We start from the raw sequence: 72,089 nt of genomic DNA, 5'->3' as shown, positions 1-72,089 counted from the left end.
ACAACCCAAGCAGGGTAAAAAACACTAACTATGGGAGATTAGAGATCCAAGTTAGAAGGCTATCCTTGTATTTACATTTTATCCTATGAGAAAGTAAAGTTATGTCATGGATAAAATTGTGCCTCCAGGCTCTGAAAGAGGGTCTCTCATTCCTAAAAACCTTGCCATTCCTCAAGATCCAAATATTCCAAGCAGCTGTAAAGACCACTTCAGTGCAGAAAGTATGCCCAAAATCCTTCCTAGCCTTTACAGCCATGTTGTAGGTGGTCATCCCAGGCTGAGGATCCCAGTGAATGTGCAAGTAATTCCAGACTCTAACACTAAAATTACAAGAGAAGAACAAATGTGCAATGTCCTCATGGATGAGATATGGGCATAGAACACAAGAATGATCCTCCACATGCCAATGCCTCCTCTGTAGCATGTCTCTGGTGTTTAAACGACCCCTCGGTAGAAGCCATCCAAACATTTTAATTTTCAAGGTGCATGAAGATTTCCAAATCCATTGGAAAATGGGATCTACAACAATATCTTGATGCTCATGCACATAAAAAGATTTAGGTCTGAAGCAGCCCTTATTAAAAGGCCATATCCATGTGTCATGATCTGCAGAGCAAGTATAAGCATTTGTCAATTGTTGGAGGCATTCAAGTTCAGCAAAAGCATGTGTAGACAGGGGTAGATGCATGTTTGGCAAAAACTCTTGAGAAAGCACATCAGACACTAAAAGCTGTTCATCAATAACAAATGACAAGAGCCTGGGAAATTTTTCACTTAGGGAAGAACCCTTAAGCTCAACCACCCATCTGTCAGTCCAAAAGAGAATAGACCTGCCATCCCTCAACATTGGAGCAGCCAGTTGACAATATGTATGTGTCAATTTAAACACATCACGCCACCAAAAGGACCCACAAAGGCTGGTAGTATGAGGGACAGAGCTATCATAGTAGGCATTCCAGATGATACCAACCCAGGGGATGTCATGATGATTATAAAACTTATGCAAGAACTTCATAAGTAAGGCCTCATTCTGTACCCTTAGATTGAGCACACCAAGACCCCCTTTATTTTTTGGCAGGCATACCAAATCCCAAGCAGCCAGAGATTGTCTTGGAGTATCAGAGTTCCCTCTCCAGAGGCGTTGTCTCTGAATCCTTTCAATTTGTTTCGGAATTCCAGGTGGGATGACAAGTGTGCAGAGGAAGTATATGGGCATTGAAGTTAAAACAGACTGAAGCAGTTGTAACCTACTTCCTTGGTTCAGAAAGCAAGAAGTGGCAGATAATCTCCTTTCAATCCTATGCACAAGAGGCATGAGATCTTGAATTGAGGGCCTGGTAATCCCCATGGGCAGACCCAAATAAGTAAAAGGCATGACTCCCACATTGCATCCTAGAATTGAGGCCAATCTATTAGCTACATCAGCTGACATGTTCATAGGCACCATAAGCGATTTTGCAAAATTCACAGATAACCCTGTTGTATCAGCAAAAACATCAAGCATGTCTTTAAGAGCAAGCATCTGATGGTCAATAGCAGGCAACACAATTATTGTATCATCAGCATACTGCACTATGGGAAAATCCTGGCTGTGAGAAGGGATTGGGAGAGTCAAAATTCCTTTACTGCACATATCATTCACTACAGACTGAAGTAGGTCAGCAGCAAGCACAAAAAGTAGAGGTGGCATTGGGTCTCCTTGTCTAACTCCCCTCTTACATTTAAAGTGGTGGCCGGGTGCACCATTAAGAAGTCACATCTTCAGCATTTCCTGTGATGTGCAGCGTCGCGTAGAACTGAAGAATTAGTTCTTCATTCCAGTCTATGATGTAGGTGCAGAAGTTGAGCAGCCTAGCTTCATGAAGAACACTGAGGACTGGTGTGAAGCAAGGCAGTGATTCCATGTCCACATGAGGAATATGTGCATGATCAAATACTTTGTCTTTATTGAAAAGCAGTGAAGAATAGAAGTTGGCTTGGCTTGTAGTCTAGAAATGCTTCCTTCGCAGACGAGCAGAGTCATATGGATTGTAATTTGTGAAGAATACATGCTCATGAAAAAAGTCATCAGCCTTGAATTTTTGCTTCTTGGAGAAGGGATTCTTCGGCCTGGGCTGAGGAGTGTCAGTCAAAGTCATCACAGCCTCAGGAATCACATTCTCGGGAACCACAGGCTGAGGAATTTCAGTTTCTAGTTCAGTAGCAGCCTGGGTCTTTAATTCTTCATCAAAATTGACATCAGCACTAGTGGCTGGAATTTCTTCATGGATGGAAGGAGTGGAGTGATGATCTTCAGAACCCATTTGAACTTCAGTGTGCACTGGGGACTAAGGGATTTGTTGCAGTGGCGTGAAGAGCGGAGAATTGGGGTGCTGACTATCCCAATAATCATCATTCAGCACTAGAGTGGAGCACCCAATGTCCATGTCTTCATCTTCTTCATTCAATTCTTCAAGGCCTGCCTCTTCAGTTGTGAACTGAGGCATAGGCGATGAGATGACTGGGGTTGAAGGGATATTATCCGCTTTAATTTCTTCATTCAACTGCTCTGAAGAAGCAACAGAAGGAACATCTTCATCAGATCCGCTCGGGATCTCATAATCCTCACCAAAGGGAATGAGTTCCTTTGATGGCATGCTTGAAACTGGAATATCATCAATTGGATTCTCAAAAGAGCTTATCAATTTCTTCATCTTCTTCAGTGCTGAAGAATCTAATGAAGCAGATGATTTCCTTTTCTTCACTGCTGCTCACTCCGCAGCCTTGGTTTTCTTCGCTTCTGATGCAGAACGAAGAACTGGACTTGGCGTTGGTGCAGGAGGGGCAGAGGAAATTGGTTCAGTAACCTCAGGCGCAACTGATGCAGTTGCCCTAGCATTATCAGTTTCTTCAGGCGCAGCGACGGATGCTTCAGCTGGCCTGGCTTGTTCCTCAGGCGCAACACTTGCGGTTTCCCTGGCATTGTCATCAACGACAGGAATGGAGTCATCAGCCCTGGTACTAGCAGTTTCATCAGCAGCCTGATTTTCATCAGCGGTGCTGGCATGTTCTTCAGTCGGCTAGGCAAAAGCTTCATCTTGAGGAGATTCATGTTGTGTTGGGGCTGCAACATTGGTGGTGAATCCTTCAGCCAACTTGACGAATCTGACTTTGCCTCCCAGCCAAGCAGCATGGTACGTGTCAAATTCATCACTGAGGTTTTTGATTTCAGATTGAACAGCCACAAGTTCATCAGTTGTCATCTTGACAACGTTTTTGTTCATATAGCGCTCCTTCTTGTACTGCACTTTCTTCAACTTCCTGGCCTTCTCAAATTTCCACTTTTCTTCGCCAATGAAGGCGGTCAGCATGTGACTTTGGCCAGGAGTGAGGTTGAAGTCAGGCATAGGAGTGTTGGGATCCTTATGCTAGAGGTCAATGAAATCGAGGATCAACTTTGGATCCAGCATCAACGGCACATTAGTGCCTTTGGCTCTAGCGGCCCTTTGTTGTCTGTCTCTGATGATTTCGGCGAGTTCCTCATCATCTGCTTCGTCATCACTGGACGGTACTTGGAAGGCGCCCTGCTTCTTATGAGGACTTGGTCTAGTGCCTCGTCCAGTAGTGGCCTTAATCTTCAGCAGAATGGGGCCTGTTGAGGGTTGCGGAGGAACTGAAGAACTTCCTGAGGCTCCTGGGATAATTGATTTGCATGTGGTCCTTTGACACGAGGCAAGATGCACATGTGAAGAGGACTTAGCCGGAGGAGCTGAGGACTTTGGAACTTGAGGAACTGGGCAGCTTGAGGAATTGGCCGTGAGGGCTTTGCAGAACTGCACTGTGAGGGCATAGCCGAGGAGCTTGGCCATGAGGGCATTGAAGAAGAAGCACTGGGCTTATGTGCGGGCTTCTTTGGCATGGCCTTCTTGGACTTGCTAGCAGAGGCCTCAGTAGTGGCAGCAGCAGAATCTTCATTGAATTTCTTCACTACCTCTTTTGCCATTTTGGCCAGTTTAGCTTGACGCTTGGCCCATTCAGCGGGAAATTCCTCACCTCATCTGATGCTATAGGGATCAGCAACTTGGCCTGGTGCCAATGGAGGTCTTGGGCATGGAGGGTGTACAGCGAATTTCTTCATGTACTTGGGAGTGACATAGCGATATTCCCTCCATTCTCTGGCCCATCTCCTTTCAATCTTCTAAATGCGCACCTTGCGCTCATTCTTCATTTCCTTTCCATGAATTGCCTCATCTGGAGTGCAATACCCTGCATAGATGTCATCAGGGATTTCAAAGACAGTGTTGACTTCCAATTTCTTGCCATCTGCCATTTTCTTCAGCTGAGGATTTTGAACTATTGACTTCTCTGAAGAGGTATGCATTTTTTCTTCGAGGAACGCTTTAAATGAGTTAAGTTGATGAGAACCTAGTGATTCAGCAGTGTACATGAGTACCTGTGAATAGAGTATAGGTGCGAAGAATTTGGAGAGGTCATATGCATTCTCAGAAGTTTTTGCAAATAAGAACAAGTTTGAGGAATTTGACCAGATGTGTCTTGAGGAATTTAACTAAGCGTTCTTTGTCTTAGGTTCCAGAGTTGTATAGATTGAAAATCCACACAATTGAGGAATCTTGAAGAAAAACATGGCTTAGGGAAACAGATCAAGAACAGAAGTTTGTGTGAGGTGTTTGGAGTGTGTAGGTTGAAGAATAAACACCTTTTCAAGATTTTGAAGAAATCACCGGAATCAATAAGGGCAGTAAAAGTAGCTTTTAATTACCCTTGACAAAGAACACGACGAACTACGAATGTAGACTGCAAGCTCATCGGTTCAGATCTTCCATGCCCTAACTTGGCTGAGGAAGACGGGTACGGCGGCGGCGGAGTGAAGAAATCCGCGGCCGGCGCGAGTACGACGGCGACGAGGTCGAGGCAGCAAAGCTCTTCCTCACCGGGGACGATGGAAGTAGCAACGGCGCTAGGTTTTGAGAGCTCGAGTGAGGGAGTAAGGTCGAGCGAAGTGAAAATAGACTAAGGAAGGGAAGGGGTATTTATAGCCACGGTGAAAAACTGTTCGCCCGAGGAAAATGGATGAACGTGCCCCTGACCTTTCTCATCCTCGTGACATGTGTCACCCATGTACAGAGAGGTGGAGATCATGAGAGATCGTGGTTGAATAGATAAGTATTATCATGGGATGTGTAACGGTTTAGGCGGCACCAGCCGAAAATTCAGATTAGATAATTTTAAAGTTTCGTTCGCAAATTCTTCAGCTGACAAGGACACAGTGAAGATTTTGAACGGGTTTCAAATATGTCGGATTTCGGGTTCCGGCAAAACCATTGAGGTTCGAACACTGGGGTGCACACGAAGATCTCTCCCCCTCTAGCTCTCGCCCTCACCACGATCTCAAGTCTTAGCGCGTCGAACTCATAGAACAAAGGGACGCAAGATTTATACTGGTTAGGGCCACCATTGCGGTGTAATACCCTACTCTAGTGTGGTGTGGTGGATTGCCTCTTGGGCCGAGGATGAATAGTTACAAGGGGCAGAACGGCCTCCTGAGGAGAGGTGTTCTTGTGCTTGGCGAGCTTGTGTGGTGTCTGGTGGTCTGAATGATCCTCTCTCTCTCGCTAAGGTGGTGGCTAGTCCTATTTATAGAGACCCTATTCCTCTTCCCAGATATTGAGCGGGAAGGGATCCCACAACGGCCAAGTTTGAAGGGGGACAGCCAGTAAAGTTATCCTGACAAAAGTAGTCTTCGCCTGCCAAAGGCTCTAGTGGTGACGCCGTCTTGGGCTCCACGGTGACCTCCGTCCTGCCGTCCTGCTGGTCTTGGTCTTGTTGCACCGATATGCAAACCTTTGCTTGACGCCTCGGGACTCCACGCCTGCGCTTGCCTCTTTAGCACCAAAGAGGAAACGGGGACACTACGCGCGCTGGCACCCGCCTGGTGCCCGCCTGGCCTTCGTCGTCATGGCTTATGTCACGGGGACCTCGCGAGGTCTCCCTTGCCTTGATCTCTCCGCCCCTCGCGAGCCAGCCTGGTGAGGCTACCCCCGAGGAGGTCTTGCATCGTCCGCCTCGCGAGGCTTGGCCTCTCGCGAGGGTCTTGAGTGCTTGCTGGTGAAGATGGGCTGCACAGGGCCGCTGGTGGAGCGACACCGTGGGCCGCAGGAAGGCAAGTCTGGGGACCCCCATTCCCAGAACGCCGACAATAGCCCCGGGGCCCAAGGCGCACTCGAGCTTGGCTTTGAGGCGAAGCCAAGGGGCAAGTGCGGGGCGCCGCTGGCCCTAACAGCCTGCGGCCTCGGTTGACGCGTGGCGATTGATTTGATGTGGGCGTCTCCGCTTCCCCATGCTACTTCGGCAACTTCCCGCCTGACAAAAGGCTGGCGCGGGCTACATTTGCCTTCATTGTTTTCCTTCATCTTGCTCCAGATCCCCTTTCTTGCCCTTCGCTTTCAGAGACTCCAGACCCACCCAAACCTTCGAGCTTGCCGTCAATGGCGCCCAAGAAAGCCCGGGCTACCCCTTCATCATCTTGGTACGAGCCTGCGCTTGAGGCGCCAAGCGTGTCGGGGAAGAACCTGGCCACCGTGTGCTTGATGATGGCGGAGGGTGATAAGAAGAGGAAGACTATGCTCCGGGTCGGCTCCGCCGAGCCTGCGGACTCTGGCAGCACCTTCTACCCCTTCTTCACGAGTAGCATCGTCGCCGGGTTGGTTCCCCCCTTCTCCGATTTCTTCTACTCCGCCATCAGTCACTACAAGATCCACGCCCTCCATCTTCATCCTAACTTCGTCCTTCTTCTGTCGATTTTCACCTTCTACTACGAGGCGTACGTCGGGGAGATGTCGTCCGTGGCGCTGTTGTGCCACTTCTTTCTCCGGCTTAAGGAGGGCCCCTGCTCGGGGTGCGTTGGCCTCATCGCGGCCAACAAGACCAATGCCATCTCGAAGGCCGGGAAGAAGGCCGAGAGCTTCAGGGGCAAATGGGTCCTGATGGATGCCAAGCACGTCCACCCCCAGCTGGTGCTGCCGTCGGAGATGCCTGTGTCCCACGAGGGGTGGCTTCGTGCGAAGCTTACCGACCCGCGGGCGACGCAGGTGCTGAAGAGGATGACCGCTGACCTGAAGCCCGGCGACTCGAGGACGGCGAAGCTGTCGGGGCCCATGATTGCCCAAGAATTCATGGTGCCATGCGTCGCTCCCCTCCAGTCGCGCCCGCGCCCACTATGGAAACTTGGAGAAGGACGAGACGACCTCCGCCTGCACCCAAAGCTCCTTTCTGATGAGGAATTGCGCTCGGCTCTTTGCTCCTTGGTTGGGGACGACCAAGGGTACCCGCCTGATGGCCTTGTTCCCCTATACCACCGCCCGGATGGGGCAGAGGTCATCGCCGCTTTGCCTGCCTTTGACGAGCGTGGGCTCGTGCCGCCTGCACCCACCAACATCCTGGTGGCCACAACTCCGGTGGTCGTGTCTTCGGGCGAGTCTCGTGAGGAGGGTGAGGAGGAAGAAGAGGGAGAGGGGGAGCGCGACTCGGAGGCGACTCGTGAAGGGGCGGGGGAGACCCCCCTTACGCAAGGCTGACATCCTCTGCACCCTGCCTGATGATGATGACGAGGACGATATCCTCCTGGAAGGGGAGGAGCCGCGTACCGCAGGGGGCTCCTTGAGGTCTAGGGTTAGTCCCCGGAGGAAGTCGTCAGTCGAGATTCCGACAAGAGGAAGGTCGGCGGTGGTCTCCCGAGACGACGCTCCTGTTCCGACACCGCCTGGAGCTGCTTACAGTCCATCTGCTACCCCTCTTCCACTACTGGAGCCCGCACGCCTGCGCCTCAGGCTGGGAGGCTCTCAGGCTTCAAGCTTAAGAAGCAGAGGGACTACACCGCGGTGGACCAGTAAGTGTTCTTGTCCTGTCTTGTTTTTGCTTCTGCTGCTTATCCTTAGTGCTTCTCCGCTGCTTGATTAGGCCGACGCCCGTGGTGAAGAAGAGGAAGAGGCGGTGCTGCTCGGGACTAGATCGCCTACGACGACCGCACCCTTCTCCGTGGACAAGGGCTGCAATGGTACTCGCGCTTCCCTGACCCGATCATCCTCCCGAGGCTTGGAGAGCATCCTCGGGAGGAGTCAGCCCCCTTGGCCCCGCTGGCTTCGAAGGTGCCAACATTCGGCCCGGGCGCTGGGGTCCCTGAAGCTCAGGAGCTTCTGGCCTCCCAGGCCATGGTGACGGTGTCGCCTCCTCCCCCTTCTGCCACACCGCAATCTCTGGGTCCTTCCGCCTCCCCTGACATCCTGGAGCGTGCTCTTTCTGCGATGACCCTGCTATGAGAAGACCTTCGGGGCGCCGACCCCCGCCTGGTAGCTGGGCGCTAGGAGCTGATCTCTGGCTGGCTTCACTCAGACGTGTCCGTTCAGGCGGCACTGAGCCAGGAGGCAACAACCTCCAAGAAGGACAAGCTGGCCGCCGCCTAGGCCGTGACCGCTCACGAGGTGGCGCTGAAAGATGTTGGGGCCGCCCAGGATCGCTGCCAGTTGCTGGAGGCCGAATTGAAGACTCTACGCAACGAGTGTGCGGAAGAATCTCGTGGCTGCAAGGCGGAGGAGGAGAGGATGAAGGCCCGAGAGGACGCCATCAGGGGTCGCGACACCGAGCTGGGGCAGTTGGGGAAGGCGCAGGCCGCGGAGCGCAGCCGGCTGGAGAAGCTGAAGCGGGAGATGGAAGCGGAGAAAGCCGAGCTTGATGCCAAGGCGAAGGTCTTGGCCGAGAACCGCGCGGCCTTCAAGCTCCTCGAGGAGAGGTCTCGCAAGGCGCTGCGGTCACTCTACGAGAAGGGCTTGGAGGAGCCGCTGGCTACCGCGACGAGGGCCCCACCCAGCTGCTTCCTTATCTGGTCGAGGCACTTGAGAAAGTCGTGAGTTGTGTCGGCCCCTTGGCGGAGGAGGAAGCCCGCATTCTTTCTTCAGCCGCGTTGACGCGCGTCTTCAGCCACCTCCATCTTCATGATCCCACTGCCCACCTTGACGAGCTGCTGGAACATGTGGACGCCGAGCACTACACGGCCACTGCCGAAGCCGTGAAGAGCCAGGTGGAGGCCCTGCTGAAGAGGTTCCGCGCCTTCGATCCCGTTCCTTCAAGGTGATGCTGATCCTGCAACTCCGGCGGGTGGTGCAGGCGAAGGCAATGCCACTATAGGAGAAGCATCCCTCGTGGGCGACGGCGGTGTTCGGGAATGACGAGATGACTTGTTGACGACTCCTTTCCTGTTTAGTTTCTACAATATGCACCATGCCTCATGGAGGCGTTAAACTCGCGTTTGGTTTCAGGAGAACAATATGTCTTGTAATATTTGCTTGAGATTTCGCGATTTCCTTTCCATTTGCTTTACGTTCTACGTCAGCAGGGCCCGACCCCGCGCATACCTCAGCCGTCATTGGGCCATCCGGATCACCAGGACGGACCAGGGAGTGAGGGGCTATGTGGTCAGTTAGGCTCCTGAGTCGCGATGCTCAGGAGTCCCCCTTGACGCGCAAACAGCTTATAGAAAGGAGATCTGGGAGTAGGCCTAGTGTTCTACGTCGACAGGGCCCGACCCCGCGCATACCTTAGCCGCCATTGGGCCGTCCGGATCACCAGGACGGACTAAGGAGTGAGGGGCTACGTGGTCAGTTAGGCTCATGAGTCGCGATGCTCAGGAGTCCCCCTTGACGTTCAAATGACTTTCGTACCTTGGCTCCGCTTGGGAGGGCACGCGACGACTAGGTCCGAGGGACCTGACAGGGTCGCGTACGCTTGGGCGTGACCCGAGCGTAGCTCCCGTGCCCAGCCCCCTCGCGCGACTCTCCCGAGGAGAGGTGTCGTGATGAGGCCAGACACTGAGCTCGGAGGCTCCCTGAGGTTGATACGGCCGTGAGGCCGCCCTCAGTTGTTTATCACCAGCGCGGAGCATAATGCTTCTGTACTTGCACGGGCATAGCCGCTCCTCGGTAGTGTCGACTGCCAGCGCGGAGCATGGTGCTTCCACTGGTGCGTGTGTGAGGGCTCCCTCTGAGTGGAGCCCCGGGGCATGTACAGCCCCGCTCTGACACGTGGCTTGCATGATAGGGCTAGACGAGGTGTGTCCGGGCACTCGTGAGCCAGCGCGAGACTCATGAGGCCCTACCTCAAGGCTGGTTGCGCCTGGTCTTGGTTCTTGTTGATTGCGGTGGTCCTGCGAGATGGTTAGACAACATGCGCCGATCGAATCTCCTGAGGTTATCGCACAAGATGGCCAAGCAAAAACGACGCCAGGAGGTGACGTGAATGGGGCCGGCCCGCCAGACAGAGCTCAGCCGTTGGATTTATCGACGCTGCAGGGACGGGCCCGAGCACAAACGTCGTGCCTAGCCTTCTTATGCGAAGGATCCTGAAGAAAGACGATCGGCGCGGCTCCCGCAGTGGGCGGCAATCTAGTAGGTAGTGACAATAGGTAGCTTACGCATGGAAAGCAAACTAGCTTAGGTAAATGCAAGGATGATACATGCCACTGGATCAGACCCGAGCGGCCTCGGGAAGGTGCAGCCCGAGGGGCGCCCCCAGTATGGTAAACTAAAGATGCAAGTGGATACATGCCACTGGGACGGGCCCATGTGACCTGGGAATAATGCAGCCAGAGGGGCGCTCCCAGCTGAATGAACTTGTAAAATGTCACCTGGTTTGGTTGTCGAAGGAGTGTTGGGGTAGCTGAAGGCGCGCGCTGAAGAAGTCGCTCGCCACGAGCCGCCGAGCCGCCGAGACCCTGAGCCTCGGGAGGCTCTGGGGGCTCAGGTGGCCTCCTGAGGACCGTCTCCATCCCCGCCAGGACAGCGTGATGCCTCGCTTCCTAGGTCGCCAAGATGCTTTGTAGATTGCGCTGGAAGGCGGCTTTTGCACTCGGCAGGCCAAACGGCATGCGCACATAGCTGTGAGGTGGACCCTCACACCGACCAGCACGCGAAGGCCATAAGCGCTCCTGAGATGCGGCCCTGTTGAGCCCTGGGATGTCGATGCAGACGCGCAGCTTACCACCCTCGCCCGGGTGGGGAGCTACACCAGGTGGGCGGCGGTCGCCGCGTATTGCTCTTGCTTCCTGAAGCTCCTGAGTGGTCTTGACGATGATCTCCTGAGCGCCGGGTGCTCCTCGCCCGATGCCCTCCTGAGGGAAACGTGTCGCGAAGCACATCTCCACGTGGTGCCCGAGCGCCTCCCTCGTGATGCCGGCCAGGTTTGAGCCCCTCCAGAAGAGAGCCCCCGAGCCCTGCCCGAGGAGGGCGTCGGGCACGCCTTCCTATGCAAGCGAGGGAGGCGCCCCAGGCGCGGGCGCCGATCTTGAGGTGGCGCCGCTAGAGGCGCCGCTCCCCTGACGCCCAGTGCAGAGTAGCTGCTTCTTCCTCTTGGGGTTGGCCTCGGGAGGGTACTGCACACATGCGATGTCAGGGTCTTCGACTGCTGCAGCTTGGAAGGCGCGCTCGAGGGAGCACACCGCGTCTCTTTCTTCGCAGGGGACTGTAATGATTTCGCCGCTTCCCGGCATCTTGAGGACGTTGTAGCCATGGTGGGTGACTGCCATGAATTTGGCTAGCGTTAGGTACCCGAGAATGGCATTGTACGACAGGCGGATGTGGGCGACGTCGAAGTCAACGAGCTCGGTGTGGTAGTTGTCGTGCTAACTAGAGGTGACAGGGAGGCGAACTTGCCCTATCGGGATGGTGGAGCCGTCAGTCACTCCTGAGAAGGGCTTGGTGGGCTGAAGCTGATTGTATGGCACTTGAAGGTTGTCGAACATCTCGACGGACAGGACACTGAGCCCTGCGCCGCCGTCGATGAGGGTCTTGGTGACTTGGGCATTGTTGATGACGGGTGAACAGAGCATCGGGAGGACGCCGGCGGTTGCCGCGCATTTGAGCTGGTCCGCCGAGCTAAAGGTGATGGCGTACTTGGACCACCTGAGCGGGCGCGTGGCCTCGAGCTTGGGGAGGGTTGCATTCACCTCGCGATAGAACTTCTTGAAGATGCACTGGGAAGCCGGGGCCTGAGCACCACCCAAGATGCAAGCGATGGCGCGCGGCTCCTAGAAGCCCCCAGCCCCTTCGTCCTGTTGGTGGTCGTCATTCCTCCTTGGCGGTGGCGGCAACGGAGGGAGGCCAGAATTGCCCTGAGGACGGTCCTCGCAAGGCAGGTCCCTCCTGGCGCCCGCACGAGGCTGGTCCTGCCAGCGGTCCTCGTGAGGCTGGTCGCGCCACTCCTGGCGGGGCCCGCGGTCGTCTCAACGTCCTCTACCTCGTCCACTTCCTCAGTCATAGCCTTGATTGCTGCGCTCGGGGCGTCGACCGAAGTGTCCATCTCGAATGGCCTTAAGCTCTTGACAATCATTGGTGTTGTGGCTGAGCACGTTGTGGAAGGCACAGAACGTACAACTGCCCTTGGACAACTCGGGGAGGTCCTGGCCGCGCTTTGTGTCTGGCTCTGCCGCGAGTACGGCCACTCCTTTGCGCTTCACGTCCTTGACCTTGGCCTTCTTTTCCTCTGGATCTGCAGCAGGGAGCTCGAGGAGGGAGAGACGCCCCTCCTCAGCTCTTGCACACTTGGTTGCTATGTTGAACAGCTCCAAAGTCGTGCACAGCTCCTCATGGATGGTGAGCTCCTTCTTCATCTTGATGTCACGGACGCCATCGGAAAACACTGAGATGATGGCCTCGTCCATCACCATGGGGATCTTGAGGCGCACGCTATTGAAGCACTGGATGTACTTCTGCAGAGTCTCTCCCGACTGTTGCTTGATGCAGCACAGGTCACCCGCGGCCGGAGGTCGGTCGCGTGTGCCCTGGAAGTTGGCGACGAAGCGGTCGTGCATCTCACCCCAGGAGGAGATCGAGCCTGGAGGCAGGTTCAGGAGCCACGAGCGGGCACCGTCCTTGAGAGCCATGGGAAACCAGTTCGCCCTGACCTTTTCGTCGTCGTTGGTTGCCTCGGCGCTCAGCTCGTAAAGCTGCAGGAAGTCTGCTGGGTCGGGGGTGTCGTCATAGCGTGGAGGCAGGTCCGGCTTGAACTTGCCTAGCCAAACAACGCTACGCAGCTCGGGAACAAGAGCCCGGCAGCCTGCAGTGGCCACTGGGGCCCTCTGCAGGGGCGAAGCCTGCCCTTGATGCCCGCGCACCGCCACCACAGGAGGCATGTGGTCTTGTCGTGGCGCCGGGAGCGCTGGAGCATTTTCTTGCGGCCGGGGAACCTCTCGGCAGCTTCCTTCTTCATGCACGGGCACACGGCGCGGTGGGTCACGCCGCGAGACCACACGTCTTAGGGCGAGGACGCCGTCTTGATGCGGAGGAGGTGGAGGCGCTCCATGAGCCGCGCGTCTCGGCGCGAGGGCGCCGTCTTGGTGCAGAGGAGTCGGAGGCGCTCCGTGAGCTACATCACCCGCGACTGGAGGTGGGCGAGGCAGCGAGAGGGATGGTGCAGGAGAGCCTCCAGCAGCGCTGACGAGCTCGGCGATGCGGTCCAACCAGTCCTCATAGAGATTGTCGACTAGGCGGTAACGCAGGAGCTCGCACAACATGAGCAGCGCGGCCTGCACGTCTGTGGGTGCGCGGCGAGCGTGAGACGATGAGCCAGCCGGAGTCAGCGACGAGGTGGCAGTGTGGCCGTCCCGCCACACGGAGGAGTGTAGTGAGGAGACCTGCTGCTCGTTTGCCGCCGGGCCGGTAGTGGCGTTGGCAACAGGTGATGGGGAACGATGGGGAGGCCCGCTGACAGGGGCTGTCTGAGCGACACGGGCGGCGAGGGCAGCCCGGCGCTCGGCACGCGTCCGACATGGATGTGGTGGAGCGACATGACGCTGGTCAGTGGAAGGAAAGCTTCAGTGCACCCCCTACCTGGCGCGCCAAATGTCGGATTTCGGGTTTCGGCAAAACCCTTGAGGTTCAAACACCAGGGTGTGCACGAAGATCTCTCCCCCTCTTGCTCTCGCCCTCACCACAATCTCAAGTCTTAGCGCGTCGAACTCATAGAACAAAGGGACGCAAGATTTATACTGGTTTGGGCCACCGTTGCAGTGTAATACCCTACTCCAGTGTGGTGTGGTGGATTGCCTCTTGGGCTGAGGATGAACAGTTACAAGGGGAAGAACGGCCTCCTGAGCAGAGGTGTTCTTGTGCTTGGCGAGCTTGTGTGGTGTCTAGTGGTCTAAATGATCCTCTCTCTCTCGCTAAGGTGGTGGCTAGTCCTATTTATAGAGGCCCTGGTCCTCTCCCCAAATATTGAGCAGGAAGGTATCCCACAAGGGCCAAGTTTGAAGGGGGATAGCCAGTACAAGTTATCCTGACAAAAGTAGTCTTCGCTTGCCAAAGGCTCTGGTGGTGACACCGTCTTGGGCTCCACGGTGACCTCCGTCCTGCCCTCCTACTGGTCCTTGTCTTGTTGCACCGATATGGAAACCTTTGCTTGACGCCTCGGGACTCTGTGCCTGCGCTTGACTCTTTAGCACCAAAGAGGAAACGGGAACACTGCGCACGCTGGCGCCCGCTTGGTGCCCGCCTGGCCTTGGTCGTCATGGCTTACGTCACGGGGACCTCACAAGATCTCCCTTGCCATGATCTCTCCACCCCTCACGAGCCAGCCTGGTGAGGCTGCCCCTGAGGAGGTCTTGCATCGTCCGCCTCGCGAGGCTTGGCCCCTCGCGAGGGTCTTGAGTTCTTGCTGGTGAAGATGGGCTGCATAGGGCCACTGGTGGAGCCACGACGTGGGCTGCTGGTAGGCAAGTCTGGGGACCCCCGTTCCCAGAACGCCAACAAAATAGAATGCACATGAAGAATTTGTGAACATACTGGGTTGAGTATAGCATAGAGGGAGAAGGGTCCGATCACATTCACTTAGCAGAAAGATCAACCTGAAGAAATAGCTATATGCGAATGTTGTAGACGACATAAACTCATATATAATATGTGTAGTCAATGAAGAAAAACGACGGAGAGAGTGAAGACATTGCAAATTTAAGAAATCAACTGAGGAATTTCAAGACTAAAGAAAAATTCAAATTGAAGATTTTCAACTTTTGTTGGTGGCGTGACCCATGGTATATGAATGCTGATTTCAGACACCGCGTACAATTGTCGTAGGGCTCTGAATCAAATTCTTCATTAATTTCTTCACACTTAGAGGGTTAGTCTTCATTGATTGAAGAAAAACGTTACTTCATGTGTTGCACATCTAAGTCATCAATTTGCATAAGTGTTAGGATGTGTGTCCTTTTCAAAAGACGTTCGAAGATTCTAAGATATTTAGCTCACACCGCCCTTGCTAAATCTCTTCTCAGTCAAGGGTTTTGTGAAGATATCGGCTAGCTGTTCTTTAGTATTCACATGCTCGATGGAGATATCGCCCTTCAACACATGATCATGAAGAAAATGATGATGGATCTGAATGTGCATTGTCTTCGAGTGTTGAACTGGGTTATGAGCAATCTTGATAGCACTCTCATTGTCACAATAGAGTGGTACATTCTTCACATTGATGTTGTAGTCCTTGAGAGTTTGCTTCATCCATAGCAATTGAGAACAGCACGAACCAGCAGCAATGTACTCAGCTTCAGCAATAGAATGTGATACACAGTTCTGTTTCTTTGAAGACCAACAGACCAAGGATCGTCCGAGGAAATGGCATGCGCTTGATGTTGACTTGCGGTCCACATGATCACCAGCATAGTCAAAATATGAATATCCAATGAGATCAAAATCCAAGACCTTGGGATACCATAATCCAAGTGTTGGAGTGTGAGCTAGATATCGAAGAATATGCTTCACAGCCTTATGGTGTGATTCCTTCGATGTAGCTTGAAAACGAGCACACATGCAAACACTAAGCATAATATCTGGCATAGATGCACATAAATACAATAAAGAGTCAATCATGGAGTGGTATACCTTTTGATCGAAGTCAATGCCATTTTCATCAGTGCATAGAGGGCCATTTGTGGGCATAGAAATTTTGACGCCTTTGCAATCTTGCATGCCGAATTTTCTCAATACATCCTTGAGGTATTTCTCTTGAGTTATGAAGATGTCGTTTCATTGTTGACAAATTTGAATACCTAAGAAGAATTTCAATTCTCCCATCATAGACATTTGATATTCTTCACTCAACATATAGGCAACTTCATCACTGTAATGTTGGTCAGTACAGCCAAAGATGATATCATCAACATATATTTGGCATACGAATAATTCATCATCATAAGCTTTGGTGAAGATAGTTGGGTCAAATGAATTGGGTTTGAAGCCTTTCTTCATGAGGAATTCCTTCAAAGTATCATACCACGCCCGAGGGGCCTGCTTGAGGCCATAAAGGTCCTTATTGAGTCTGAAGACTTTGTCAGTATGCTTTGGATCCTCAGAACCTGGGGGTTGAGCAACATATACTTCTTCCTCAAGCTTACCATTTAGGAATGCACTTTTCACATCCATTTGGTATAAGATGATATTATGATGGTTAGCATAAGCAAGTAATATGCGAATAGCTTCAAGTCTAGCAATAGGTGCAAAAGTTTCATCGAAATCAATTCCTTCAACCTGTGTGTAGCCTTGAGCTACAAGCCATGACTTATTCCTCACCACAAAGCCATTTTCATCTTGATTGTTACGGTAGATCCATTTGGTGCCGATGATATTGTGCTTGTGAGGGTCTGGTCGCTTGACAAGTTCCCATACATTGTTGATCTCGAACTGATGTAATTCTTCTTGCATAGCTTGAATCCAATCAGGCTCCAGAAATGCTTCATCTACATTAGTGGGATCTATGATAGAGACAAAAGCAAAGTGCCCACAAAAGTTAGACAAATGTGAAGCTTTTGAGCGTCTGAGAGGACCTGGTGCTTTGATGTCGTTGATGATTCTCTCAATCTGCACTTCATTAGCAACACGAGGATGAGCTGGTTGACGATGAGGAATTTGCTCAGCATTTTCTTCAGAGCCATTATCTTCAGGTGTACCAGCATGATGTTCTTCATGTTATGGAATGACTTCTTCAGCTGATTCTTCGGTAGGAATGACATCCTCAGTAGCCTTGAATTTAATGGATTCCTCAGGTGGTATTTCATCTAGCACAAGAGGTAGGTGCTCTCTTTGTGAGCCATTAGTTTCATCGAACCGCACATCTACAGTTTCAACAACCTTGTGGTGATAGGTGTTGAAGACTCTGTAGGTGTGCGAATCCTTACCATAACCAAGCATAAAAGCTTCATGTGCTTTTGGTGCAAATTTAAAATTGTGATGAGGATCTCTAATCCAACATTTAGCACCGAAGACTTTGAAATAACTCACATTGGGTTTCTTGTCCGTGAGGAGTTCATATGAGGTCGTTCTGAAGAATTTGTGAAGATATACCCTGTTGATGATGTGGTAGGCAGTATCAATTGCCTCATGCCAGAAGCGAGAAGGTGTCTTGTACTCATCAAGCATAGTGAGAGCCATCTCAACAAGAGTCCTGTTCTTGTGCTCCACGACGCCATTCTGCTGAGGAGTATAAGGAGCAGATAACTCATGAGTAATACCAAGTTCATCAAGACCAGTGTTCTTGAACTCAGTTCCATTGTCACTTCTTATGTGCTTGATCTTCACACCAAAGTTGGTGGAAGCCCTTGAGGAAAATCGTTTGAAGACTTCCTGCACTTCATTTTTGTAAGTGATGATATGCACCCATGTATAACAAGAATAGTCATCAACAATGACAAAGCCATATAAAGATGCAGCATTAGTAAATGTGGCATAATGAGTAGGGCCAAAGAGATCCATGTGAAGCAATTCAAATGGACGAGTGGTAGTCATGATGGTCTTTGAGGGATGCTTGGCCTTGGTCATCTTTCCGGCTTCACAAGCTCCACAAAAATGGTCCTTGAGGAATTTGACACCCTCGATGCCAATGACATGCTTCTTCTTCGCGAGCGTGTACAAGTTCATCATGCCAGCATGACCAAGTCATCGATGCCATAGCCAGCCTTCTGAAGCTTTTGCAAGTAGACATGTGGCAGGTTGTGGTCCTATAGAGAAATCAACAATATACAAATCTCCTCTCCTAAAGCCTTCAAAGACTTTGGAATTGTCAGCTTCCATGATCACAACACAACGATACTTGCCAAAGACAACAACCATATCAAGATCACAAAGCATTGAGACTGACATGAGGTTGAACCCTAAGGACTCGACAAGCATGACTTTGTCCATGTGTCGATCCTTTGAGATTGCAACCTTACCTAGACCCAATACCTTGCTTTTGCCTTTGTTAGCATAGGTGATATGCTTCAGATGCGATGGAGATAAAGCAGTGTCCATCAATAAGATCCTGCCACGAGTCATATGATTTGTACATCCACTTTCGAGGACCCACTCAGTGGCTTTGGGTTGATCATCCTGCAGATAAATTAGTGCAGCTTACGAACTCATATACTTCATCAGTGAAGAATATGATGTCAAATTCATCAGATCAATTTCATCAAGGGATAGAACTGGTAGAGTAGTATGAGGATGTGAGAAATGAAAATTCATTTCTTCATGATTAGCTTGCGTCCTTTCAAGTATATTCAGGTCTCCAGCAAATTCTTCAGACGTTTAGGTTCGTTTGGAGACCTGATCCTGCATAAGAGATTGGGTCTTTTTCTTCACCACCCACATCTGAAGGGTGGTAAAGAGTTCATCATTTTGTGAGCTCCATAAGAGAAAGGTGGCATAGATGCCAATCCACTTCGTTCCACATAATAGGGGTTAGGGTAAGCATATGAGTAAACAGAGAAATTCTTCGAGGATTTATGAACATAATGATTTGAAGAATAATGCACATATCAATAACCCCGAGCCTTTCCCTGCGAAACAGAGGTGTTAGCATGATGATATTCATATGAGGACTTTGATCCATGTGAGGAATGTGGTCCATATGAGGACTTGGATCCATATGAAGAATTTGATCTGGGGTTCCTATTCTTCACAGGTGGTGTCATGATGACATTCACCTGAAGACTTTCAAGGCACCTTTTGGGAACCCAGATTTTCTTCATAGGAGGACTGTTCCTGTAGTTAGTGCCAACATATCTAGCAAATACTTCACCATTCTGATTTTTGAACAGCTTATAGTTGGAGTCAAATGACTCATCAGAAGAATATGAAGATACACATGTAAAACCAGATAAAGTAGATAGATCCACTGAAGGTCCCTTTGCAGCAACCCATGAGGTTTTGGGATACTGCCCGGTCTTCCAGCAAGTCCCATCAGCATTGAGTTTCCTCTCAAAGGCAATACCCTCTTTTCTAGGGTTCCTGTTGAGGATGTGCTTCTTAAGCACATCACAAAGAGCATGATGCCCTTTGAGGCTTTTGTACATGCATGTCACATACAATTCCTTCAGCCATGCATGATCAGTGATACTAGCAGCATCCTCAGATGAGGAATTAGTGATAGCATAGTCAGGTGAAGTATTTGCGACAATAGAAGCATTTGAACTCCCAGGTGAAGAATTAGCAGATTCACATTCAATGCACTTCAAACATGGAGGAATAAATTCTTCCTGAGTAGCGCTGATTTGTTGAGCAAGTAGTGAATCACGCTCCTTCTAAAGATCTCACTCTTAACTTCTCAAGATCTTGCTTTCTTTGAAGAAATTCATAAGAAAGCTTCTCATGATCAGATAAGAGAGTGTTATGATGAATGAAGATTATCAAACTTAGTCTGAAGTCTCTGAAGACTTTTAGCCAAAGCTTTCGACTGGTCCATTTCTTCGCCCAACATATAATCGCTCTCATACAACATGTTTTGAACTTTTTCCAAAAACTCTTTGTTGTTTAGTGGCAAGGGAAGCAAGTTTGGTATAGCTGGGTCCCAATTCATCACCAGATTCATCATTACTGGACTCAGATAGATAGCATTCAGTTACCTTGGCACCTTTTGCCATAAGGCATGGTGAAGAGGATGATGATTCTGGATTGAAAGTCATAGCCTTGCGTGATTCCATGTATTCCCCAAACCAGGGATCATGATGAGTTCGATGACCTTCATAGACCTCAGATAGACGGTCCGAGATGAGCTTCGCATGGCAGAGATGCATAATGTTCCTGAACTGATTTTGCGACAAGCCGGAGCAGATGATGCCTTTCGCTGTGAGGTTAAGTAGAGTGTACTTGCAGCCATCTTGCATAGGTCAGTAAGACCAATCTCAGTGACGGTCCAGAGTTCGTTGTTCATCACCATGAGGCACTTCTTCATCATGGCCTTCCACTTAGGATAATCTGTCACACCCTAGCTAGTTCAAGCATTAGAGTGTTGCATCATGTTTAAATTCCCAGAAAACTGAAATGGGGATGACAAAACCCCCAGCACCCCCCCTGGAACAACTAGGGTTTACTAAAAACTTTTTCAATGAACCTGGAATGCCCTTCTAGAAAGCCCACCCTTTTTGTTTTGGGTTAAAACCTTTGACAAAAATGGTGCACATTTTTCTAGGACATCTTAAGGTCATTGGATTAATTCTTATAGTATTTGCATTTGGGCATTTAAATGCTATAAAATATTTTAAATGCTCAAATAATCATAAACTAAAATGTTTGTTGTTGGATATATTCAAAGCAGTAGCCATGATTAATTTTATGATTTTTGGATATGCCCTGGCATTTTTAATAAAGCCCTGAAGTTACAGAAATAATAGAATAAATAAAAAACAGAAAAAGAGAGAGAAAGAAACTTACCTGGCGCAGCCCACCTGGCCCACTGGCCGGCCCAGCACTGTGCTGGCCCGTGCCAGTCATCACCTACCTCCGCCAGTAGGCAGAGGAGGGACACGGCGCGCGCGCCCGAGCTCGCCACTCCACCTCCCTGCTCCTCTGCTTCACCTGGCCACCGCCTCGACGCCGCAAACGCCTCCTCGGTGTCGCGCTGACATGCCCGACACCTCACACTTCCCCCCTGCTCTCTCCCTCGCTCCCACGACGCCATGGCCGACGCAGCCGCGCCCGCGCCGTCGTGAAACCCGCAGCCACCGCCGTCCACTCGTTGCCTCGCCGTGCCAAAAAGTTCCACCGTCGTCCACTGCTTCGCCTCGACCCATCCCCGAGCGCTTGCTCGCCCCGGAGACGCTGCACCGAGCTCGTCCCGATCCGCCATCGCCGGAGATCCCCTTCGCCGCCCCGCTCGCTCCAGCTCTTCCCCGAGCTCGCCGTTCGCTCCCCTGCAACCGCAGTGAGCCACTGACCCTTCTCCCCCTCTCCGTTCTAGCTCCCGTGCACCGTACACGCCGCCTCGAGTTCGCCCGCACGCACCGCCGCCTGTGCTCGCCGCCGACGAGTCTCCGGCCATCTAATGGCCCAGCCGTCGTGCCCAGATTCCTCCCCGTGTCGCGTAGAGCACGTACGTGCCCCACATGAGCCACCATGACCGTCACAACGACGACCCCGACCTCACCCGAGCCCCGGCGACCGCCAAGGTCGACGCCGGCGACGACTCCGGCCACCCCAGGCCCAACCACCTACACCACTCGATGCGGACAAGTGTCCGCGTCACGTAGATGCCCTCCGCCAGCCATTTGGTCGCCGGAGGAAGAAACCCGCACCCCTCCGCCATCCCTGGCCTTGCCGGCGACGAGCCCCGGGTCAACTCCGGCGAGTTTGACTCGGGTTGACCCCAGTTTGACTTTCCCCTGACTCACTGACGTGTGGGCCCCAGGCCACTAATTAAACTAGGTTAGTATTAGTTTAACACTAACTAAACTTAGTTAGTTAGTTGACACTGACAGACGGGACCCACAGGTCAGGGTTGACCTGGACCGTCTCAGTTGACCTGCCGACGTCACGGTGACGTAGTGCTGACGCAATTATTCATTTTCTGGATTTATTTTTATATAGGAAATTCCAAGAAATAGCGAAAACTTCTAAAAATCATAGAAAATCAACCATAACTCCAAATGCAAAGATTTATATATGAATTTTGATCAGAAAAATTCAATCAATCCATTGGTAGTGGTTTCATGCATGACAAAACAAGATAACCTTGATGTTTAAGAAAAATAAGATAATGCACTAATAAGGCTATGTTAAATGAACTAACATTTGAATCTTTGATTCAAATGGGTTCATTCATTTCTGTTTTAGCTTGCATTAGGCCAAGACACATTCATTTTGCCATGTCATAGCATGCATCATATTGTTGCATATTGTCATGTGTTGATTATGTTCGGTGTGTCTTTCGTGGTAGGTTCTGCCTCCAAGGATAACCCCGAATATCCGTCTGAAGGGCAGTACCCTACTACCACTCCATCAGGCAAGCATCCCCATTGATCATATCGATACAATCCCATGTTCTCGCCTCTGCTCTCATTTACTGCATTAAGACAACATCGTTTCAAACTGCTGTGTGCTACGGTAGTTGAACCCTTATCCTCTGCATGACCTGTCATTGCCACAGTAACTAGATGAAACCCACTAGCATGTGTAGGAGTTGATTGAGCCATGTTTGTGTTTCCTACCTTGCTATGCCTGCTATGCTTAGAGTTGTGTCAGGTCTGGTTCATCTGGGTGATGGGCTAGAGTGAAATGATTATGTCGGTAATGTGAGGGATGTGTTGAACATGTTTTGGTAAAGGTATCGATGAGAGGCCATGTAGGAGTACATGGTGGGTTGTTTCATTGAGGCCGTCCCTAAGAACTGAGATCTGTATGTGTGATTTAAGATTCAGTTACTACCATACATTGGGCCCGAAACCAATGGACCCTCTCGGCTTCTTAATCACTCTAGTACTTTGTCCAGGAGTTGCAATTAGTTTCTGGTGTTTGTAGGTTATGTGTTGGCGGCCGTGCGTAGCGCTGACCCTAGGGGTGGGCTATGTTCTGGTAGATACACCGTGGCACGGTGTACCGAGTCACCCGTTTGGTGTCTCGGGAACCCTGTTCACATCGTTCGGGGCCGTATGTGGAAACCTCGGCCGGACTCCCTGCGGATGGAACCTGGATAGGCGATAAACCTGGACTAGAGACTTGAGTGTTTAGGTAGGCCGTGGCCGACACCCTCATTGGGCTTCCGCTTGAAGGTTGCTGAGTACATGTCGTGTAAACGGCGGTAAGTGGTGAAAGCGTGTATGAAGTAGTACACCCCTGCAGGGTTAACATCATCTATTCGAATAGCCGTGTCCGCGGTAAAGGACTACTTGGTTGCCTATATAGTTCATAGACAAGTTAATGGATACTACTGAAAGACTCAAGATAAGTGTGAGTACTGAGTATGGTCCTCTCGTAGGATGACGAGGGAGGATCCCTGGTGGAGTATTGTGTTGGTGATTAGTGGACTCGTGTGCGAAAACTATTTTACTAGTGGAGTCTCATGGGATAGCTTAGCCAAGAGTCAAAGCTGGCTTGCTGCAATAACTCCACCACCTTCTTGAGAATGAGCATGTATAGTAGGTTCTGATGTAAGACTTGTTGAGTACCTTTGTACTCATGTTTGTTTAATTACTGTTTTCAGACGACAACACCGTCCCCTCCGATGGGTTCTACATAGACCTTGATGTCGACGAGTGACTAGCCACCCAGGTGGTGATCCTGGCCATGGAGGGCCCTATGTAGATAGACAGACTTCGAGAAGCCTTCTTTCTTTCTAGTGTCTGTACTCAGACTGTTTGCTTCCGCATGTGCTTGTATGATTGTATGACTTGAGTGTCGGGTCATGTGACCCCTACCTGTATGAACATGTTATGTATGGCTCTCTGGAGCCTTTAAATAAAGTACTTGAGTTGTAGAGTTCTGTTGTGATGCCATGTTGTATGTACTCATGTCGGGCATATTGTGTGCATGATTGAAATGCTTGGTATGAGTGGGATCCGACAATCTAGTTGTTTATCCTTGGCAGCCTCTCATATGGGGAAATGTAGTCTAGTGCTTCCTGAGCGATAGTAGTCCGCTACAGCCCGGTTCACTGGAGTCCTGCTAGCCCAGCACTACTGCTCTGGACACTTGATTGGCTGGCATGTGTTTCACTTCGTTCATGTGTCTGTCCCTTCGGGGAAATGTCACGCGGTGACATCCGGAGTCCTGCCTAACCTGCTATAGCCCGGGTTATCGGAGTCCTATTAGCCCAGTGCTACAGCCCGGATTCACACGTTGATGACCGACATGCTCGATGTGATTCATGTATGCTTGTCCCCATGGGTAAGTGCCACTTCGGGTTCACGACTAGCCATGTCGCCCTGGGTTCTCTGTCATATGGATGCTAGCGACACTATCATATACGTGAGCCAAAAGGCACAAACGGTCCCGGGCCATGGTAAGGCGACACCCATGGGGATACCGTGCGTGAGGCCGCAATGTGATATGAGGTGTTACCGGCTAGATCTACATGACTTGGAATCGAGGGTCCTGACAGCGTTGGCATCAGAGCCGGACTGCCTGTAGGTTCATTGAGCCAAACTGGTCGATGTCGAGTCTAGAAATGCTTTAGTTATATGTAGGGGAATTGATTGTGGGAGGGAACGTAAGGCTCTTTTACTCCTTTACCTTATGCCCTCTTATCTGAGTCATTCTCTTCTCATTCAACGTGGGTTAAGGACTAGACTCTCTTCTTCTATCAGGTTCACGTGTTACTAATCCGTAGTAGCTTATAGGGTTGTTGTTACAAGCCTCAGTACAGTTTCTACTACTTTTAGTATGTTACCAGTTGAATCAGAACCTTGATATGATGTTGTTGAGTGGTATTGCAAACTGTTGTGGATGTCTCAAATCTTTTTCTAAGCATTTACAGTTGTTGTGCTGTCAAATTTTCCCTAGAAATTCTAATGTCTTTGCATTGTGGTTGTGCTTTCAGATGGCCACTCATGCTCAAAACCAAGTGGTTCGCCTGACCCGGTGCCTCGGTGTGCCCGGTCATACTGCTATGTTAGTCCGGGTAATGATCGAGACGGGTTACCGTTGGTATCCCGAATACACTGTCGAAGAGCAATTCCGAGACTTTAATCAAAGCCAATATTTCTGCACCGTCAGGATATTTCCTTCTTATCCTAGATCTACCGAGCCCCTCCACTGTTCCTATGGACTCGGGGTTACTGTTGAGATGGTTGTGCAGGATGCTGCCTATTCCATGATGAATGCGAGTCCGGACTGGCCTGCTTCAGAACACCGACTTCCGTTATATGCCAGCTTCACTCCCGGGAGCGCAAGGGTATCTCCAGGCTATCTATGCTGACTCCACACGTGAGGACTCACTAACTCGCACCACTGCCGAGATGCTCGAGGATAAGGACCAAGAGAATCGGGCCTTGAGACTGGAGCTTTTCAACACCCGTGCTGATCATTGGGCCACTTCGACTCGGTTTGCACCTGCGGTGCAAGCTGGATGTATGGATACAAGGGATCTGTATCCTGTGAGATCTGCTCTGCCAGACATGGTGGATTGCCGTGATGTGGGAGGCATCACCCCACCCCGTGGTCTCCGCAGGCCACCGTTTGTTGGTCCAAGACCTCATCCTAGCCCCTTTGGTCCACAAGCTCCTCAGGACCGTCTGTTCCCGGATGATCACGTTGAACTTCCAGGCTATGGAGGTGACTTCTATGAGGACTACTACGGAGCTGTCTGAGTTAGTAGTAGTATCACTAGTATTGTAATAGTTGTATCTCCACTGTCCTGCGTGACTTGTGGAATATGACTTTGTGTGTAATCAATTCCGGAGGTGTAGACAAATAATGTATAGGAGCTTGGAATGCCTTCGATGAGATGTAACATCTTTCATCATAGTTGTACTATAGCCTGGGCTTGTACTAAACTATGTATGGTGTGTATGACCGTTGGTATATATATATGGCAGTTGTATATTACCATGACATACGGATGAACATCTCTGCATTCCGTGTTATCCATTACATTCTGCACTTCCTTGCTAAGTTTGTGCCATCCTTATCTAAATCGTTGTCTTGTTTTCTCCTAGGATGGTCAACACCCGCGGCAACCCTGCTGCCCCGGAGCAGGGGGAAGCCAGTGCAGCTAGGGGTGAAAATCTGCCTCACCCGCCTTCTCTAGCCGAAGTGATGCTAGAGGCGGAAAGAAACAAGCGTGAGACTAACCGCTTGCTGGAGCGGATTGAGCAGAACACTGCACGCCATCAGCGAAATGACTTGGTATCAATCAATGACTTTATCAAGTTGTACCCACCAAAGTTTAACCATTCCGTCGAGCCCCTCGATGCGGATGACTGGCTTCGCAGCATCACCCACAAGCTACATTCTGCCAACGTAGCCGAAGCTGATAAGGTTACTTATGTTGCCTATCACCTCGAAGGCCCTGCTAGCCTTTGGTGGGAAAACTTTGAAGCTATGCGCCCGGTCGGCCAAATCACTACTTGGGCTGAATTCAGTGAGGCTTTCCATGAGCATCACATTCTAGAAGGTCTCATAGATCGCAAGAGGGAAGAGTTCTGCAATTTCACCCAAGGAAGACTGACTATGGATGCATATAATCGTGAATTTGGGAATCTGGCACGATATGCTCCTGAAGAAGTATCTACCGACGCTAAGAAGCAGGCAAGGTTCCGCAAGGGACTTAGCCCTGAGCTTCGCCGCGATCTTCGTCTGCACGAGTGCACCTCCTTTCAGAAGTTGGTCAATAAAGCCATCAGTGATGAGACAGGCTAGTCTGACTATGACGCTTCACGCAAGCACTCTCGTGATTTTGGCTCTTCATCCGGCTCTGGATCTCAGAAGCGCCGGGTGTGGATTCCAAGCACGGCACTGCCACCCAGGTTCATTCCGAGGCCATCCTTTGAGGTGCCTCGCCCCAACCAGCAGTTTGCACTGCCCAAGCCCTATGGTAGCCCCGCTGCTAATGCTGCTCCACGCCCCAATGTTGTGACATGTTTCAAGTGTGGAGAGCCGGGTCACTATAGTCGAGAGTGTCCCCAGTACAACAACCCCAATCAGTCTGGAAAGTCCGTTGGCCATGGTAAGCCAGCGGGAAAGACATTCTATGCCAAGCCGGTCACCACTGCACGTGGCCATGTCAACTATGTCTCAGCCGAGAAGGCTCATGAGGATCCTAACGTCGTCCTTGGTACGCTCCTTGTTAATTGCCATCTGGCATCTGTTCTTTTCGATACTGGAGCATCTCATTCATTCATATCCCAGAACTATGCTTGATTGCATAACACGACATTCTGTGACATGCCCACTTCCATGGTAATTCAAACTCCGGGTTCCAAATGGCAAACTTCTAGAGTAAGCCATGGGAACGAAATTCTTGTCGATAGACTTGTCTTCCTTGCATCCTTAATAGCTCTCAAGTCCTCGGACATAAACATCATCTTGGGTATGGACTGGATGTCAGCTCATTACGCTAAGATTGATTGTGCCACTAGAACCGTTCAACTTACTCACCCATCGGGCAAGACAGTCAATGTCTTAACTCGAGTGGCCAAGCGCCAGCTTTACTCCCTAAATGCCAACCCCCTTCCAGACCTTGAAGATATTCCGGTAGTCCGGGACTTTCCGGATGTCTTTCCAGAAGAACTGCCAGGTGTTCCACCTGACAGGGATGTCGAGTTTGTGATAGACCTTGTTCCAGGAACCGTTCCAATTTCTATAAGACCCTATAAGATGGCACCCTTAGAACTAGCCGAGCTTAAGAACCAACTCGATGAGTCCTTGAAAAAGGGTTTCATCCGTCCTAGTTCCTCTCCTTGGGCTTGCCCTGTCCTCTTTGTCAAGAAGAAGAATGGAACGGATCGGATGGTTGTAGATTACCGACCTGTCAATTTGGTCACCATAAAGAACAAGTATCCGCTTCCCAGGATCAACGATCTATATGATCAGCTCGCTGGATCCTCAGTCTTTTCCAAGATGGATTTGAGGTTGGGCTACCATCAAATCAAAATCAGAAATGGGGACATTCCCAAAACATCCTTTGTTACTCGTTATGGCCAATACGAGTACACCGTTATGTCCTTCGGTTTAACCAATGCCCCAGCCACCTTCTCTCGGTTAATGAACTCGGTCTTCATGGAGTATTTGGATAAATTCGCCGTAGTTTACCTCGATGACATACTCATCTACTCCAAGAATGAAGAGGAACATGCCAAACATCTAAGGCTGGTGTTGACGAAACTTCGAGAGCATCGCCTTTATGCCAAATTCTCCAAGTGTGAATTTCGGTTGCCAGAAGTGACCTATTTAGGCCATGTAATCTCTGGTAAGGGTATTGTTGTCAATCCCGAGCGAGTTCAAGCCGTCCTTGATTGGACTCCACCTGAGATGGTCAAGCAAGTTCGGAGCTTCCTTGGCTTAGCGAGCTATTGCCGCCGCTTCGTCGAGAATTTCTCCGAGGTTGCTAAACCTCTAACTGAACTCCTCGAGAAAGATAAAAAGTTTGAGTGGACCCCACAGTGCGAGTTCAGCTTTCAGGAACTGAAAAGACGCCTGACATCTGCTCCCGTACTGGTACCACCAGATTTCTCCAAGGACTTTATTATCTATTGCGACGCCTCGCGACAAGGACTAGGTTGCATACTCATGCAAGATCGTCAGGTAATTGCCTATGCCTCACGGCAATTACACCCACATGAGGAAAATTACCCCACACATGATCTAGAGCTTGCAGATGTAGTCCATGCACTCAAAACTTGGCGACATTACCTTCTCGGTAATCGTTGCGAGATCTTCACCGATCACCAAAGTTTGAAATATATCTTCACCCAACCGGATTTGAATCTCACACAACGACGTTGGGTCGAGTTGATCTCGGATTACGACTTAGGAATAACTTACACCCCGGGCAAAGCCAATGTCATGGCTGATGCACTAAGTCGTAAATCCTATTGTAACAACTTGATGTTACAACAAAGTCAACCACTTCTCCATGAGGAATTTCGTAAGCTTAATCTTCACATTGTTCCTCGAGGATTCCTATCTACCCTGGTGGTGAAACCTACCCTTACGGATCAGATCATCAAGGCACAGAAGGTAGATCCGGGAATCTCCCGTATTAAGAGAAACATTAAGAAAGGAGTCGTGAATTGTTTCTCTGTTGATGATCAAGGTGTCGTATACTTTGGAAACCGCTTAGTGGTTCCCAAGGCACGAAACCTGAGGCGGCTAATCCTTAAGGAAGCTCATGAATCCCCTCTCACCATTCATCCCGGTAGTACTAAAATGTATCAAGACCTACGCCAGAGGTTTTGGTGGACTAGGATGAAGAGAGAAATCGCTCAATACATTGCTAATTGCGACGTTTGTCGTCATGTTAAAGTAGAGCATCAACGGCCTGTTGGCACCCTTCAACCTTTGGCTATTCCTGAGTGGAAATGGGATAAAATCAGTATGGATTTCATTATTGGGTTTCCCAGGACCAAGAGAGGGAATAATGCCATCTTCGTCGTGATCGACCGTCTTTCCAAAGTAGCCCACTTTCTACCTGTTCGTGAGAGTATCACCGCTAGCCAGCTAGCTGAATTATACATCTCCCGAATAGTATCTCTTCATGGTGTCCCATTGGAAATTAACTCAGACCGTGGGAGTCTTTTCACCTCTCAATTTTGGGAAAGTTTCCAAAATGCTATGGGAACTCGTCTCTCTTTTAGCACCGCCTTCCATCCTCAATCAAGTGGTCAAGTAGAGCGAGTCAATCAAATTTTGGAAGATATGCTCCGAGCTTCTGTCATCCCATTCGGAATGGGTTCGGAGAAATGCCTTCCATTCACGGAGTTTGCTTATAACAATAGTTATCAAGCTAGCTTGGGAAAAGCTCCTTTTGAAGTTCTCTATGGACGAAAATGTCGAACGCCTCTTAACTGGTCAGAAACCGGGGAAAGACAACTCTTTGGCCCGGATATGATTCAGGAAGCAGAAGAGCAGGTTCGCGTTATTCGTGAGAAATTGAAAACAGCCCAATCTCGTCAAAAGAGCCAATATGATCGTAAACATAAGCTCATGACTTATGAAGTCGGCGAGAAGGCTTACCTTCGGGTTACTCCGTTAAAGGGAACCCATCATTTCGGTATCAAAGGCAAATTGGCTCCTCCTTACATTAGACCCTTTCGCATTCTTGCCAAACGAGGAGAAGTTGCCTACCAATTGGAACTACCTTCGCATCTTTCCAGAGTTCATGATGTCTTCCATGTTTCTCAACTCAGGCGTTGCTTCGCGGATCCTATCCGTGGAGTAGACCACGAAACGCTTGATCTACACGATAACCTCTCATATCGGGAATATCCCGTTCGTATCCTTGATCAAGCCGAGCGTACCACTCGACGCCATAATATCAAGTTTCTCAAGGTTCAATGGTCACACCATTCCGAGAAAGAAGCCACTTGGGAAAGGGAGGATCGTCTTCGACTCGAGTACCCCACCTTCTTCCCAACGGATCCTAAATCTTGGGACGAGATTCTTTTGAGTGGGGGTGAGTTGTCACACCCTAGCTAGTTCAAGCATTAGAGTGTTGCATCATGTTTAAATTCCCAGAAAACTGAAATGGGGATAACAGAACCCCCGGCACCCCCCCTGGAACAACTAGGGTTTACTAAAAACTTTTTCAATGAACCTGAAATGCCCTTCTAGAAAGCCCACCCTTTTTGTTTTGGGTTAAAACCTTTGACAAAAATGGTGAACATTTTCCTAGGACATCTTAAGGTCATTGGATTAATTCTTATAGTATTTGCATTTGGGCATTTAAATGCTATAAAATATTTTAAATGCTCAAATAATCATAAACTAAAATGTTTGCTGTTGGATATATTCTAAGCAGTAGCCATGATTAATTTTATGATTTTTGGATATGCCCTGGCATTTTTCATAAAGCCCTGAAGTTACAGAAATAATAGAATAAATAAAAACAGAAAAAGAGAGAGAAAGGAACTTACCTGGCGCAGCCCACCTGGCCCACTGGTCGGCCCAGCACTGTGCTGGCCCGTGCCAGTCATCGCCTACCTCTGCCAGTAGGCAGAGGAGGGACACGGCGCGCGCGCCCGAGCTCGCCACGCCACCTCCCTGCCCCTTTGCTTCACCTGGCCACCGCCTCGACGCCGCGAACGCCTCCTCGGTGTCGCCCCGACCTGCCCGACACCTCACACTTCCCCCCTGCTCTCTCCCTCGCTCCCTCGATGCCATGGCCGACGCAACCGCGCCCGCGCCGTCGTGAAACCCGCAGCCACCGCCGTCCACTTGTTGCCTCGTCGTGCCAAAAAATTCCGCCGTCGTCCACTTCTTCGCCTCGACCCATCCCCGAGCGCTCGCTCGCCTCGGAGACGCTGCACCGAGCTTGTCCCGATCCGCCATCGTCGGAGATCCCCCTCGCCGCCCCGCTCGCTCCAGCTCTTCCCCGAGCTCGTCGTTCGCTTCCCTGCAACCACAGTGAGCCACTGACCCTTCTCCCCCTCTCCGTTCTAGCTCTCGTGCACCGTACGCGCCGCCTCGTGTTCGCCCGCATGCACCGCCGCCTGTGCTCGCCGCCGACGAGTCTCCGGCCATCTAATGGTCCGGTCGTCGTGCCCAGATTCCTCCCCGCATCGCGTAGAGCACGTATGTGCCCCGCATGAGCCACCACGACCGTCACAACAACGACCCCGACCTCACTCGAGCCCCGGTGACCGCCAAGGTCGACGCCGGCGACAACTCCGGCCACCCCAGGCCCAACCACCTACACCACTCGACGCAGACGAGTGCCCGCGTCACGTAGATGCCCTCCGCCGGCCATTTGGTCGCCGGAGGAAGAAACCTGCACCCCTCCGCCGTCCCTGGCCTTGCCGGCGACGAGCCCCAGGTCAACTCCGGCGAGTTTGACCCGGGTTAACCCCAGTTTGACTTTCCCCTGACTCACTGACGTGTGGGCCCCAGGCCACTAATTAAACTAGGTTAGTATTAGTTTAACACTAACTAAACTTAGTTAGTTAGTTGACACTAACAAACGGGACCCACAGGTCAGGGTTGACCTGGACCGTCTCAGTTGACCTGCTGACATCACGGTGACGTAGTGCTGACGCAATTGGATTTATTTTTATATAGGAAATTCCAAGAAATAGCCAAAACTTCTAAAAATCATAGAAAATCAACCATAACTCCAAATGCAAAGATTTATATATGAATTTTGATCAGAAAAATTCAATATATCCATTGGTAATGGTTTCATGAATGACAAAACAAGATAACCTTGTTGTTTAAGCAAAATAAGATAATGCACTAATAAGGCTATGTTAAATGAACTAACATTTGAATCTTTGATTCAAATGGGTTCATTCCTTTCTGTTTTAGCTTGCATTAGGCCAAGACACATTCATTTTGCCATGTCATAGCATGCATCATATTGTTGCATATTGTCATGTGTTGATTATGTTCGGTGTGTCTTTCTTGGTAGGTTCTGCCTTCGAGGATAACCCCGAATATCCGTCTGAAGGGCAGTACCCTACTACCACTCCATCAGGCAGGCAGCCCCATTGATCATATCGATACAATCCCATGTTCTCGCCTCTGCTCTCATTTACTGCATTAAGACAACATCGTTTCAAACTGTTGTGTGCTACGGTAGTTGAACCCTTATCCTCTGCATGACCTGTCATTGCCACGGTAACTAGATGAAACCCACTAGCATGTGTAGGAGTTGATTGAGCCATGTTTGTGTTTCCTACCTTGCTATGCCTGCTATGCTTAGAGTTGTGTCAGGTCTGGTTCATCTGGGTGATGGGCTAGAGTGAAATGATTATGTCGGTAATGTGAGGGATGTGTTGAACATGTTTTGGTAAAGGTATCGATGAGAGGCCATGTAGGAGTACATGGTGGGTTGTTTCATTGAGGCCGTCCCTAAGAACTGAGATCTGTATGTGTGATTTAAGATTCAGTTACTACCATACATTGGGCCCGAAACCAATGGACCCTCTCGGCTTCTTAATCACTCTAGTACTTTGTCCAGGAGTTGCAATTAGTTTTTGGTGTTTGTAGGTTATGTGTTGGCGGCCGTGCGTAGCGCTGACCCTAGGGGTGGGCTATGTTGCGGTAGATACACCGTGGCACGATGTACCGAGTCACCCGTTTGGTGTCTCGGGAACCCTGTTCACATCGTTCGGGGCCGTATGTGGAAACCTCGGCCGGACTCCCTGCGGATGGAACCTGGATAGGCGATAAACCTGGACTAGAGACTTGAGTGTTTAGGTAGGCCGTGGCCGACACCCTCATTGGGCTTCCGCTTGAAGGTTGCTGAGTACATGTCGTGTAAACGGCGGTAAGTGGTGAAAGCGTGTATGAAGAAGTACACCCCTGCAGGGTTAACATCATCTATTTGAATAGCCGCGTCCGCGGTAAAGGACTACTTGGTTGCCTATACAGTTCATAGACAAGTTAATGGATACTACTGAAAGACTCAAGATAAGTGTGAGTACTGAGTATGGCCCTCTCGTAGGATGACGAGGGAGGATCCCCGGTGGAGTATTGTGTTGGTGATTAGTGGACTCGTGTGCGAAAACTATTTTATTAGTGGAGTCTCGTGGGATAGCTTAGCCAAGAGTCAAAGCTGGCTTGCTGCAATAACTCCACCACCTTCTTGAGAATGAGCATGTATAGTAGGTTCTGATGTAAGACTTGCTGAGTTCCTTTGTACTCATGTTTGTTCAATTACTGTTTTCAGACGACTACACCACCCCCTCCGATGGGTTCTACGTAGACCTTGATGTCGACGAGTGACTAGCCACCCAAGTGGTGATCCTGGCCATGGAGGGGGCTATGTAGATAGACAGGCTTCGAGAAGCCTTCTTTCTTTCTAGTGTCTGTACTCAGACTGTTTGCTTCCGCATGTGCTTGTATGCTTGTATGACTTGAGTGTCGGGTCATGTGATCCCTACCTGTATGAACATGTTATGTGTGGCTCTCTGGAGCCTTTAAATAAAGTACTTGAGTTGTAGAGTTTTGTTGTGATGCCATGTTGTATGTACTCATATCGGGCATATTGTGTGTATGATTGAAATGCTTGGTATGAGTGGGATCCGACAATCTAGTTGTTTATTCTTGGCAGCCTCTCATATGGGGAAATGTAGTCTAGTGCTTCCTGGGAGATAGTAGTCCGCTACAGCCCAGTTCACCGGAGTCCTGCTAGCCCAGCACTACTGCTCTGGACACTTGACTGGCCGGCATGTGTTTCACTTCGTTCCTGGGTCTGTCCCTTCGGGGAAATGTCACGCGGTGACATCCGGAGTCCTGCCTAGCCTGCTACAGCCCGGGTTACCAGAGTCCTGTTAGCCCAGTGCTACAGCCCGGATTCACACGTTGATGACCGACATGCTCGATGTGATTCATGTATGCCTGTCCCCATGGGTTAGTGCCGCTTTGGGTTCACGACTAGCCATGTCGGCCCGGGTTCTCTGTCATATGGATGCTAGCGACACTATCATATACGTGAGCCAAAAGGCGCAAACGGTCCCGGGCCATGGTAAGGCGACACCCGTGGGGATACCGTGCGTGAGGCCGCAATGTGATATGAGGTGTTACCGGCTAGATCTATGTGACTTGGAATTGGGGTCCTGACATAATCACAACCGTCAAAGATGGGGCATGTCACTATCTTCATTCCTGTGGTCGACATAACTGAAACTCCAGGCGGTTAAACCAAAATCACACAGAACAAGGGAGTACCTTGCTCTAATACCAACTGAAAGTGTGTTATGTCGACTAGAGGGGGTGAATAGGCGATTTTTATGAATTCGTCACTGAGGAATTTCAGGGTGAGGAAATTCCTAAGCGAAGAACTACTTGTAGTGAAATAAGTACTCAGATGCAGACATGACATAACATAAGCATGGACATCATGATGAATAGAAAACAAACACAGAGTACAGAAAGCCTAAGCATAGGATAAAACAGAATGGAGACAAACAAACTAAAGAAATTGAACTGAGGAAATTGAGAATGTCTTCAGTCAAAGTCTTCAAACAGATATGAACAGGTACACAAAACACTAATGAAGAAATGAAAGGGTTGAGGAAATAGAACCAGTTAGCTCGGTGAAGACAAAGATTTGGTAGACCAGTTCCAACTATTGTGACAGTTGTACGTTTGGTTAGAGCGGTTAGGTATTTAAACCTGAGGACACATAGTCCCGGACACACAGTCCTCACCGTATTATCCTTGAACTAAGGTCACACAGACCTCATCCAATCACTCGTGGTAAGTCTTTAGGTGACTTCCAAACCTTCACAAACTCGATCACCCGGCGATCCACAATTTCCTCTTGGATGCTCTAGACCATTACGCCTAACTGTCTCGAGGATGCACAGTCCTCAAAGGTAACAAGCATCGGTTCCACACAGGAACAATCTCTTCAGTGATGCTCAATCATTTTGGGTTTGTAGGTGTTTGGGTTTGGGTTTTTGGTTTTTCCTCACTTGATGATTTTCGCTCAAAGTCCTCGGAGGATGGGATGCTCTCAATGACAAGTGTCAGTTTCTCGCGAAGCAGCCAACCAGCTAGTGGTTGTAGGGGGTGGCTATTCATAGCCAAGGGATTAGACCGACATGAGAAGACATAAATGCCCTTCAATGATATGACCATTAGGTGGGTAGATATTTTGGGACAGCTGGCGCGTAGCACATCAACGGTCGGAAATTTGAGGCTCAAATTCCTCGGGGCTATCATGTTCCTCACTTGTAGGAAATCCGTACTGGCAAATTCCTAACTCCTCAGTCAGGACAAATTCCTTAGAGACCAGAAGAACTATGTGTCTGTCACTGAAGAAATTTACTGAAGTGTATGAGATTTCCACTGGCTTCACTCGAAGGGATTGGTAGATGTAGGATTTTGAGTTGAGTATCACCTGGAAACTTTTCCTTAGTTTTAACTCGACCCCCTTTAATAGTATGGTGTTTCCTATGACTCAAGAAAGAGAAAATGAAACTACAAAAACAAAAGTCTTCATGCTTCATGTTCCTCACATGAATATCAAGTCTTCACGATCACACCAATTTCTTCACTTTCAGAGTCTTCAGAAAGTCTTCAGTTGAAGACATTCATTTTTAGGGGTCGACTTTCTCTGTAAATATCAAACTCCTCATAGACTTATAGACCTGTGTACACTAACAAATGCATCAGTCTCTTAACCTATAAGTCTTCAATACAACAAAATCACTAAGGGGCACTAGATGCACTTACAACGAACATAAGTTAAAGAAGGTGCCATAAGATGGCTAGCACAAACAGGGATATAGATCGAAGAGGCGCAGGCCTCCTGCCTGGGATCCTCTTGAACTACTCTTGTCGTCGGTGGGCTGCACGTACTAGTAAGCACCCTCGGAGTGGTAGTAGTCATCGCCAGGGGCGTTTGGCTCCTGGGCTCCAACATCTGGTTTCGACAACCGAGAAGAAAGGAAAAGGGAGAAATGAGGGAGCAAAACAACCATGAGTACTCATCTAAAGTACTCGCAAGCAAGGATCTACACTACATATGCAACGGTATCAATGAAATGGGCAATATCTATGGACTAAACTACAGAATGCTAGAATAAGAGGGGGATAGCTAGTCCTATTGAAGACTTGCTTCTGGCAGCCTCCATCTTGAAGCATATAGAAGAGAGTAGCAAGTACAACATCCAGTAACATCGTATAGCATAATCCTACTCGGGGATCCTCTCATCGTCGCCCTGTGAGAGAGCGATCACCGGGTTGTCTCTGGAACTTGTCTGGGTGTGTTTTATTAAGTATCCTGTTCTAGTTGTCATGAGGTCGGAATACAACTCCAAGTCATCATGTTCGGCCTCCGAAGATCAACACGTCGCAGTTGTACCTAGGCCCAACAGAGAGGTCAGCACGCCGGTCTAAATCCTAAGCACGCAGGGGTCTTGGGCCCATCGCCCGTTGCACTCCTGCATGTTGTGTACGGTGCCGGTGAGCAGACCGAGCCCCTTATACAAGTGCAGGCGTTCCAGTCCAACTCGACACGCGGCACTAAGTCGCTGATGTCTGGAAAGCTTCAGCTGATACTACAACGCCGGTTGCCCATATCTTGTCCCATGTGGCGGTTAGTGTGTATAGGCCAACGACCAACTTAGATCGAATACCCAATCTTGTTAAGCGTGTTATTTTGAAATAACCACGGACAACGACCAGGGACTAGGCCCACCTCTCTCTTGGGTGGTCTCAACCTGCCTTATCGCTCCGCCACAAAGATCCACTCAGACGACCGTCAGGAAATATGTCCTTTCAGCCCCCAATCCGTGAATCACTCGCGGATACTCTACGAGGCAACCCGACTTTAGTCACCACATGTATCAAGTATAATATGTAGGTATGTATATACTCATGATCACCTCTCGAGTGAACATGGCCCGATAGTATAGCAAGGCAGCAGACAAGAATGTAGGGCCACTGATGAAATACTAGCATCATATACTAAGCATTTAGGATTGCAGGTAAGGTAACAACCGTAGTAACAAGGACGGGCTATGCAGTAGTATAGGATCCAATCAATGAAACAATAACACTACTCTAATGCAAGTAGTAGATGGAAAGAGTAGGTGATATAGGGATGATCAAGGGGGGTTGCTTGCTTGGAAGCTCTGCTGAGAAGGAGGGGTCATCAACACTGTAGAGATCGGGGCAGGAGTGGCGTCAGTCTCGAAGTCTACCGGAGAGAAGAAGGGGAGAAACAATGAATACAATGCAAACATATGCATGACGATGCATGACATGACAATAAGCGGTGCTAGGTATGCCCTAATGCGGTACCAGGCGATACTGGCGAAGGGGGGAAACATCCGGGAAAGTATTCTCGGTGTTTGGCTTTTTCGGACAAATGAAACAGAGGGGGCGGTTTCATTTTCGCTACGCTAGGGATGTGTGGCAGACGAACGGACTGCTTATTCAGATTTGTCATGTTTTTCTGAGCAACTTTCATGTACAAAGTATTTTCGTCCAAGTTACGGATTATTTTATATTAATTTTCAAAGTTTTAAACCTTTTTTGGAATTAATATTTATTCAATTTAAAAAGGCAAAAAGCTAAATGCACCTAGAACTATACCCAGTTTAGTGCACACAGAGGATGACAGGGGGCCCAGTCAACAGCCTAGTCAGCTTTGACCACTGACTGGTCAAATTGACCAGTAGGGGCCACCTGCAATAGGCTTAGGTATTTAGCAGTGTGTTTGATTTATTTCAATTAGACTAACTAAAAATCAATAACTAAACTGATGGGGGTATTTATTTTAATTAGACGTGTGGGGCCCAACTGTCTCTGGGGGTTAGGGGGATTAGCGTCCTAATTAAAAGGGGTGATGAGCAGGCCCATTAGTCAGTTTGTCTGGCAGAGGGGTTTGAACGCGCGTACACAGAGGGGAGCCCACGGCCCCGGTGTGCTTAGGCTTTCGGGCGATGGCGAATCAACGGCGGAACGGAGTGGATTCGAGGTGGGGAAAAGGGGAATCGAACAGGGGCTCGCCAAGGAACTCGGGGGCGTGCTCGGGGAGGCTGTGGGTGGCCGGAGGCGAGGTCGAGGCGGCAGGATGACGGCAATCGAGGCGGAGGGAGTCGCTCGATCCGGCTATTGTGGTGCTCCTCGCCTCGGTCTGACCCACGTAGGTGTTGTAGGGGAGGCGGATGAAGCTCCCGGTGTAACCTCGAATGGAGGGGACGATGACGGGCACGCGGATGACAATGGCGCGGGGATTTCCAGGTTTGGGAGAGCTCATGTGAGAGGGGAAGGGGCGATGAGCTGGGTGAGTGGGGCTAGGGTTTGCCGTGAGGGGTCGACGGGGTCAAGTAGGGCGCCGGGGAGGAGCGAGATGCTCGGCACATGGAGATCCCCTCGCCATGGACGTGCGGCCTTCATCCATGGCATCTCTATGAACAGAGAAATAGGAGGAAGAGGGGTTGGGCTCGGCCTGACATAGTAGGCAATGGGCTTAGGTGCACAGGGGGGTTTCCTCTATTTCTTTTTTCCTTTTGTTTTGCGTTTGCTTTTCTGCTTTTCTTTTATTTCTTTAATGTTTTCATTTAAAGTTCCTTTTATTTTATTTTTATAAAATACCAAGTTAGCACCTAAATTAGTATTACTAATTAAGCCACTTCCACAATTATTTTGGCACACTACTAATTTCGTTATATTATTATAACTTTATAAAAGGCATTAAATTAATTGTTTTGCCCTCTGCTTTGGTTATTTTAGTGCATTTAAATATTAAAAGAAATGTTGGTTTCTCCACCATTATTACTCATGAATTATTTCTCACATTTAGAACATTTTAGTTTTAATGTTTGAAAACTTTTATTGTTTAACTTTATTTTAAATTTGAATTCGAACGGGATTTGAGTCATCGTGAGATTAAAAATAGTAATCGTGATAACGTGGCATCATTAGTAGAGGGTTACTGTAGCTTAATTATCCAGGTGTTACAATTCTCCTCCACTACAAGAAATCTCGTCCCGAGATTAAAGAGGTGGAGTAAGGGGGAACATTCTGGTTACGAAATTCTAACGAGTCTTCTTGTTCTTGGTTGTCTTCTCAAAGGAGTTGGCCCCTCTCGTTGATGCCTTCCTTTCTCTACTTCAGGTCATTATGATGAAGTCGTCATCCTTTCTTCGGAAACTCCATCGTATTTACGAAAAGGTTAAGGGGTAGCTTCGGAAGAACGAACCTCTACATGGTTGCTTATCTGGTAGATAACATCTGGGAAGGTGGTGGAAAGTGTATCTCGATTTGAGACTTAAGAAAAATATCGAGAGTAAAGTAAGAAGGTATAATGAGAAGTTTTGAACGGGCAGGTAATCGTTCGATGCCTGAAACAACGTGTGAAAGGGGGTGCAGAGCAACGGAAAAAATTATTGTGTCTGATACTAGAATAGATCATTCCTAGGACGATGACTCATCAATTACATACGAGGCAAAGCGCGAGAATAACTTTGGAAACATGGGTGTACAGGAGAGTCAGGTTTCGATCCTAAGGAACTGTGGGTTATGGGCCCACCATGTGGGTTAAAAGTGGGAAGGGCGCTATCATCTTGCACGGTGATGATAGTAAGGCATGTCAGAGAATAGCATGTCAGTTGTGTCGGTAGCAACGTCGGCACCAAGGGTGAGGGACGAAGAGAAGCATTTTCCTGCTCGTTGAACGAGGTGGACCAATAGGCAAAGTTCACATCCATCGGTGGCTACCGGAATGTAATCAACAATAGTAACAGGGTCTTACTGACAGGGTTTGTACACCGAGGTGTTTACATAAGCAGGGAAATGTTACTGCTTATTTCATATAGACCACAAGAAAGGTTAAACAAAACAATGGAAAGGAAAATGTGATTATCAGAATAAACGGAACAATGGAAAGGAAAATGTGTATACACGAGTATTAGGTGTATCTCCTTCCCAAGAGCAAGCAGAGTGGGATAATCCTGACAGGATTGTAAGTAGAAAATCATTTAGGTAAGGGGAGAGGAATTTCATGACATTACCCATACAATGGTGTGTGGATAATTGATCAATAAATATTTAGCATTATGCTTCCAATGCCCTTGTTGATGTATGAGTACCACGGTCATGCTTCAAGATAGCATAGACATGGTTAGAATGTAAAGGTCGTACTTAGGAATCACAAAAGGATCCAGGAGGAACTGCTAGAACAACTTGAATCATTTCATCATGGGAAAGGTGAGGATGTGGCCGATGGGCTCAGCAAAAACTCATCGATATTTCCATGATTAAGTAAACAAGGTGATAGCATTGAGCATACCGAGCTAAATAAAGAAGTATGTTCGAGGAGAACATCCACAATTAAACATTGAACGAAAATGCACCTGGAAATATGGACCAAGTAGCACGATCAATGTTAAAAATGGTGATCCGATAACCAAAAGACTTAGAATGAAACTATTGACCATTCACTTCAAAGCAATAGGGTTTCTAGAAGTTGTGACCAAGAAATGAATGGGGATAGCGAGAAGTATTACTATATCAAGAATTCTTAAGAGATGGAGCAATTTTCACAACATTCTTGACATAAAAGATGGTAATAGTCCAAGGTAGAACAGAACATGAGCTAGATAGTAAGGAACTCAAGGTACAACTCAAAACATGAACAAGTTTGTGTTGGGGGGAAGGTAAGAATGTTGTCGATGATAACACAAATCATCGAGGGGCAAGGATGGTATTTCTCATCATGAATTCGATTGATACTCTGGAAGAGTTCAGAATGTTGATGATGATCACAACACATTTGTCGAGAGGTTTCTTGAAGATGTATTATTCGATCAATGACAACATCAAGGAAAAGGAATGATGAAGTGAAAGGTTATCAGAAGCACATATAAGATTGCAAGCTCAAAATCAGAATTGTCTTTCAAGCCAAACAATATGATGTTGAAAACTCGACATAATCTTAGTGCATTGTCAAAATTGTGTTCCGAGGACGAAGGACATAGGTAGCACAGTCAAGCTTTAGCATGACGATGGTAATGTATTCAAACGTCTCAGAATGACATGATCGAGTACAAACTCGTAACCAATTAAGATTACTAAGAGTTGTTGAATCAAAGTGCAAACTTGATTTAGTTATCAGTGTCCTTGAGTGTCTAACAACTCAGAACCCATGGAAAATTGGATTTAGCGAGGAATAATAGTTCAGGAAGAACTCGAAAGTAGTTATGTAGTTCCGTGATATTCTCGAGATACCGGAGGGTAATACTCGAAGGTAGATCAGAATAGAGGTTGAAGTGGTGTATTTATCTGCAAAATACAAGTACTTTAACTTGCTCGAGAAAAGGAATCAAAGGATATCAATATGGCCAGAACCACGGTTGCAAAAGACCAGATCCCAGATATAAGATGAACTCATACCAAGGGAATAATTAACTTAAGAGAAGCTTCCATGATAAGATCTACATCGTGTCCATGGGCATGAACACAATGATCAAGGTCTACTACCACTTCTCCAATGCATGACCATGCATTCATTTCTCTATTAAAAATGATTTGAGTGTGAAAAACTACCTGGTGAATTACCAGAGGAGTATGACCCGTGAAAACTTTCAGGTTCACACAGATTAAGGAAGGCATAGGTTCAACCCATCGAGGCATCGTGGAAACATATACCACAAGCTTTAATAGTAAATATCACCAGCTCAAAAGCAGAGCATAGTTGGCTAAATCAGAGAATAGGATTTACCAGTGGCATTATGTATCAGGGAAAGAACTTCTCGAGGTTTTTGTATATGAAGGACACTATCAGATGATAATTTAATAAAGGATCTGACGGTCCATAACGGGGCTGATGTGAGCATCGGCACACGACCAGAGGAAGAGATAATGCAAAGGCATTGGATTACAGAAACAACTGACTAATTCAAAGCTCAAATGTAAAGGAATTATGATTTCCAAATCAAGAGATCAGAAGCAAACACTCTGATTAAGGATGGATAAGTTGAGTAGTCTTAGAGCTACAATCCATGGCAATATGATTGGTCGAGGTCCAGTTCATGTTTAAAATAACATGTGAGCTGGAAGGATGAATTCTAGGATATGATTGAGGATTGCGAGCATTCGCAACATATCAGATCAAATGCTCAAAATGACAATGACAAAGGATACTAATGAATATTGCTAGACATATGGAAAGTAACCATAATGCTAGCAGACAAGTATTTGTAGAGCAATAGTTGGCAGAGGATTATCGGAAGATCGAATAATATTTCAAAGAATATTGTGAAACACATGAACAACTAGTAATGAACAATTCCTTGATAAGGGTGAAGAAGTATTCGTAGGGGTACTCATGCGGCAAGGAACTGCAAAGCAGTAGGCATGAAGGATTCTCAGAATATCGGAGAATATTTCGATGTATCTTGTAATAACAAGAACAACTAGGAATGAATGTATGAATGATAAGTGTATGTAGTTACACATAGGGATTTATCAGTGGTAGGGAATTGCAAAGACGATGAACACGAAGGTCTCGGGAAAACAACAAAGAGTATCTTCAGGATCTTCTGGTGCACCAAGCAATCATCTTGAGTGAGGGGCTCTCCGGGAGGAGGTAGTTACGAGAACCTAGAATCAGAGTTAGTAAAATAATTTAACCTGAATAGAAGAGAGAGATTAAAGTCCCAGAGTATAGGTCAAGGGATAAAAGATCCTAATACCACCCAATGGCGACGTGGGCCCATAAGCCGCACAACCATGTTAGTAAAAGTTTTTCAATGACTAGACTCAACTTCGGCCAAGTAGTTTGGAAGGGGGATTCCTACAGTCAGTCGGCTCTGATACCAACTTGTGATGTCCCTGATTCAATTGTACACTAATCATACACACAAATGTGTACGATCAAGATCAGTGACTCATGGGAAGATATCACAACACAATTCTATACACAAATTAAAGTCATACAAGCTTCATATTACAAGCCAGGGGCCTCGAGGGCTTGAATACATAAGGTCGATCATAGACAAGTCATCGGAAGCAACAAAATCTGAGTACAGACATAAGTTAAACAAGGTGCCATAAGATGGCAAGCACAAACAGGAATACAGATTGAAGAGGTGCAGGCCTCCTTCCTGGGATCCTCTTAAAGTACTCCTGGTCGTTGGCGGCCTGCACACAGTAGTAAGCACCCTTGGAGTGGTAGTAGTCGTCGTCGATGGCGTCTAGCTCCTGGGCTCCAACATCTGGTTGTGACAACCAATAAGAAAGGAAAAAAGGAGAAAACATAGAGCAAAGCAACCGTGAGTACTCATCCAAAGTACTCGCAAGCAAGGATCTACACTACATATGCAACGATATCAATGAAATGGGTAATATCTGTGGACTAAACTGTAGAATGCCAGAATAAGAGGGGGATGGCTAGTCCTATTGAATATTGCGCTTCTGGAAACCTCCATCTTGAAGCATATAGAAGAGAATAGCAAGTACAACATCAAGTAACACCGTATAGCATAATCCTACCCGACGATCCTCTCCTCATCACCCTATGAGAGAGTGATCACCGGGTTGTCTCTAGAACTTTTGTGGATGTGTTTTATTAACTATCCAGTTCTAGTTGTCATGAAGTCGGAATACAACTCCAAGTCGTCTTGTTACCGTGGACACGGCTATTTAAATAGATCAATCTTCCCTACAGGCGTGCACCAAATTACCCAACACGCTCGATCCTTCTGGCCGGGCACACTTTCCTGGGTCATGTCCGGCCTCCGAAGATCAACACGTCGCAGCCCTACCTAGGCCCAACAGAGAGGTCAGCATGCCGGTCTAAATCCTAAGCGCGTAGGGGTCTTGGGCCCATCGCCCGTTGCACTCTGCACATTGCGTACACGGCTGGTGAGCAGACCTAGCCCCCTTATACAAGTGCAGGCATTCCAGTCCAACCCGGCGCGCGCCACTCAGTCGCTGACATCTCGAAAGCTTCGACTGATGCTACAATGTCGGTTGCCCATATCTTGTCCCATGTGGCAGTTAGTGCGTATAGGCTAACAACCAACTCAAACCAAATACCCAATCTTGTTAAGCGTGTTATTTTGAAATAACCATGAACAACGACCAGGGACTAGGCCACCTTTCTCTTGTGTGGTCTCAACTTGCCCTGTTGCTCTGCCACAAAGATCCACTCAGAGGGCCATCAAGAAATATCTCCTTTCAGCCCCCAGTCCGTGAATCACTCGCGGATACTCTATGAGGCGACCCTACTTTAGTCACCACATGTATCAAGTATAATATGTAGGTATGTATATACCCGTGATCACCTCCCAAGTGATCACGGCCCGATAGTATAGCAAGGCAGCGGACAAGAATGTAGGGCCACTGATGAAATACTAGCATCCTATAGTAAGCATTTAGGATTGCAGGTAAGGTAACAACGATAGTAACAAGGACAGGCTATGCAGTAGTATAGGATCAAACTTATGAAACAATAACACTACTCTAATGCAAGCAGTAGATGGAAAGAGTAGGCGATATCGAAATGATCAAGGGGGGTTTGCTTGCCTGGAAGCTCTACTGAGAAGGAGGGGTCGTCAACACTGTAGTCGATCGGGGCAGCAGTGGTGTCAGTCTTGAAGTCTACCGGAGAGAATAGGGGGAAGAAACAATGAATACAATGCAAACAGATGCTTGACGATGCATGACATGATAATAAGTCGTGCTAGGTATGCCCTAACGCGGTACCAGGCGATACTGGCGAAGGGGGGGCATCCAGGAAAGTATTCCCAGTGTTTGGCTTTTTTAGACAGATGAAACAGAGGGGGACGATTGCATGTTCTCTATGCTAGGGACATGTTGAAAACGAACGGACTGCGTATTCGGATTCAATACGTTTTTCTGAGCAACTTTCATGTACAAAGTATTGTCATCCGAGTTACGGATTATTTTATATTAATTTTCAAAGTTTTAAACACTTTGTGGAATTAATATTAATTCAATTTAAAAATGCAAAATGTTAAATGCACCCAAAACTATACCCAGTTCAGTGCACACAAAGGATGATAGTGGGCTAGGGGGCCCAGTCAACAGCCTAGTGAGCTTTGACCACTGACTGGTCAAACGGACTAGTAGGGGCCACCTGCCATAGACTCAGGTATTTAGCAGTGTGTTTGATTTATTTCAATTAGACTAACTAATAGAGTGGGGCCCATATGTCATACTCAATAACTAAACTGATGGGGGTATTTATTTTAATTAGACGTGTGGCGCCCAAGTGTCTGTGGGGGTTAGAGGGATTAGCGTCCTAATTAAAAGGGTTAATGGGCATGCCCATTAGTCAGTTCGTCCGGCAGGGGGTTTGAACGTGCGTACACAGAGGGGAGCCCGCGGCCCCTCTATGCTTCGGGCGACGACGAATCAACTACGGAACAGAGTGGATTCGAGGTGGGGGAAAGGGGAATCGGACGGGGGCTCACTGAGGAGCTCGGGAGCGTGCTCGGGGAGGCTGGGGTGGCCGGAGGCGAGGTCGAGGCGGCGGGATGACGACAACTGGGGCGGAGGGAGACGCTTGATCCGGCTATTGTGGTGCTCCCCGGCTCGGTCCGACCCACGTAGGCACTGTAGGGGAGGCGGATGAAGCTCCCGGCATAACCACGGTCGGAGGGGACGACGACGGGCGCATGGACGACAGTGGCGTGGTGATTTCCGGGTTTGTGAGAGCTCGTGTGAGAGGGGGAGGGCGAGGAGCCGGGTGAGTGGGGCTAGGGTTTGAAGTGGGTGGTTGATGGGGTCAAGTAGGGCGCCGAGGAGGAGCGGGATGCTCGGCACGTGGAGATCCCCTCGCCATGGACGTGCGGCCTTCGTCCACGGTGTTGTGGACTTAACACGACAGATGCCCTAGCAAAAGGACTTAGGTGTGGAGCCATCGCAACTAGGTTAGCTTGAAGGGGTTAATCGGGACAAAGGACACAGAGAATTTACCCAGGTTCGGCCCCTCTCAACGAGGTAAAAGCCTACTCCTGCTTTAGGTTGTACTGCTTGGGTTTCGATTACCAGGGAGCGAATACGCTTGACCTAGTTCTCGATGAGTTGTTTTCTTGAGTCAACCCGCCTCCAGGTCACCCCTTTATATACAGGTTGATGCCCGGCGGCTTACAGAATCCTGGCCGGCTCATACGAAATGTGTCCGGCTCGGTATCTAACTAAGCTTGCCTTACAACACAAGTTAAACATATGGCGGCTCATACCCATGGGCCTCAAGTCGTCCCGGGGTCTTGGGCCTTCAATAAGCTTGCTCTATGAATCGCCATCTTCACATCTTCTGGACCTTATCGGACCTCTTTGTCTTTAAGACTCCAGTGGCATGACCCGACCCCTCCTGGGCGAGTCATACCCAATAGTTATATCCCGAACATTAGGCCTCAGGTTGATTTGAACTTGTTCACATCAATCTTCCCTTCTTGACTTAGTTGAATCTTCCATCCTCTTGCATTAATTATGTAAAAGGCCGAGAAACTCTCAACAGATCTTTTTCTTTAATGGACCTCCCAAAAATCGAGGCGTTCGCATAACCACATAATCATTTTTCGGTCTCCTCGATTCACATGCATGCCATCTATCCACTTCCTTATAAATAGGGACAGGGGGCCCCTGTTTTCACTTTTACCTTGCCCCCTCATCTTCGTCTTCTTCCTTGCGACTCCTCGGCCATCTCGAGCTCCGCCGCCGCCTCCGTCCGGCGTCCTCAACTCCGGCCACTGCATCAACCTGATCGAACTAGAGCACTGCGGCACACCTCCATTGTTCATCAGCGTCAGTAAGTATTCTCCTTTCCCGTAGCAGATCTTCATTAGGGTTTTCACCATTCGTCGGTGTTCTTCATTGTTCCTTATTTTCTCTTCTAGATCATATGGCTTGATCTGAACATGGTACCAAACTTGTGCGGTAGAAGTTTAGCATCCCCTTTCAATCAAATAAAATCCTCCCTCTGTACAAAAGATCGCATCTATGCATACGAATTCTTCTGCTGCCACCACCTTAGGTTTAAAATTTATTTGCATTTTCTGAACTGCTATAGATCCAAAATCATAGCACCAATCTACAGAACTTGTTTATCCATCACTTAGTAAAAATTTACTTTCCAATCTGTTGTACTGCAATCATGCGGGTGGCTTATATGATAAACCATAACCCGCCATATATCATTAGTCTTCTGATTAAGCCGCTAGTATATATCTGCATAACTCGGCGTTATCTTCCGGTTTAACATGCTGGCTCTTCCTTCTACTTATGAATTGTCTTTGTATAATGCACTTTACCTTTCAATCACTGGCCGGCTTAGCAGCACAATCCTTAACCCGACAATATTTCCCTTTGTAGTCAAAAAATGTCTAAAGCCAAAACCGTCACCTCATGCAACTGGGTCATCTCCCGGGTTACCGAAGAAACATTGAACGAGTATGTCCAAACGGGCGTCTTAGCCAAAAAAGATGTCATCCATTGGAGGGTCCCAGGCACAGAAACCCCTCCTAAGCCCAAGGAAGGTGAAGTAATGGTTTTTACTGATCAAGAGTATGGCGGGTTTACCCCAGGGCTGGTCATGATGTCCAATATAAAAGCCGCTGGTGACTGTATAGTCCATAACCAGGGCGGGTTATCAAAACCTCGGATATTCCTAGAATAAACAAATAACATACCTGTTATATTTTTTCATATTGCCGTCTTACCATGCAATATGCAGCAAGGGTAATAATCCAGAAAACTTTTAGAGCGCATAACTCCAATTGCACAATCAAGGCATACTGGTGACTTATCGTCCAGAACCAGACCGGGTTATCAAGCATCCGAATACGCTCAAATATGAGCCATAAAGATTAAGGCTACATGGCCTGGATTGTTTTAAACCATATGTCAATATGGTACAAAAATATGAACCCAAACAATGTTCAAACAAAATAACAAACCAGAAAAATAAGGCTTTCATAGGCTGCCAAACCTCAATATCAAGTGATGTTCAAGGGCCGCACAGCCACTGAGTTAATCCTTTATTCAAACCTGTAAGTCGGGCCTCACATGGCCAACCGCCGTTTTAACTTTGACCAGTTCAAGGTCTTTATAAGATTAACTGTCAAGAGTATGGCGGGTCATTCCAGGATTACCTAGTCAGAGTGGCAGACATACAGAAGGCAGGATAACCCGAAGTTTTGGTGAATACAGCTGGCGTCCAAGCCGATCAAAGGGTAAATATAGCTATGTTCATTGAACAGGAAGCCCCCAAGTGATCTTTAATAAACCATCAAGGCAGGTTACCTATGTTTGAATTGTACATTGTAACAAGTTCTCTTTGGCAATCTTATAACTTGGGCAAAGAAAGCCCCCAAGTTGTTTTGCAACAAGGCGTATAAGCCGGATCAAAGGGTAGTCATAGCATTGCTCAGTGAGCAGGAAGCCCCCATGTTATTTGTAGAAGTTGTACATCACAAGAGCCGATGGCTCAGGTGTAATAAGGCCGAAGATGAGCAATATTCCATGACCGAAGGGTCTCCTCCTCCGACGTGCGTGAGTCCTTGTGGTCTCAGACATCGATGAGGTAGTATGATCCATTGTTCAGATTTTTCCTGACCACAAAAGGCCCTCCCCAAGGTGGGGATAACTTATGCATATCTGTTTGATCCTGGATGAGCCGGAGCACCAAGTCACCTTCTTAAAAGGTCCTGGTTTTAACCCGGCGACTATGATATCAACACAGATCTTGCTAGTAGATTGCTGAACGAGCTGCCGCAAGGTCACGCTCCTCATCTAGGAGGTCTAGAGCATCATGTCGTGCCTTTTCATTATCAGCTTCAACATAATCCGCCACGCGGGGCGAGTCATGACGGATGTCATTGGGAAGAACTGCCTCTGTCCGTAAACCATGAAAAAAGGCGTATAACCCGTGGATCTGTTGGGGGTAGTATTGGTAATCCAAAGCACTAAAGGTAACTCCTCAACCCAACAACCCGGCGTCCTCTGCAAAGGGACCATAAGCCGGGGTTTTATGCCTCTCAAGATTTCTTGATTGGCTCTTTTAGCTTGACCATTGGACTGGGGGTGGGCCACATATGAAACATCAAGACGAATATGTTCACGTTGACAAAATTCTTTCATAGCACCTTTAGACAGATTAGTGCCATTATCAGTTATGATGCTGTGAGGGTAACCAAAATGGATAATCATCTTTTTAATGAATTGAACCGTCGTTGCCACGTCACACTTGCTGACCGGCTCTGCCTCAACCCACTTTGTAAACTTGTCAATTACCACCAAGAGGTGAGTCTTTTTGTCCTTAGATCTTTTAAAAGGCCCAACCATATCCAGCCCCCAAACTGCAAACGGCCAAGTAATTGGAATCATCCTCAACTCTTGAGCCGGCACATGAGCTCGTCTAGAAAATTTCTGACAGCCATCCCATTTGCTAACTAGATCCTCTGCATCAGCATGAGCCGTCAGCCAATAAAACCCATGACGAAAAGCTTTAGCCACGAGAGACTTAGAACCAGCATGATGGCCACAATCTCCTTCATGAATCTCTCGTAGAATCTCATGGCCCTCCTCAGGAGATATACAACGCTGAAACACCCTTGTGACACTGCATCGGTGCAACTCTCCCTTGACAATAGTCATTGACTTAGACCATTGGGTTATCTGTCTGGCCAAAGTTTCATCTTCAGGTAACTCACCCCGGGTCATATAAGCCAAATACGAGATTATCCAATTAGGAATAACATGAAGAGCCGCCACCAACTGCGCCTCCGGGTCAGGGATAGTAAGATCCTCCTTCGTAGGCAATTTAACTGAAGGGTTATTTAAAATATCAAGGAAAACATTAGGTGGTACCGGCTTACGCTAGGATCCCATCCGGCTTAAAGCATCAGCTGCCTCATTTTTCCTACGACCAACATGCTCCACTTTATAACCCTTGAAATGACCAGCAATAGCATCAACCTCTCGGTGATAAGCCGCTATGAGTGGATCCTTGGAATCCCAAGTTCCGAAAACTTGCTGACCCACCAAATCTGAGTCACCAAAGCACCTTACCTGGCTTAGATTCATCTCTTTAGCCATCCGAAGATCATGGAGCAAGGCATCATACTCAGCTGCATTTTTAGTACAAGGGAACATCAACCTTAAAACATAACAAAATTTATCACCTTGTGGGGAAGTCAAAATAACTCCAGCCCTCGAGCCTTCCAACTGCCTAGACCCATCAAAATGAATAGTCCAATATGTGTTATCAGGCTTTTCCTCAGGCATCTGCAACTTTGTCCAATCATTAATAAAATCCACAAGCGCTTGAGACTTGATGGCTGCCCGAGGCATATATTTCAAACCATGGGGTCCAAGCTTAGTGGCCCACTTGGCCACCCGACCTCTGGCTTCTCTGTTTTGAATAATATCCCCTAAGGGAGCAGAACTAACCACAGTGATGGGATGACCAAGAAAATATTGTTTCAACTTACGGCTAGCCATGAACACCCATAAACCAGCTTCTGTCAACGTGTGTATCTCTGCTTGGATTCAATGAGTACCTCACTGACATAGTAAACCGGCCGCTAAACCAGATATTCCTTGCCTCCTTTCCACAACAACTAATGGCTCTACTATTAGCAGCCACATATAACAGCAAGGGCTCCTTATCAATGGGAGCTGCAAGGATTGGTGGCTCAGCCAAGTGCTTTTTCAATGCCTCAAAATCTTGATTATCAGCATCACTCCATACGAAGTGATCTGTTTTCTTCATTATCCGATATAAAGGGATAGCCTTCTCTCCCAGGCGGCTTATAAACCGGCTCAAAGCCGCAATACGACCCGCCAAGCGCTGGACGTCATTGATACATGCCGACTTAGCCAAAGAAGTGATAGCCTTGATTTCTTCGGGTTAGCTTCAATGCCTCTCTCAGAAACCAAAAAACCCAACAGCTTACCAGATGGAACACCGAAAACGCACTTGGCCAGGTTAAGCATCATTTTGTAGACCCGGAGGTTGTCAAAGGTCTCCTTCAAATCATCTAACAAGGTCTCTTTCTTCCTTGATTTCACAACTATGTCATCCACATAAGCATGAACATTGCCTCCAATTTGATTATGAAGGCAATTCTGAACACAACACTGATAAGTCGCCTGGGCACTCTTGAGCCCAAAAGGCGTAGACACACAGCTGAAGGCTCCAAAAGGAGTGATAAAGGCTATCTTTTCCTGGTCCTTAACTGCCATCTTGATCTGATGATAACCATAATAAGCATCTAGAAAACTCAAACGCTCACAACCCGTCGTAGCATCGATCATCTGATCAATACGAGGGGGGGGGCAAAAAGATCAGCCGGACATGCCTTTTAAGGTCTGTATAATCCACACACATACGCCAAGTGTCGTTCTTCTTAAGTATCAGCACCAGGTTAGCCAACCACTCAGGATGAAAAACTTTAATAATAAACCCAGCCACCAAGAGCCGGGCTACTTCTTCACCAATGGCCTTGCGCCTCTCTTCATAAAAACGACGAAGGAATTGCTTGACCGTTTTAAACTTTGGGTCCACATTGAGAGTGTGCTCAGCGAGTTCCCTCAGTACACCTAGCATGTCTGAAGGCTTCCATGCAAAGATGTCCCGGTTCTCACGGATGAACTCGATGAGCGCGCTTTCCTATTTCGGATCCATATTGGCACTGATGCTGAACTGCTTGGACGAGTCGCCAGGAACAAAGTCAACCTGATTGGTGTCATCTGCCGATTTAAACTTCAACAAAGGGTCATGCTTTGTCGTTGGCTTCTTCAAGGGGGTCATGTCTGTCGGGTCAACATTATCTTTATAAAACTTCAACTCCTCCGTTGCACAAACAGACTCAACGCAAGCAACATCGCCATCTTCACACTCCAAGGCTATCTTCATGTTGCCATGCACTGTGATGGTACCCTTGCGACCCGACATTTTAAGATGCAGATAAACATAACAAGGACGTGCCATAAATTTAGCATAAGTCGGGCTTTTGATCTTGACCACATCAAAGGTCAATGTTTCAGCTATGTAATCATGGTCATCACCAAAGGCCACTTCCAAAGCTATCTTACCTACTGGATACGCCGACTTACCAGGCACCACCCTATGAAAAATAGTAGAAGACGGCTTAAGGTCTTTGTTAGTCAAATTCATACGTCAAAAAATATCATAGTAAAGGATATTGATATTGCTGCCTCCATCCATGAGCACCTTTGTAAATTTGTACCCTCCAACCTGAGGGGTAACCACCAAAGCCAACTGACCTGGATTGTCAACTCGGGGCGGGTGATCCTCACGGCTCCATACAATAGGATGTTCAGACCATTGCAAGTATCGAGGGACTGCCGGCTCAACCGCATTCACCGCCCGTTTATGAATCTTCTGGTCTTGTTTGCATAAGCTGCTTCAGATTACTCTAATAACCGGTCTGCTGTTGTTGATTCCCTTGACTAGGTTGCTGATTAAAACCATCTTGGCTGCCTTGGCCCTGAAAACCGGAGCTTGAGCCTCCACTTCCAAAGCCAGGTCCGTGATAGCCGGAGCCTGACCCACCATGCGGGCCATGATTGTTCTGGAAAAAGCTAGAATTTCTGTACTCCCTCATGATGAAGAAATCTTTCCACAGATGACTGGTCGGCTTCTCTTGCGTACCGTGCTTTGGGCAAGGCTGATTCATCATTGTCTCAAGGTCGAACTTTGGCCCGCCAAACCGGGGTGTTGAGGATTTCCCCTTGCGACGCTGATTATTACTCTGTGTGTTGGTATTAGCTACAAAGTCTGAACCACCGTCCATCTGCTTGCGCATACCATTGTTACCTTGACCCATTGTATTATGTTGTTGTCCATTTGCATTTCCATTCTTCTTCCCCTTGCTAGCCTTCTCATCATCAGACTCGGGGTCCTTAGTACTATCAGAGTTGGCGTATTTGACAAGAACCGCCATGAGCTCTCCCATATTATTGCAGTGGCGCTTAAGCCACCCTAGCTACTGCTTAAGGGGAAGGAACCGGAAATTATTTTCCAACATCAGGACGGCTGAACCGGTGTTGATACTATCCGATGAGTGGATAACGACCGAGATCCGATACACCTAATTGGTTGTCGATTCGCCCTCACCCTGGACGCAAGAGTCTAAATCAAGAATCGACATAGGTTGTTTGCACATGTCTTTGAAATTTTGTATAAAACGCGTATTCAATTCAGCCCATGGCCTGGTGGAGTTAGGGGGCAATCCTTTCAACCAAGTGCGCGCCGGCCCATCCAACATCATGGTGAAGTATTTAGCACACACAACATCACTGATGTCCAACATCTCCATGGCCATCTCATAGCTCTCAATCTAGGCCTCTGGGGGCTGATCCGCTATGTAATTAGGCACCTTGCGGGGGCCCATAAAATCCTTGGGCAAGCACTCATTACGTAAAGCTGACACTAAGCACGACACACCAAGAGTTCTAGAGGTTACTCCTGCCTCCACAGACATCGATGGGTAAACTGGAGATTGTTGTTTAGCCGCTAACTGAGCCGCCGACTCAGCCTCTCGACACGCCCTGCCCTAATCCACTGAAGCCTGAGCATTGTTATCAGCACACGGCGGGTTATGCCTCGAGGCTCGTTATGGTGCCGCTTGATGTCTACTACGCAACTTTATTCTTGTAGACGCCTGTTGGGCCTCCAAGCGTAGAGTTTTGTAGGACAGTAGCTATTTCCCCTCAAGTGGATGACCTAAGGTTTATCAATCCGTGGGAGGTGTAGGATGAAGATGGTCTCTCTCAAGGAACCCTTCAATCAAATAACAAAGAGTCTCTTGTGTCCCCAACACACCAAATACAATGGTAATTTGTATAGGTGCACTAGTTCGGCGAAGAGGTGGTGATACAAGTGCAATATTGATAGTAGATATTGATTTTTGTAATAAGAACAATAAAGAACAGCAAGGTAGCAATTGACAAAACGGAGCACAAACGGTATTGCAATGCTTGAAAATGAGGCCTCGGGTCCGTACTTTTGCTAGTGAAATCTCTCAACAATGCTAATATAATTGGATCATATAACCATCCCTCAAAGTGCGATGAAGAATCACTCCAAAGTTCCTATCTAGCGGAGAACATACGAAGAAATCGTTTGTAGGGTACGAAACCACCTCGAAGCTATTCTTTCCGATCAATCTATCCAAGTGTTCGTACTAAAATAACACCAAATAATTTCAGATTCATAATACTCAATCCAACACAAAGAACCTCAAAGAGTGCCCCAAGATTTCTACCGGAGAAACAAAAGATGAGAGCATTAACCCCTATGCATAGATTACCCCAATGTCACCGCGGGTGTCGGTGTCAAAACCGGCGGATCTCGGGTAGGGGGTCCCGAACTGTGCGTCTAGGCCAGATGGTAACAGGAGACAGGGGACACTTTGTTTTACCCAGGTTCGGGCCCTCTCGATGGAGGTGATACCCTACTCCTGCTTGATTAATATTGATGATATGGGTAGTACAAGAGTAGATCTACCACGAGATCAAGGAGGCTAAACCCTAGAAGCTAGCCTATGGTATGATTGGTGTGTATGGAGTTGATTGCCTACGGACTACAACCCTCCGGTTTATATAGACACCGGATAGGATTAGGGTTACACAGAGTCGGTTACAATGGTAGGAGATCTTGAATATCCGCATCGCCAAGCTTGTCTTCCACGCCAAGGAAAGTCCCATCCGGACACAGGACAAAGTCTTCAATCTTGTATCTTCACAGTCCAGGAGTCCGGCCGAAGGTATAGTCCAGCTACCCGAACACCCCCTAATCCAGGACTCCCTCAGTAGCCCCCGAACCAGGCTTCAATGACGATGAGTCCGGCGCGCAGATTTGTTCGGCATTGCAAGGCGAGTTCTTCTCCAAATCTTGTGTACCTGTAGGAATAATGTCCGATTTTTGTAATGCAGCCCTTCTCGGCTTCCATGCCCAATAATGGCCGTCTTCCACGTGTTCAAACAAATGCGAAAAGCTGGGGCGTTTTTACATCCACACCCCTAGCCGTATAAACGAGCCGCCTATTTAACGGGATGGGGGTTTAGGTCCAAACCACATCTTCTCCTTTCCGCGAGTTATCATCAGAGCGCTTCCAGCAAAGGTCCATTCCAACATGACCGGCCGTCGCAGCTCCTTCCCTCGCCCCTCCGGTCCCAAACCCGGGGACTGGGAGAGTTGCACCATCCCGCATAGCAAGTTAGCGTCACTTCAGGCCCAGGGATTCCTCCCTCAGGCATGCATGGTCCCGGTCCGAGCCGGTCTCGCCACCTATAATGGCGGAAAACAAGCAAAGAACACCCCTAATCCTTCTAAAGGAGAGCGGGTGTGCCTCGTCCCCTATCTAATAAGGGGACTGGGATTTCCAATTCACCCATTTCTCCGCGGGCTTCTGGAGTTCTACGGCCTCCAGCTGCACAATCTCACGCCCGCCTCCGTATTGCACATTGCGGGTTTCGTCGCCCTCTGCGAGCTATTTTTAGGCGTTGAGGCTCATTTCGCACTGTGGAAGAGGTTATTCTGCCTGGTGCCCCGTTCTGAAAAGGGGTCTATATATCAAGTGGGCGGAGCCGAAGTATGGCGCATCGTAAGAAGGCGTCCGAGGACTGGCCTTCGGAATGGTTTACATAGATGACGTCCCGCTACCGGACCCTATCCGGGTCGGTCTCCCTGAGTTCAACAGTGCTCCATTGAAGAAACGCTTCAGCTGGCGTCCGCGGAGCTCTCAGAGAGAAAGTGACAGAGACGTCCTATACATGATGGGCCAGATAAGACTGTTGGCTCATTCCGGACTAACCATGATTGGAGTCATGGCCGCATGCATTATGCGGGGGGTGCAGTCGCTTCAATATAGAGGCCACCCCATGTGGGATTTCAACGGGGAGGATGACGCTACACGTTACGGTCGTAAGGGGCCAGACTCAGCCGCTGCCTTAGTAAAGATCTTATCCTCTTTGTATAAGGGAGAAAAGGAGGAATTCCTCCGCGTCAATCCGCAGGCCGGATTCAGTATGTATGATCCTCCAAGTTGGGTAAGTGAACAATTGCTTGCCCATTTGTTTTATGCTCCCATGGTTAGATAGGTAGTCTAACGACTTCAATGCAGGAACTGCGACAGGAGGTAAAGGACGTAAGCAGCCGCCCTCCACAGCCTGAGGACCCAGAACAGTCCCTCAATCCGGACTCCGAAGAGGATTCGGACATATCGGTGGATCTTATTGACGGGGTGTTCCATCAGCTAAGCAAGGACAATACCTTGGTAGCCATCATGGCTGATTACCCAGGGTTAATTCCAGCCTCCCAGGTGATAGAAACCGGAGTCTCATTCCCTTGAGAGAGATTGCACTCTCGTGTATTCCGGTGTTTCTGACAACAACCGTGTTTTGCAGGGGAGTTTTTCGAGGCAGGAGGCCGAAACTGCGGCGGCTAGCCAACGAGGGGCCGCAGGGCCCCGTGGGGCAAAAAGGAATGAAGTCCGGACTGAGATGCCGGCGCAAAGGTATAGCGCACCCTCTGTTTCCCTGGTGTTATTCTGTCAGGGCATATTTTAACGTTCGTGCTATCTTCAGAACGAAGAGACCTCGCCGGACTACATCTGGAGAGGTTGCCAATCGCGCCTCCACCAGCCAAGCTCCAACGGCTGGCCAGGAAGCGAGGGCGAGCACAAGGCGCGTACCGGACGCTCCTCCGACAGAGGATGAGGACAGGCTGTCTGCCACAAATTCTGAAGTGGAGAGTGCCATGAACCACAGGCGTCGCCGGACAGTTCTACGTGACGCTTGTTTCTCCCAAGAGGCTTTAGATGCCTTTAATTCGAGAGATGCCTACCTCCGTGCCGCTCAAAATGGTTTAGCCAGAGCCACGGAGCAGTATGTAAAAGACATACGGGTAAGAAAATTTTGGTCAAATATATATATACCAGTAGCCCCCGAGACTTGAAACAGTTACAGCAACTGATTTAAGGATCATTTAATATGCAGGTTCTTACAGAGAAGAATATTGTACTGTCCCAAGAGCTGGAAAAGTGCAACGCCCAACTAGAGGCCGCACTAGCCGCAGCAGGGGAGTCCAAAGAGACCCCCTCAGGTAAGATACACTTCGAAAGATTAGTCTTGTGCGGTGTGGGTGCAAATCTGACAAATCATATTGCAGATGGCGCCGGACTCGATCCGTACAAACAACAACTCTTACGCCAGCTAAAGGCCGGTGAGAGTATGTTGACAAGGGTGAGGCGAGAGAAGAATGATCTTCAGGATGCCAACACCAAGCTGGACGTCGAACTTAAGGATGTTCGTGGCCAGCTGTTGGACTCCACGAAGGAGAATCAGCGACTTCGACGCGGCATTTTTAGTAAGTGCTTGAGCGAACTTTGAAAAAAGAGTTCGGCGAGGAAGTCGACTAACAGAGTAATGTCTGTAGGTATGCTCACAGGTCGTCCTGCAGAGGAGATGCCCGGTTCTACGGGTGACCTTCTTCCCGAACTCATGCAACTGTACGAGCGAATTCGGCAGGCGATGCGAGGTGTTGCCCAAGCCTTATGGCCTTCCCACTCCATGCCCGAGGGCCTTGGAGAGCTTGCGGAGAAGCTGAAGGAAGCTCGGTGGCGCTTCCAGTTGTGGAAGATATCGGCCTGCCGACAAGGCGCTAGGGAAGCATGGGCCATGGTGAAGACCCGTTTTACGAAGTCTGACCCAAACCACATGGTCGAGGTCGGACCAGTGGGGCCTGACGGGAAGGAGATCCTTGTGAGCTTAGTATACGGCCAAGTAGAGTTGGCCGCGAAGTATTCCCAGCAGGACTGTAAATTAGACAGCCTGTTAGATGGTATAGAAGAGGAATACAATCAGTTAGAATGATTATGTAATTTTGAATTGACATATGTAATGCCTTCTAGCTGGATTGTAGATTGTTTGTCGTTGCCGACCTTTTCGCTTCGACCTGGGGACCTGACGGTCCGGAGTGTGTCCGAATACCATAGCGGTTATATAAAAACCGTGGTATGCGTGGAGACCAGGCGTAGGGGTCATTAGTGCGTTATCAGATAAGTTCCCAACTAATTATGTTATATTACATGGTTAATAAGAAACATCTTCCAGAGAGAATAGTTCCGTTAGGGGTTCCTTTCGCTGGGAGGCATGCCCTAAGTGCATGTCCGGACTGCGTAAAAAGACGCAGAAAAAAGCATCTAGGGGCGCATAAAATGAGTAAAAAAGTTCATCTTTTATCTCACCGACCGAATATTCCCTTAGGAACGCTAGCTTTCGGCTTCACCCAGTCTGAGGTACACATCCGGCTGACCCGGCAGTAACAATCGCAGAGGTGCTCCCTTTACCGCCTAGCCGAACAATCGGGAACGTAGGGGTAAGCACAGGAGCCAGGCAACCCAGCTTGGCCAAAACTTAAGTCATATCGATGCATATAATGGTGAAGAAAAAGGTACATGCGGAAGTTTGACGCATCTGTTGGGCATGAAGCCCGTATAAATAAGCTTCTATTAAAGAAGCCCCCAGGTTTAATGAGCGCGAGTGGCGCATCACTAGATGAGCCTTTAAGGGCTATAAAAAAAAGAGGGGAAGGAGAGAAATGTAAGACAGAAAAATGCAAAAAATGAACAGAGGAAGGAGACGAACACAGAGTCCGACGCTAGGCGTAGAATCTTCGGAGACGGGTGGCGTTCCACGGGTTCGGCTCGAGTCGGTTATCCGACGCATCTCGCAGGCGGTACGCCCCGCCAGTTAGGACTTGGTCGATTATGAATGGACCTTCCCACTTGGGCTTGAGTTTGTCCTTTTTCTTATCCGGCAGGCGTAGAACTAGTTCGCCAACATTGTAATTTTTGACCCGTACTTCTCTGCTTTGATATCTTCGGGCCTGCTTTTGATAAAATGCGGAACGGGTTTTTGCCACGTCATGCTCCTCCTCTAGGGCGTCCAAGTTGTCCTGCCGATCGAGCTCGGCTTTTCTTTTTTCATACATGTGCACTCTAGGTGAATCATGAATTATGTCGCAGGGCAGAACTGCCTCTGCGCCGTACACCATAAAAAACGGTGTGTATCCGATGGTGCGATTTGGCGTGGTCCGCAGCCCCCATAGCACGGAGTCGAGCTCCTCTACCCAGTGCGTGTTAGATTCCTTGAGGGACCGCACCAGTCTGGGTTTAATGCCGCTCATGATAAGACCATTTGCACGTTCGACCTGGCCGTTGGTTTGTGGGTGATAGACGGAAGCATAATCGAGCTTGATGCCCATGTTTTTGCACCAGAGTTTTACATCGTCGGCGGTAAAGTTTGTACCATTATCGGTTATGATGCTGTGGGGGACGCCATAACGGTGTACAACCCCGGATATGAAGTCTATCACAGGTCCGGATTCGGCCGTTTTAACAGGCTTGGCTTCTATCCATTTGGTGAATTTATCCACCATGACCCGTAAGTATTTTTTCCTATTGGTCCCACCTTTAAGGGGTCCGACCATGTCAAGCCTCCAGACCGCAAAAGGCCAGGTGATGGGTATAGTTTGGAGTGCGGTGGGTGGCATATGGCTTTGGTTGGCAAAAAGTTGGCAACCAGCGCATCGTTGGACTAAGTCCTGAGCGTCTGTCCGGGCCGTCAGCCAATAAAAGCCTGTACGGAAAGCCTTGCTAACAAGGGACCGAGCAGCGGCGTGGTGACCACCGAATCCGGCATGAATTTCAGCCAGAAGGTTCCGCCCTTCCTCTTCGGAGATGCACCTTTGAAGGACTCCGGTAGTGCTTTTCTTATAAAGCTCTCCCTCATGGACTCTATAGGCTTTAGATCGCTGCACTATGCAGCGGGCCTCGTTTTGGTCCTCCGGGAGTTCCTGCCTAGTAAGGTAGGCTCGGAATGGTTCTGTCCACGGGGCAATGACCGCCATTATTACGTGGGCTGAAGATGTAATTTCATTGGCAGAGCCTCCAATTGTGTCAGATTGTTCGGCGTCGAGTGGTGCGGCTGGGTCCGGGCTGTTATTTACGTGTTCCCCCTCCCATGTTACGGATGGCTTGAACAATCTTTCTAAAAAGATGTTGGGGGGGACTGCATCGCGTTTTGCTCCGATGCGTGCCAGGACGTCCGCTGCTTGATTGTTTTCTCGGGCTATATGGTGAAACTCCAGCCCTTCGAACCGAGCTGACATTTTTAGGACGGCGTTGCGGTAAGCTGCTGTTTTTGGGTCCTTGGCGTCGAAGTCTCCATTTATTTGGGATATCACGAGGTTTGAATCCCCGCGTACCTCTAGGCGCTGGATACCCATGGATACTGCTATCCGGAGACCATGTAGGAGGGCCTCATATTCGGCTGCGTTGTTGAAATCCATGTACATGATCTGGAGCACATATTGGACTGTGTCTCCTGTGGGGGACGTCAGGACGACGTCAACCCCCAGTCCGGCCAATATTTTGGAGCCGTCGAAATACATAATCCAGTTTGAATATGTGCCGTACTCTTTAGGGAGCTCGACCTCCGTCCATTCTGCGATGAAGTCGGCCAAAACTTGCGATTTAATAGCTTGCCGTGGCTTATAGGTTATATCGAACGGGAGAAGCTCGATGGCCCATTTTGCAATCCGGCCCGTTGCGTCGCGGTTGTTGATAATATCGTTGAGTGGTACTTCCAAGGCTACTGTTATGGAACACTCTTGAAAGTAGTGTCGTAGCTTCCAAGATGCCATGAATACCGCGTATGCAATCTTTTGATAATGCGGGTACCGTGATTTGCATGGAGTGAGGACAGTGGATACATAGTAGACCGGCCTTTGAAGGGGGAATTTGTGTCCGTCCGTTTCCCGCTCGACAACGAGCACTGCGCTGACAACTTGATGTGTTGCAGCAATGTACAATAACATTGGTTCGCCGGTGTTCAGCGCGCCAGGACTGGGTTTGTTGCCAATATGGCTTTTATTTCCTCAAGTCCGGCCGTGGCAGCCTCTGTCCATTCGAAGTGTTCGGTGCGCCGAAGGAGGCGATAGAGAGGTAGTGCCTTTTCTCCCAAGCGAGAGATGAAGCGGCTTAAAGCCGCCACGCATCCGGTTAATTTTTGTATTTGTTTGAGGTTCTTTGGGATATCCAATTGTGACAAAGCTCGGATCTTGGCTGGATTTGCTTCAATTCCTCTACCGGATACAATGAAGCCCAAGAGCTTTCTGGCTGGAACGCCGAAGACGCATTTTTTCGGATTGAGCTTGATGTCATATTTTCGGAGGTTATCGAATGTAAGCCTCAAGTCGTCTATTAGAGATTCGACATGTCTTGATTTGACGACCACATCATCCACATACGCCTCCACTATTTTACCGATCTGATTTGCCAGACATGTCTGGATCATGCGCTGATATGTTGCGCCGGCGTTTTTCAGCCCGAGGGGCATTGTGTTGAAGCAGAATGGGCCGTATGGTGTGATGAATGCTGTTGCAGCTTGGTCTGATTCTGCCATCTTGATTTGATGATAACCGGAGTATGTGTCGAGGAAACACAACGAGTCGTGTCCTGCGGTGGCATCGATAATTTGATCGATACGGGGGAGGGGGAAGGGATCCTTTGGGCAAGCCTTGTTAAGGTCTTTAAAATCGACATACAGGCGCCAGGATTTGTCCTTCTTTGGTACCATCACCAAGTTTGCTAGCCAGTCCGGATGTTTTATGTGTCTAATGAATCCGGCCTCCAATAGCTTGGCTAGCTCCTTTCCCATAGCCTGTCTCTTGGGTTCGGAAAAACGCCGAAGGGCTTTCTTGACAGGTTTGAATCCTTTTAGGGTATTTAAGCTGTGTTCGGCCAGCCTGCGTGGGATCCCTGGCATGTCTGAAGGGTGCCAGGCGAAAATATCCCAGTTCTCTCGTAGGAACTCTCGCAGTGCGGCGTCTACATCAGGGTTCAGTCGTGCCCCGATGGAAGCTGTTTTATTGGGGTCCGTTGGATGGACCTGAAATTTGACTATTTCGTCAGCTGGCTTCAAGGATGTGGATTTGGATCTCTTATTGAGTATCATATCATTCCTGTTAACCGTGGAGCGCAGCGCAGGCAGTTCCTCAGCCGCTAAGGCTTCGGATAGTGCCTCAAGGGCTAATGCGGCCGTCTTATTTTTGACACGGAGTGCTATGTCCGGATCACTAGCTAGAGTGATAATTCCATTTGGCCCGGGCATCTTAAGCTTTATGTACCCGTAATGGGGTATTGCTTGGAAGATTGTGAATGCTTCCCGCCCTAGTAAAGCGTGATGTTCGCTCTTAAACGAGACCACCTGAAACGTGACTTCTTCGGACCTGTAATTATCTGGCGTGCCGAACACCACATCTAGTGTGATTTTTCCTGTGCAGCGCGCTTCCCGACTGGGGATTATTCCTCTAAAGGTTGTGTTGCTTCGCTCGACGCGGTTCCAGTCTATTTCCATTTTTTGAAGGGTTTCCTCGTAAATGAGGTTCAATCCGCTGCCTCCACCCATGAGCACCTTGGTGAGGCGAAAGCCGTCCACTATGGGACTGAGGACCAATGCGGCTGGTGCTCGGGCTGTTCGGAATCTAGGTTCATCACTTGCGTTGAAGGTAATGGCAGTGTCGCTCCATGGATTTATTGTTGCAACTTGATAGACTTCGGCGAGGCTGCGGAGTGTTCTTTTTCGCATATTGTTTGATGCGAAAGTCTCGAAGACCGTGAGAACGGTACTGGTGTTCTCGGGCTGGTTTTCTGCGGCCTCCAAAATTAAGAGATCCTCGCCAATTTTGGCCACCTGCCGGAGTATCCAACATGCTCTAAGGCTGTGAGTTGGTGTGGCGTTCTCTGTACTGTGAATTCTACAGGGTCCATCAAGCCACCTTTCCAGTACAGTTCCATGCCCTGTAGAGGGTTTTGGCTTTTTGGTGTTATCCCGGGTGTCCTATGATGATGCACCCTCTTAGTTCGGACGGGATTACTATTCAAGGCCGGATTATCCCAAAATTGTATTTCGGTTTTCCAGGCGCTTTCCATCGCACAGTATTTTTGTACTATGGACGACAAGTCAGCAAAGCGTGTAATATCACGGCGACTTACGGCGTTAAGGATTCCCTCGTCCGTGCAATTACTGCAAAAAATTGAGATTGCATCTTCCTCGCGGCAATCATTTATCCTGTTCATAATCAGGAGGAATCTGGCCCAGTAATGATGTACTGTTTCCTCGGGTTTCTGCCTGATTTGGGAGAGATCGCTTATGTTCGGGTGGGTGGGTGTCGTTGAATCTGAAACCTCACCCAATCCAAGATTCGGAGGCCGAAGAGTTTCCAAACTTTGAAGTTCGAATTCTTGGATGTTGTCCAACGAATCTAGCCCGTTGCCTGATCCTAAGCTCGGGTCTTGAGTTACATCCTTCCCTCCGCGGGTATCCGGCTTGGAGGAGTCGGGAATTCGAACGTAGCTAGTCCTTAAAATAGATGAAGGGTCGCCGCACTCCAAGGCAAATTTGAAAAAAAGAGTTTGCAAATTAAATAAATGTTCACAAATTCAAAAAATATGTTTGCGATTCGGAAAATGTTTGCCAATTCCAGAAATGTAGCTTTGACCATAATTATTTATACATCACACCATATTTTTTAGAATCTACTAACATGAAAGCCGATACAAAAAGAATAAATCTACGCATGTAATTTACATGTACCATTATAATTATATTGTTTTAGAAATTCTAGGTAGGTTTGTCTAGATGTCTAGACCCATGTCTATACTGTACAGCACCTTCTATACTCTACAACAATGTATGTTTGGTTTGGGTTAATTTATCACCATCGTCTTGACGGTAATCTCTATTCCCAACCTAGGGGTGTGCATTACACGACGGGAAAAAAAATCTCTGAACTTCGCCAATAAGTAACTCAAATAAACAGTTGTGTATGTGATTTCAAAAGAAAGATATAAATGGCAAGGTGTTTAACAAATCTGCATGCATGTTGTATCGTGCTTATTGAGTGAACAAGACAAATATCAGGATAGAAACTAAGAAACAGAATGCATACCACCAGGAACACAGCCACCACTAGCTCTGTCGCAGAATAGTTTGTGATAAAAGCCCGCCATGCTAACTCAGCAGCTTCCTCAACTGACATGTTGAATTTGTAACTGAAATGTAAAGCACAAACATAAGGCATGCAACTTCAAGATAATATGAACTGTGAGCAAAGCAACATATAGATGTATAAAAAAACATACCCCTCATCCAAGATACCATAAGCATACAAAGAACTACAGAACCAGCTGCTTCCCTTGAGCCTTGCACCCTTGCTATCAACATAGTACCAAGACCAGACCCTAGAAAAAGAACGGAATTGTTAGGCATAGACCTAAGTACTGCTTAATGACACTAAAATATGTCAAAAGGCCACTCACAGTTCCATCAAATCCAACAATCATTGTACCGATTGGACGTACCATCCCACGGTATGAAAATAAAGGATATTAGCCAACAGTCTTTAAAGAAACAGCAATAGAAATCCTTCGCTTGTTGATGAGCTGATGGAGCCCATCAAGCTCATGAACCTCTGAAGGAAGAAACTATTGTTATTCCTACTATCTTTACTATTAAAGGGGAGTGCGGTTGTGATGGTAGGTTGTGGTACGTCGATTCGCATGTTCGTGTGTCGCTTCCTCGCCTCCTCTCTCAAACAAATACTCATCGACGAGTGGACCCGCCAGCTCTCTTCCCTGCCTCATCGACTCGCTAGCCCCAATCTGATTTCTTCTTCCTCTCTTGTTAAGAGCGAGCACGGCCACAGCTAGGGTTACTATCGCGTCCAGCCATTACCGCCTCACACCGCTGCCTGGGTTGCTATCTGACACACCAACCAAGAACTGCAGTGTCGAACACGAGCCTAAGTCGCCCTCGTTTGTAGATGCAAGATGTAGCTCGCCATCTTCTATGTCATGTACGACCTTCATCCCTACCTGCTTCCCAACGTATCGAACAGAGGCACCGTGGCAGGACTCAAGGTGCAGCAGCTACTCCAGTTGTACATGAGCCATGGGTTCAAGAGAGGTTCTTGGAGTTCTCATGGTCCCTGGTTGGGCGGCCGCCGAAAGGGTGAGAATCGATTTGTTAAGGCTTCCCTGGTATTTGTCTTCAATGCCAATGTATTATTTTCTCACCAGTAAGCTTTTGTCTCGCTCACTATTTGTTTCTTGCACTATATGGCCAGATCTAGCATCTTCATTTATCCATGATTTTTCTTTAAAGTCCGCCGACTAAACATACAAGAGCTTGGCAATTCTTTCTGGCTGTAGCTAAAACTTTATATTAAAATGAACTTTAGGTTTGTTGGTTTCTTGTTCATAGAACCGGCAGCAAGAAATAAGGCTAGATTAGCCACAGCAACATCAGCCAAGTTTATGAGCATGTACCTGGACCCTCCTGTATGGCAGTTGATCCACCTTACATGAAGATTAAAGTCATCTACATCAATATATTAATTTTGCTCCTGGTATGCATCTCTTGGAGAAATCTTAGGGCAAATATTTTCTTATTTTGCTTTCTTTAGAAATCTTGGAGAAATTTAGCGTAGGCACCTTCAGTTCTATAACATAGTTGAATGTAAAAATTACTACAATAAGCATTGTATCACAACAGTGGGCTAATTCTGTAAAGAAATGCAATGATGTAATGTTTCTTGGTTAAACTTCAGTTATATATTATACTTAGTAATGCAAATTCAAGAATTAAGTTTGCAGGCATGTCGTCATTGTAGGCCTGATAGATATTTTGCTTTTCTGTATTTACGTGCATTAATAGAGTTACTAATACTGTTTCGATATTTCGTTAGTAGAAGACTGGATTGTGTCTACAACCAATGAGCATCAATGCGATCCAAAAATAGGCAATTCGAGGTGGATTTCACTTGTGGTAGAGAGAAGCCACACAGTTCAGATAGCAACGCGGGACTTTATGGTCACAGATAGATTGTCGTGGAATAACTCAATTGATGGGATGTAGGATTCACATAGGTGCAGATTGCCGAGTACCATGCAAATGAAATGTTGGTTGCAAAATTAATGATCTGCCTCTTTGTCGAGGTAAAATTGATAAGAGTTATAAACTAGAGAAATATTTTTTCCATCGATCTTTTAGTCTGGCAAGTAAAAAAAATTTCCGTCATTCTTTTAGCTCGATGTAAACAATATAATTGTTTGTGCAGCCACAAGTATGCTACCTTCCGTTTCATAAACAGATGTCCTACTACCAAATATTATGCAGTAAAAAAGATAGCTCGATGTAAACAATATAATTTGTGCAGCCACAAGTATGCTACCTTCCGTTTCGTAAATAGATGTCCTACTACGAAACATGGAGTAAAAAAGATGTGAGTTTGACTACTACAATATAAAAGATGGTTCACATTTGTAAGATAAATGTTATTTTTGATTTATCATGTTCTGGGTTTATCATGACTGTAAATTACGGAACTATTTCTGACCAAGAGAGAGAGATATGTGAAACTCATGATTTAGCTCATTTAAATATCACAAAATTATTTTAGGAGAGACCATCTAGCGTACTCAATTGTGGCATTGGCCGTGCTATTATTTTATGAGTTTATTTTGATGTCTGCTTATTTATTTTAAAATTAAAATCAACATTATGGGTAGCAGCACATTCACTGGTGATGCAAGAACATTCCAGCTTTCCTGAAGAACAAAAGGTTCCATTATTTTGTGAGTATATAAAATTGTTTGCTTGCATTGCATATTAAACTTCATGTGAATTTGCATCACTTGCACCCTAATCCTTAGCTGATATATACCTATACTAACTGCCAACCCCAAGAAAATTCACACGCTAATTATTAAATAAAAATATCTGAATCATGATTATTTTTTGTCCATACAAGATAGTCAGAGTGTAATCAACTGTACATAGACCCTACATTATTAATATATGCAGATGAAGAATACAAGACTTGCACTCAGTCCTGCTTGGTTCCTTTCGTTTGTGCCACATCCATTGGAAGTGAGTTTTTAGCTGTCTTTCTTTGTGATAAAATGTGAAAGATTCAAATCCAATGTTGATATCTTCTTTCTAGATTGATGCTTTGTTGGTCTTTTTCACCTATTGTCTCACATGTTAAATATCTAGAGCATACTTAGATTTGCTATTTCTGTATTTTGTTTTTGTAGACTTAGTACAAGGAGTAAGGACACAGAGAAATAATATTTGAAAGGTGCAGGTTGAAATATAATTGACAAAAAACATATAAGGAAAAAGGTCTTACTAGAGATAGTCATTTATGATGTCAAATTCTCTCCCCTCACGATTCTTGGCTTGTTGCCTTAGGCTGATGACCCACCTAATAAAAATAACTAATAATTTGAATTACAACGCATAATGTGACTTTTATCTCTCCGTCAAGACATGTATCCTTCAATAGTGTACTAGACCTTATGTAGAGAAAACCTTATGTAGAGAAAGAAAGAGAGAGAGGACTAGTTCTTGTTAATTTTGTCAGAGAGATGGAGAGACAAACATGGAAAGATAGGAGACACACAAATGGGAGAGATAGAACATCAGGGGGACTTCGGTGCTGCTTCTTGATCTGCTAGGTGCGTGAGGAGGTAAGAAACAGGGACATAGAGGAACATTGGGCTTAAAATTTATAGAAATTCGAAGATTGACAGCTGGAAGCCATGCTGCTTTCTGTTCCCATCGAATTTTGTGTGCGCAATTCGGTCGGGCATTACGTCAAACATGTGGAAGGCATAACATACATGTATTATGGTTCACTACTCATACACAGCAACTCCAGCGGCATGCAGCAATCAAGAAATTTAGAGCAACGGCATGCAGTAATCAGAATATTTAGATCAAAAGAGGGAATCAAGTCATGACCAAGAAAACAGAGCAATGATGATGAAACTTACATCTCGCCGTGGCTTCATGCTTGGAGATGAGGCGTGCAAAGAAACATCGAGAGGAGAAACGCTGGACGTCTCTGAGCTGATGCAATTGTTTCCCACAGGGCTCAGTTTGTCCATCGCTCTTGTATGAGGAGCCGGCAGATAGCGGCGTAGCGCCCCCACAGCCTGCGCTAGGAGAGAACACGGAAGAGCACAGAGCCGTGGACGTCGAGGGGAGGCGGCAGATTGGACGCACGACTCGATTGCGGATCTGCGGAAGGGCGGCGTCCCGGCCCACCCCGTCGAAGCCGGCAAGCAGCAAGAGCGCACCGCGAACGCAGCTTGTCCCGTGAGGAGGACTGCAGACCGGCAACCTGTCGTGGCGCCGCCGTGATCCGGTCTGATCCGGGATTTGGATCGAGCGACTCGAGTCCTTTTTCTATAGGTGGTGCCTTCGGCTGGCGGAACGGGCAAAGAGTCCATGTCGATGACGGGAACCATGGGAGCGGGCTTGAGCAGAGTTCTTGTCGGAGCAGGTTCGTGGCGGCGGTGGGGACTGGGAGGAAGGAGGGGATCAAGGTTGCCGCCCGCGTTGGGGGCTTTTTCCTTTAGAATCCTGCGTTGTGGGCTAGACACGAGCGGGCCGATGTATACAGCAGCTAGACACGAGAGAAGGCCCAGCCAAGCGACAACCGCAGGGGACGACCAATTGTAAGGAACTTCCTATATGACGGCCGTTCGTATTTTCAAAATTTAATCACTTTTTAAAAAAGAGTAATTTCAAAAAATCTTCACTTTTTAATAAAAAATTCAATACATGTAAATTTAGTGTAGAATTGTAAAATTTGTTCACAATTCCAAAAAACTAAAAATTAAGAAAAACACAATTTAAAAATGATCACATTTAAAAAAATCATGCATTTTCAAAATTCACGTGGTTCAAATTTTTTTCGAACATTTCTTGGAAATCATGAACAATTTTTCAAAATACAAATAATGTTTGAAAAACTGAACATTTTTTGAACAACATGAACAAAATTTTGAAATTTCAAACTTTGGCTAGCGACAGTCCTTAACCAGTGAGAGGTCTATAATTTAATTCCTTGTGCGTGCACTGCTTTTTGTGAATTTCTGTTGCGCTATAATATTAGCAGGGCGAACGGGCGTGCACGCCAATGGGTCGGCCCAGTCGAGGGGTCAAATAGGAACTCCCCAGTTATAATGCAAGCTCAGTCGAACAACAACGAAAAAAGTAATCATTGGTGTCGCCTTTTCCCTCTCTAGGGTGTGTCTCTTCTCTTGTTGCTTCGCCGATATTTTAGTTTATCTGTTTTCCTCCCATTTGTTGTCTTGTTCGGGTTGACCAGGGGTTGCACTACAGTACCAACAGGGCGAACAGGCGTGCATGCCAATGGGTCGGACGAGTCAAGGTGTCAATTAGGGGCTCCCCGATTGTTACGCAAGCTCAGCCGAACGGCAACGAAATAAGTAGTAGTTGGTGTCGCCTTTTCCCTCTCGCTAGGGTTTATCTCTTCTCTCATCGCTCAGTCGGTGTTTGTGTTTATCTCTTCTCCTCTCATTTGGGGTCTTGTTCGGGATGACCAAGGGGTGGTCTTGTACGACTTCTCGGCCTTTGTGAGCTATGGTTTGAATTATGAGGAGGGATGTCAGCGGGTTTATTCGATCTTCAGTAAGATTGGATTGTGGTAGCTGCTCTCATGGCATCGGATGATTGGGCTTCATCGTTTGAATTGTCAGAAAAGGAAAAACATGAAGCCATGATGCCAGATCTAGATCTTTTGGAAAATAGGCCAAACAACCAAGTTCAAACACAATATAGGTACAAATACACCAACATCAAGTCTGTTGGGGGCACTAGCTCAATAATAAGCCCACACGCACAAGTTAAAAATAGAGGGTACACTAATCCAGATTCGACGAAGCTTGTGGCGTCAGGGGCTGAGCAAGAGAGTGAGTCTAATTGATATCGTCGCTGGTGTTGTGCCCCTTTTGCTTACTGAGGACCTTCCATTTGATTAGTCCCTTTAGTGATCCGGTAAAGGAGCATAAAGAACCCTGAGTGATCGAACCCACGTGAGGATGGCGCCCTTTAAGGAAGGGTTTCTAACAAGCTTTTGTAAAAGAATTAAATTCCATCTTTTGACCAGATCATAAATCAAGCTGACACTAAAAACACTTATAATAAAAATAGGCATGGGTATGAGAACTTATGCTTACAACCATATGTTTGTGTTGGGATCATTATGATATTAATTTGTGTCCTAGAAGTCATCCATCGAGATGTGCTTGCTACGTATGGAAGTGGGGGATGTGTGAAAATTACATCTTGACCGACACGTGTCCTACATCAAGAGTCAATTGTCCAACCGAAGGCCTTATTCGTCGCCCGGGGTTGCCCCGATAATTAAAATAGAAATAATCAAACAAAATCATTGGTCGTTTAAGGACTACAGCTCTTGTATCCCCAGAGATAGGATCCGCGTTACCGTACTAAGGGTCAGTTCTTTTGCTGCCTTCTAAAATAAGCTGGAATAAGCCGCCCCTACCCAGCTTATTTGAGAAGCTCAACCAATTATATATTTTTTAAATCCTACTCATTAAGACTAGACTAGTAGGCTTCTAAAAAATATTTTTGGTTGGGCTTCTAGAATAAGCTGGGTAGGGGAGCTTATTCTAGAAGCCCCAAAAAGGCACCAAAAGAACTGGCCCTAAACCTTTGTGTCACTGGTGTTTAGAATAACACATCATGGTCTCCCTGACCTTAGCCTCTATGTGGCTCGCTCTCCATGGTCCTGGGTACGTGCATGGATGAAGAACGCTAACGAGACAAGAGACAACTACGGAACAACTTTATGCTACACATACAGAAAGTTAATTAAAAGTACTTCCATTACTCCTCCAACAAATACATCGGGTTGAAAGGCCCTTGCCTCAACCCATGACCTTACCGAACTACGCACACATGGAGATCAGAACACACGAAGAACTCATTGAAGAACACATCATAAAGATCGATTGATTGATTGGTAATATGTCTTACAATAGGTGTCAGATGTGACACACGATTAAAAGTATGGCTAGATGGCTAAGAACTGTGGTGGTGATGAAGGTGGTGGCTATGGAGACTGAGGTATGGCTAGACAGAGTATCTTGTGCTGAAAGTCATCCACATATCGTATATGAGAGGACTGAGGAATCTTGCATTGTAAGCTTCTCTGGTAGCTTGCGGCGGAAGACTGGGTTGCTTACACCAGAAGCTTCTCTTTGTAATATGTGTACTAAATGCCATCTATACATCATCTTAACATTCCTGCTGTTGATTACTTTTATGAAAAGGATTTGTCTGTTATCCCTCTTGCTGAGTACTGAATTTATAGCATATTGTAACTTGCTTTCGGGGTATAACTGTTGGGGAATGTAGTAATTTCAAAAAAATTCCTACGGACACGCAAGATCATGGTGATGCATAGCAATGAGAGGGGAGAGTGTGATCTACGTACCCTTGTAGATCGACAACGGAAGCGTTAGCACAACGTGGTTGATGTAGTCGTACGTCTTCACGGCCCGACCGATCAAGCACCGAAACTACGGCACCTCCGAGTTCTAGCACACGTTCAGCTCGATGACGATCCCCGGACTCCGATCTAGCAAAGTGTCGGGGAAGAGTTCCGTCAGCACGATGGCGTGGTGACGATCTTGATGTACTACTGTTGCAGGGCTTCGCCTAAGCACCGCTACAATATTATCGAAGACTATGGTGGAAGGGGGCACCGCACACGGCTAAGAATAT

The 72,089-nt window shown here is 47.8% G+C and overlaps 1 protein-coding gene across 1 annotated transcript; it reads right to left on the bottom strand.

The window, feature by feature from the left end:
* Positions 1-43,299: 43,299 nt before the first annotated feature.
* LOC123039217 (proteasome subunit beta type-5-B) lies at positions 43,300-68,868 on the bottom strand. Its single transcript, XM_044462475.1, has 4 exons — positions 68,303-68,868; positions 64,607-64,705; positions 64,414-64,516; positions 43,300-43,615 (listed from the first exon to the last, which is right to left on the bottom strand). Coding segments are annotated over exons 1-4 (225 nt in total). The 5' UTR covers positions 68,305-68,868; the 3' UTR covers positions 43,300-43,594.
* Between the last annotated feature and the right edge of the window lie 3,221 nt (positions 68,869-72,089).

This window comes from Triticum aestivum, chromosome 1A (assembly GCF_018294505.1).
Source record: "Triticum aestivum cultivar Chinese Spring chromosome 1A, IWGSC CS RefSeq v2.1, whole genome shotgun sequence".
NCBI classification, from domain to species: Eukaryota; Viridiplantae; Streptophyta; class Magnoliopsida; order Poales; family Poaceae; genus Triticum; species Triticum aestivum.
The sequence above is the reverse complement of the archived record's forward strand: the minus strand, read 5'-3'. Positions and strand labels throughout refer to the sequence as shown.

Excerpts from the sequence above, each read along its gene's own strand:
- LOC123039217 (XM_044462475.1), bottom strand. Across the intron at positions 64,517-64,606 it reads TATGGTATCTTGGATGAGGG|TTACAAATTCAACATGTCAG; the intron begins GTATGTTTTTTT and ends TTTACATTTCAG. Across the intron at positions 43,616-64,413 it reads TGGTGGCTGTGTTCCTGGTG|ATGTTGGAGCCCAGGAGCTA; the intron begins GTATGCATTCTG and ends TGTCACAACCAG.